Raw genomic sequence first — 71,874 nt, forward strand, 5'->3', positions numbered from 1 at the left:
AAGAGAGTACATACTCTATGATTCAATTTATGTAAAATTCTAGAAAATGTGAACTAATCTGTATTGTCAGAAAGCAGATGGGGAAAGTGTTGGAGGAGGGATTATAGACAGGCATAAGGAAACTTTTGGAGGCAATGTGTATGTTCAGCCTTATCGAATTGTATGTTTTAAGTATGTGCAGTTTGTTTTGTCAATTAGACCTTAATAGAGTTGTTTGGAAAAAAATAAAAAGTATGAGGGGGATCTGTGTTGACAGAGAAGTTTATAGAGAAATATATCCGTGGTGTAGTAAGCAAAAGAAGTTCCAGAACATTATATATAATTTGATCCCACAGTTTCTTTCAAACATATGAGAGTAACAAAATCCTTGCTTCTCACTGGATACTTCTGTGTATGTACGGAAGGTCTAGTAATTTACACAGAAACAGTGGTTATCCCCAGGGAGTGAGACGCGGCACAGGACAGGGAGTTGACATACACATATCTAACACTGAACTGCTAACACTTTCAGGATTTTAAGTTTCGTGTATCTCTGTGTTAATAAAGGGTTTACTTCCCAGGGAAGTTACGTTCTAGAAGCTGGAACTGTGAATTCACTCCCATTCGGACGGGCTGGTCGTTAAGATTTCACCGCGCAGGTGTCACATCAATTTAGCTAAAGGCCACCAGGCAGAAAAACCTTCCAGTCACCACTTAAGGAGATGGCCCCGAGCAGGTGGGAGCCGGCACGCACAGGTGCCCGGAGACATTTGGAGCTGCGCGCATGCGTTGCCGCCCGGGGGCGGGGCCGGGGGAGGGCCTGGGGGCCGCCCGCGGGCTCTGGGGTCTTCGCCCCGGGACCAGCGCATCCGGTTCCCGGGCAGCCGCGCAGAGCTCGGACCGGGCGGACCTGTGCCGCCGCGGCAGCCCGGCCGACGAAGGCCCGGGCGCGCGAAAAGACACGCGGTTGCGTGTCTCCAGGTATCCTTTGCTTCTGGGGAGCGCGGAGGTCTGCGGGGGGCTGCGCCTCCGCCAGCTTTGAGGAAGCCGCGGGCAGGAGCGCGGGTCCTGCCCTGGGCGGGCTGTTGTTTGGGGACCCGGCTAGCGCGCTTTCTCCCGGAACGAGGAGACGCGACCTGGCGTCCTCAGCCCGGGCTCCCTGAGACGGGGAGCGGGAGGGGGCTCCCCCGGCTAGAGACGCCCCCGACCCCAGGCCAGACTGCCGTGGCCAACCCCCACCCCCGCGTTTGCTTTTCCTTGAGGTGGGGTCTTCTGTCTGAGGTTTTACAGTCTCATGTTCGTTTCTTCCCAGGGTGGTTTTTGTGCCGGTCCCAGCCCGGGACCCAGATTTCCTGAATTTAGTCATTTTGTTCATCTTTGTAGAGTAAGCTCTGAACGGATTATATTCACTTTAACCTCTCTCTTAAACGCGTATTAGTTTTCATTACCTGTATGATTACTGGTTACGCGGTCTCTTTGGCACGACGACTTGAAGTGTTTTCCCTTACAGGAGGAGCCTGTTAAGAGTTTATGTTTACGAAGGCATGTCCTGGAGAAAAGTAGACACAAGCTTTCCCTGTGATTTGGAAGAATCTCTGCCCCTTTAGGTGTTATTGGTTTTGTCTTTAGTTACCTGTGCCCAGAAATTTACCCCAAAATATGAAGTGGAAAAACTGATTATTTGCTCAGAAAAATGTTGCAAAATGCCTTCTTGAACGCTTCGTATTAATTGTTAAGATCCGTTGGTGTAACCAACACTGAGAAAAGACTCTCCTCATTTCGAAAGCCTTCCCTGTAGAGAGCCTGGCTTGCAGTCCTCATTCCCTTTTCTCTTCGGAGTTGGGAGGAGAGGTGGGGAGAGTTAAGGGAGGGGAACAGCTGAGACTCTCCCCCATCCCAGTTTCAAGGATGTAAACACACTGCCCAGTTCAAGTTTTTAAGAGTCACAGCAGTAGAAAGTTGGCCATCAGTGCTTTAAGAAAGATTTGTTAGACATAAATACATACCAGTTCTTTATGTCCTGTTGGAACTTTGATGATACTGTAGTTTGACTTTCATATTTTTTAAAATTGTGGATTTTAGATTTAGAATGGAACTCCGAGGTCATGTGGGTTGCAAAGAACATAAATATTTTTGATAACATTTGTAAAAAATTATATTTTGTCCTCTGGGATATGTTCAGTGGGAAGATTTTGCCCTTTGGCACAATTTTCTCTTTTATTAGTATTCTGTCAAGCAGTCAAGTTTCAAAACTATATTTTGTTTTTTTGTTTTTAAATTTTTGTTTTTACTTTATTTTACTTTACAATACTGTATTGGTTTTGCCATACATTGACATGAATCCACCACGGGTGTACATGCGTTCCCAAACATGAACCCCCCTCCCACCTCCCTCCCCATAACATCTCACTGGGTCATCCCGGTGCACCAGCCCCAAGCATTGAAATAAATCTTCCGCTCCCCTGTCCAGTCCACACCTCTCTGGTCATTGCACTGATGACTGCTAGGATTTCAGACCTCCTAACAGAGGTCACCTGCATGTGGGGGGAGCAGTCTAATTCCTCTCAGTGTGCCACTGGAGAAAAGTTGTTCAAGGACATTTGCTCATTATTTTTGTTCATTTTCATCTTGTTGCTTCCAACAAATTTGTCTCATTTTTCAGATAGTTTTAAATCTTTATCCTTTATCTGTTATTTACATAATATTTCTACTGTTGTGACTCATAAAAACTTGAAGTTTTTAGAAGTGCCTTCTGTGTATTCATTTTATCAATCTGGAAGAACCTGGTGATGGTGCAAAAGATAGTTGCTTTCATTACTGCTTCCAGGCGGGCTTTGGATGTTTGTTTAGTAACCTGTCTTTGATTATCTTTCCCTCAAGAATACTGTGGGAGAGTTCTTAGATACTTTTAGAGGCTCTGATTCACAGGGTCACCTATCTGCCAAATTAATAAATATATTTGAAAAAGGGAAATTGGGTTAGGGTGGTTAGTGAAGCCACCAAGTGGACTTTGAATCATCATTACGTTTTTTCGCCAAGTGCTGATAAACCTGTTTTGTACTTGTGATCACTGTCAAGTTTGCTCATTTCTACATATTTCAAATTGTGGCTTACCACCTGATGGGGTCCCAAATTCTGGTTTTGTCTTCCACCAATCCTCACTATTTGGTGAGTCTTAAAACAGCAGTCAAGTTCCTATAGCCACCAGGAAAGTAATTCATCTGAGTTTAGAAACTCCAGTGAGCCGATCTGAGTTAGATACCTTCACAATGCCTACTTCTGGGTCTTAGGTAGAGACTCCCTATTTGTATATCCTTTCCAGATCTCTTCAGTGTTTTCTAGCATAAACCATGGCCTGCATACATGGAATTAGCCATATTGATAACTCAGTAGAAAAGTTTCTGCGGTAAATAAAACTCTGTGTCCTTTGGTTAGGAAAGTATAAGTCACTTGGCTCACCTCTCTCTTCTTTTGTGGTATTCCTCTGAAAGTGCCCCTGGTGGCTCCCATCTGCTTACTCCTGGAGTTGAATATAAAGGAGAGAGAGCTGACCTTGCCGTTATCTGGAAGATAGGGTTTGTATGATAGTAGAGCAACACTTGGCAGTCTGGAAATCAAATTGTGGATATTGAGCTCTAATTCATTCTCCCTGTCTGTCCTCCAGAGCTCTATTTTAGGAGTAGGATTCAGAGAGTAGAGAGCTGGCTGATGGTGGGCATTAGAGATTGAAGAGAAGTTTTTAGTGGATTATTAATAAGCTGTCTCTGCCACCTGGTATGTGTAACTGAGTTAGGCTTACAGAAAGGAGCAGAGTGCATTGATTTAATTTTACTTTATGATACTTATTCATGATGCCCAGACAATGAGTTTTATCCTAGTATTGTGGTAGTTGTTCAGTCACTCATTTGTGTCTGACTCTTTACAACCCCATGGACTGCAGCATCCCAGGCTTCTCTGTCCTTCACTGTCTGCCAGAGTTTGCTCAAGCTCATGTCCATTGAGTCAGTGATGCCATCCAACCGTCTCATCCTCTGCCATCTCTTTCTCCTCCTCTCTTTAATCTTTCCCAGCATCAGAGTCTTTTCCAGGGAGTTGGCTCTTCATATCAGGTGACCAAAGGGTTGGAGCTTCAGCTTCAGCATCAGTCCTTCCAGTGAATATTCAAGGTTGATCTCCTTGCAGTCCAAGGGACTCTCAAGAGTCTTCTCCAGCACCACAGTTGGAAGGCATCAGTTCTTTAGTGCTTAGCCTTTTTTATTGTCCAGCTCTCACATCCATACATGACTACTGGAAAAACCATAGCTTTGACAATATGGACCTTTGTAGGCCAAGTAATGTCTCTGCTTTTTAATATGCTATTAAGTTTGTCATTGCTTTTCTTTTAAGAAGCAAGCTTCTTTTAATTTCCTGGCTGCACTCACTGTCCACAGTGATCTTGGAGCCCAAGAAAATAAAGTTCTGTCATTGTTTCCGTTGCTTCCCAATCTATTTGCCATGCCTGGTGTAGACCTGTTATTATTTTCTTCTGTGTCCACAGACTGCTCCTAACTCTGATAAGTCACAGAAATTGATCAAACTTCAAAGAGAATATGAATCAGTCATGAACAAATCAATTATGTCTGTCAATACAGGTGAAAAAATTAAAAACCACAGAAGCTTATGTTAACAGCAGACTAGTCAAACTACATTCATATGGGAATGATAAATAATAAAAGTTCTGTCTGCTTATTTAATTATTATAACTGTAGAGGTGTTCAGTTCAGTTCATTCGCTCAGTCATGTCCAACTCTTTGTGACCCCATGGACTGCAGCACACCAGGCTTCCCTGTCCATCACCAACTCCCGGAGCTTGCTCAAACTCATGTCCTTCAAGTCAGTGATGCCATCCAACCGTCTTATCCTCTGTTGTCCCCTTCTCCTGCCTTCAATCTTTCCCAGTATCAGGGTCTTTTCCAAGGAGTCAGTTCTTCACATCAGGTGGCCAAAATACTGGAGCTTCAGCATCAGTCCTTCCAATGAATATTCAGGACTGATATCCTTTAGGATGGACTGGTTTGATCTCCTTGAAGTCTAGGAGCCTCTCAAGAGTCTTCTCCAATACCACAGTTCAAAAGCATCAATTCTTCAGAGCTCAGCTTTCTTTATAGTCCAACTGTCGCATGCATACAAGACTACTGGAAAAACCATAGCCTTGACTAGATAGACCTTTGTTGCCAAAGTAGTGTCTCTGCTTTTTAATATGCTGTCCAGGTTTGTCATAGCTTTTCTTCCAAGGAGCAAGCATCGTTTAATTTCATGGCTGCAGTCACCATCTTCAGTGATTTTGGAGCCCAAGAAAATAAAGTCTGTCACTGTTTCCTTTGTTTCCCCATCTATTTGCCATGAAGTGATGGAACCAGATGCCATGATCTTAGTTTTCTGATTGTTGAGTTTTAAGCCAAGATTTTCTCCAAGATGGTGGAGTAAAGGGATGTGCTCTCATCTTCTGCGAGAACTCCAAAATTACAACTTGCTGCTGAACAACTATCAACAGGAGAATGTTGGATCCCACCAAAACAAGACACCCCACATTCAAGGGCAAAGGAGAATCCCCAGCAAGATGGTAGGCGGGGCAAAATCACATTTAGAATCAAACCCCATTCCTGCCAGAGACTCTTGGAGGGCTCAAACAAACCTTGTGCGCACCAGGACCCAGAGACTCTGCAGAGACTGAGCCAGAACTGTGTTTGAGTGTCTCCTGCGGAGGTATGGGTCAGTAATGGCCTGCTGCAGGGGCTCTGGGTACAGTAGACCAGGGTATGGCATGTGACCTCTTGGAAGAGGTCACCATTAACCCCACCATAGAGCCCCCAGAGCTTACACAAGACTGGGGAAACAGACTCTTGGAGGGCACAAACAAAACTTTGTGTGTACCAGGACCCAGGAAAAAGGAGCAGGGACCCACGAGAGACTCACCCAGACTTGCCCGTGAGTGTCCAGGAGTCTCTGGTGGAGGCGTGGGTCGGCAGTGGCCTGCTGCAGGGTTGGGGGCACTGAGTGCAGCAGTGCCTGCATGGGCCCTTTTGAAGGAAGTCGCCATTATCTTCATTACCTCCACCATAGTTTGGCCTTAGGTCAAACAACAGGGAGCAAACACAGCCCTCCCCATCAACAGAAAATTGAATTAAAGATTTACTGAGCATGGCCCTGCCCGTCAGAACAAGACCCAGTTTCCCCCTCAGTCAGTCTCTCCCATCAGGACGCTTCCATAAGCCTCTTATCCTTCTCCTTCAGAGGGCAGACAGAATGAAAACCACAACCACAGAAAATTAACCAATCTGATCACATGGACCACAGCCTTGTCTAACTCAAACTATAAGCCATGCCGTGTAGGGCCACCCAAGACAGACGGGTCATGGTGGAGAGTTCTGAAAAAACGTCCACTGGAGAAGGGAATGGCAGACCACTTCAGTATTCTTACCTTGAGAACCTCATGAACTGTATGAAAAGTAGTGGTGTTATGTGCTTCTAGAAACTGGAACTGAAAGATTTACATAGGCTATTAACATGTAATCAGGGCTACCTTAATTGTTTTGTAGTAACTCCGTATATGTTTTTATTAAAATGTGAATTTTTAGAGCCTTCACTTGACTGTTTGATCCACAGTCTTCTATTTGAGTAGAGCTTCATGTGTAATTCCTGGCGAGTGTTGCACTATTTCTGTTGATCAGGCTAGTGGTATTTTGTTTTTGTTTTTGCTTTAATGGACAGCTTTTCTTCTGAGTGGAAAATAGTTTGGGAATCAGTAAATTTCTAATAATAACTTTCAACATATATAATGATATATAAATGCCCTAAGCATAAAAATTGCTGAATTTTTACTTATATATTCTGATGAATGTGTTTTTGTGGTGTTTTGCCAAGCTAGGAAGTGAAATCAAATGGATATTGGTGAGTACCCTATGGCAGCAGTTACTTCATTTCATTCATTCACCGTGAACTGTAACTTGGGAGCCTTCTTTAGGTAAGAAAGTTGGTAGTTTGAAAAAGAAATGATCAGTTTTGAAAAGTGATTGTATATGCTTAGGCTGGAATTTCTATATCAAGGTTTTCAAGCTAATAAAGATCCCTTTGTCTTGTACTCGATCATATTTTCCTGATGCTCATTGCTAAAAAATTATTTCATATAAAATGTATGGTTTGTGGATGGGTTTTCTATTCTGAAAGTTGATGTACATGAGGAAAAAGAAAACTAAGATGTTATTTTTTGATAGAATTATTGGTACATACTGTCGTTTAGTTATTTTGGGTGACTCTGTCAGTGAATTGGGAACTTAATGATTTTTAACAGATACACAGGTTTAGCATTTAATCCCTGTTACATGCGGTTTTAATATGTAGCGCAGTTCCTCTATTTAGAATCACAAGGTGGTTTTCTAACTGGGCATTTGGATGAAGTCTTTGTTTTATTTTTGGCTTCACTGCTTTTTTAATGAGGGATTATGTTAGGAATAACTTTTTGGTAACTCCTTAGTAAAATTTTAGCTTTCCATTCTGTAGGCTTCCTAATAGAACAGTTACAAGTAAAATGTTAATAAATGTGCTCCGCTTCAGAGGTGAGTATCTAACGCCCGTTCCTTTGCTTTCTTTGGACCATTGTATTTCATTTTAGGGAATTAACCCTTTAAAATAGTATGTGCTCTGAATTATTGGTGTCAGCAGTGGTTCATATGGTGCAGTGTATTGCTCAGTTATGTATGTCAACTGGTTTAGTCAGATTCAGATGTGCACTGGCTCTTTTGCCTGGTGCTTGAGACACAATTTTTTCCTGCCCCTCCTTCCCTTTCCCAAACCCTAAAGATGACCTTTCATTTTGCTCAGTGATTTTATAGGTCATTCCTATTTCTGGGATCCATCTCTATGTTGTGGTTAAGAAATATTTCCCATCAGACAGTGACTCATGAGATAGGGATATTTATATATTAAATAAATATTTCATTAGATTTGAAGGTATGTTTCAGTTATGATAACCACATCTTTCACATATGCATTCCTAGCGTTCAAGGATGAGAAGAGGGTTAAAGAGTCAACCAAAGTTAAATAAAATTCAGACCTACCTTTATTACTATTTTAAATTGTATACTTAAAATACTTTGAATCTTATGTAAAATGTATGTACAAGATAACCCTATATGCTTGGGTATATCTAGACCTGAATTTGTCTGCACTTAGTTTTGTCTCCAGCTAATAGGAGTGATCCTTTCTTCCTGTTGGGAAGGAATGCTCATTCCTTCACTATGTTTACGTCAGCTAGTGAGGAGCCAGTACGCTGCTGCGGCTTCCGTCCCTGCCATATCCCGCTTCTCTAGAGCTCCCATGTCCTGGGTGTCATCTGAAAACTGTCACAGGCCATTTGGCTTTCTGTTGAAGCTGTGCTCCAGCTTAAGCAACATAATGAAATTTGTTCAGGAAAATGCATTAGATGATTTAACAGCGAGTGCAACATTTATTGAGCCGTTACTATGGGCTGGCACTTGAGTTACTTTAATCCTCCTAACAACCTTATGAGAATGGTAATGCATTTCTCCCTGCTTTTCAGGTGAGGAAGCTGAGGCTTATGTTAATTTGCTCAGACAGAATCACATGGTTGGTAAATAACAGAGTTGGGACTTAACCCAGATCCATGCTTTTAATTAGGTTTTCTATCTCCCAACGATCCCCACAGCCCCACCCTGCCAGAGTTCTCAGCACACTTGCAGTGTGATAGTGAGAACACAGTAATTGCCTAGGAATAAGCCTGGCACGTGCACTGCTCCCTTGGACCTTTCTTCCTGGAAACTCACCCCGACTACCCCCTCCCACATGCAAACTCCAGAACATGCCACTCCCTTAAGCTTCCGTCAGCTGGTCCCAGGTTCAGCGATGGCATCATCACTGTGTTTTGCTGTCTCGCCATAGCTCTCTGAGAACAAACGCCTTCGTATCTGGGGCTTCGCCGGTGGCTCAGGTGGTAAATAATCTGCCGGCAGTGTGGGAAACCGGGGTCAGGAAGACTACCTGGAGAGGGGAATGACTATCCAATCCAGTATTCTTGCTTGAGGAATCCCATGGACAGAGGAGCCTGGTGGGCTACAGTCCACGGGGTCGTAGCAAGTCGAACATGACTGAGCGACTAACACTTTGACTTTTCCCTCCTGCTTATCTCTGTATGTCTAGTGCTAAGTAGTGCCTATCAATGCATGAAAGTGAAAGATTCCTGTCAAAAATGTCTTAAGCTGTTTCTCATTTTCTGATGTTGTTATTCCATACAGTTAAAGCAAAATATAGAATGGAAATGTGGGGGAAATTACCACTTACCATTGTTTACTTTTTACAGAATGAAGAGGAACCGTTTATCTTTCATGAATAAAGTTCTCCTGTCCTCACCTGCAGTGAAACAGCCAAGACTTGGGTGCTGTTCTCCTCTCAGCCAGGCTCACATGCGTGCTGCTCGTCTGGACTAGGGGAGTTTGCCCCACCGCGTAGTGTTATGTGTTTTCCAGTATCTTCCTTTAATAGATCGAGCCCGGGCATCTTCTGTCTGTAGGAGATGGAATGAAGTTTTCCACATACCTGACCTTTGGAGAAAGTTTGAGTTTGAGCTGAACCAGTCAGCTACTTCATATTTTAACTCCACTCATCCTGATCTCATTCAGCAGATCATTAAAAAGCATGCTGCCCATCTCCAGTATGTCAGCTTTAAGGTAAGAAAAATAAGCAGTACATAAAAGCAGTGACTTAAGTTTTTTTAGGATTTGTGTTAGATCATTATATTGAAACAGTCAATGAATTTTTCAGAATTCTTATCCCAAACAATTTCCTGTTTCTTTGTTGTTACTTGCATAGATTTAGATGTAGTACTTGAGCTACAATTGAATAAACTTCAGCTTCCTTCATGTAGGTGCTATTATTAAAATTCAGTTAATCTTACAAGATTCAAAAGTATAAAGTGCTTAGAAAGTTCATTTGTCATCATCTCTGCTTTTCCTTTTTTGTCAAATATAGTGTGTATTAGAGAAAAAATACTCATTTATTTTATACGTTGAAGGGATAAGAACAGTTTTGTAGTCGAATATTGAATTCTGTTAAATAATTATATTGCCAATAACCTTCTAATGTTACATTCTTGAAATTAAGATTTTTAAATTGTCTTTGTAGGTTGATAGTAGTACTGAGTCAGCAGAAGCTGCCTGTGGTATACTTTCTCAGCTGGTAAATTGTTCTACCCAGACTTTGGGCTTGATTTCAACAGCCAAGCCAAGTTTTATGACTATGTCAAAGGTAAAGATGATTTTTTTTGTGAGATCAACTACAAATGAAGTAGACAAACATAGGGCTTTCCAGGTGGTACTAGTGGTAAAGAATCTCCCTGCCAGTGTAGGAGACACAGAGACGTGAGTTTGATCCCTGGGTTGGGAAGATTCCCTGGAAAAAGAAATGGCAACCCACTCCAGTATTCTTGCCTGAAAAATTCCATGGACAGAGGAGCCTGGATATAGTCCCTGGAGCTGCAGAATCAGACACGACTAAGCGACTGAGCATGCATTCAGTGAAACATAATTCTCTTCCTAAAAACAGATCACAACCTTACTTGCATTCAAATAATTACTTAAAGCAGGTTTTTGTTGACTAGCACTTAGATACACATTAGATATTTTTGATGAGACATCTAATGCATGGTTTCATTCTTTAGATCTATTTTGTAATAATTGTTTCACAGCAGATGTCATTAATATAAAATCTAGGTGTTATATTTAGAATTTCCAAGTGCCAGTTTACATAGTTACATTGAATGTAGAGTGTGTAGGGCAAATAGTGGATATCTTTCCTGTAATTCTATAGTTGCTCCATTGGAGGTGGAACAGTGTAATATTTAACTAAATGTGCTATACTGATTAGGATAATGTTGGCATCCTTGCAGTAGAAATTCCAAAGTAACAGTGGCTTGAAAACATGACTGAGGGTTATTTCTCTTACACTAAGGAAATCCATAGGTGCCACAGTCCCTAGCTGTGGACTGGCTGTCCACTAGGACTGTGGAACCCACATTCTGCCTAGGCACTTCCTTTCTCTCCACAGTGTTTTCTCCATTTTCGTTTCCCAAAATGGCTTTCTGTGCTCCAGCCGTCACGTCCTTGTTCTAGACCGCTGGAGGGAATAAATGAGGAAAGAGTGTGCCCTTTCCCTTTCAAGGTGTACAAGACTAGCCATAAGTACCACACAGGGCTTCTGTCTGTCTTACTGGGCAGCTTAGCTCTGTGGCCACAGCACATCTCTGGGAAGCAAGGAAAGTCTTTTAGCTGGGTGGCAGTATGCCCAGCTAAAAATTAGAACCAGATTACTAAAGAAGAAAGGATGATGGTTCTTATGAAGCAACCAGCAGTCTCTGCCACAGAAATTAATGACTGCCTTCTCTTCATTTAGGCTTTGACTTGAATGCCATGTCCTCGGAGAGGTCCTCCTTGACCCATTTTGCTAAAACAACACCCCCTCCTCTAGTTACTCTCTGCAGTGTTTTATTTTCTTTACATCATTTATCAGAACTTGAAGTCACCTTATTTATTTAATGTGTACTCTTCTTCTCAAACAAAAGACATCAGCTTCTTGAGGGCAGGGATTTTCTTCTTCTTATTTACCATAATAAACCCAGAATTAGAATAGTGCCTCATGTATAATAAGCACTGAACTCTGGTCGTCAGTAAAACTGACTAATGGAAACCATCCTATGGAAGAGGATGGAGGAATAGCAGCATCTCCTTTCTCATTAACTGGGTCATGGCTCTCTTTTAGAATGCATTTCTGCTAGCCTGTTAATCTTTTTAAGAGGTATGCTGAAAAAAAATGGGTCACTTGGGGATTCAAGTAATCAGATGAAAACTTACTACTTCTAAATAGTTACTTCCTTGTTTATGAGATAGGGAAGCAGATTAGCCTGAAATTCTTAGATTCTGGGCTGTCTCTCTGCTGCACATCAGCTTCCAGGGCCAGCTTCTGGGTTAGCTGAGGCAGTCACCAGAGGCTTCATTCCAAGCCCCACCTCCACACAAAATGAGCTCTGTGGCTTCTGGCAAAGTTGTGGATGTCCCTGTGCCTCAGTTCTTTCATTTGCAGACTGAGGGAAAGTGATACATGGATACGGAATTTGGACCTGCCTGAGAAATACTAACCTAGAGACTTCCATTATGGTTCAGTGGTTAAGACTTTGCCTTCCAGTGCAGCGGATGTGGATTCAATCCCTGATTGGGGAGCTGAGAGCCCATATGCCTTGTGGCCAAAAACTCAAAAACATAAGAACAGAAGCAGTATTGTAATAAATTCAATAAAGACTTTGATAATGGTCAGCATTTTTAAAAAAATCTTTAAAAAAAAGCACTAATACATTGTTACTGTAATGAAATATGTACTCTAATGCTTAAATGTGTCCTTCAGGACTGAAAGAGTCCTATGGAAGTTGATTAAAAGTGAAATAAACCTTACATTTCTTAAGGAAAAAGAGTGAACTGTTTCTTTTCGTCTAATAATTTTTGACACCTTAAAGTTTATTAGAACTATTCAGAACCTTAAAGGACGATGCCATCAAGGTGTTGCATTCAATACGTCAGCAAATCTGGAAGACCCAGCAGTGGCCACAGGACTGGAAAAGATCAATCCTCATCCCAATTCCCGAGAAGGGTAGTACTAAAGAATTTGCCGAACATCGGATAATTGCATTCATCTCCCATGCTAGTAAGATCATGCTAAAATCTTGCAAGCTAGGCTTCAGCGTTTTGAGAACCAGGAACTTCCAGATGTCCAAGCTGGGTTTAGAAAAGGGAGAGGAACCAGAGATCAAATTGCCAACATTCAGTGGATCATAGAGAAGCCATGGAATTCCAGAAAAACACCTACCTCTGTTTCATCTACTACTCCAAAGCCTTTGACTATGTGGATCATAATAAATTGTGGAAAGCTCTTAAAAGAGATGGGAATACCAGACTATCTTACCTGTCTCCTGAGAAACCTGTGTGCAAGTCAAGAAGCAACAGTTAGAATCCTGTATGGAACAACTGATTGGTTCAGGATTGAGAAAGGAATACAAAAGTTGTCTGCTGTCACCCTGTTTGTTTAACCTATACGCTGAGCATATCATGAGAAATGCTGGTCTGGATGAGTTACAAGCTGGAATCAAGATAGAAGGGAGAAACATCAACAATGTTAGATATGAGGGTGAAGGAGGAGAGAGAAGGAGCCGGCTTAAAAATAAATATTAAAAAACTAAGATCATGGCATCTGGCCCCATTACTTCATGGCAAAGAGAAGGGGAAAAGGTGGGAGTAGTGTCAGATTTCCTCTTTTTGGGCTCTAAAATCACTGTGGATGGTGACTGCAGCTATGAAATCAGAAGATGTTTGCTTCTTGGCAGGAAAGCTGTGACAGACCTAGACAGTGTGTTGAAAAGCAGAGACATTACTCTGCCGACAGAGGTCTGTATAGTGGTCTTCCCAGTGGTCATGTATGGTTGTGAGAGCTGGACCGTGAAGAAGGGAGAGCACCGAAGATATGATGCCTTCAAACTGTGGTGCTAGAGAAGATTCCTAAAACTCCCTTGGACAATGAGATAAAACCAGTCAATCTTAAGGAAAATCAGTCCTGAATATTCATTGGAAGGACTGATGCTGAAGCTGAAGCTCCACTATTTTGGAGAAAAAGCAAGAGAATTCCAGAAAAACATCTGCTTTATGGATTATGCCAAAGCCTTTGGCTGTGTAGATCACAACAAACTGGAAAATTCTTCAAGAGATAGGAATACTAGACCACTTTACTTGCCTCCTGAGAAATCTGTTTTGCAGGTCAAGAAGCAGCAGTTAGAACTGGAACTGGTTCATGAAACAACAAACTGGTTCCAGATTGGGGAAGGAGTATGTCAAGGCTGTGTATTGTCACCTTGCTTATTTAACTTATGCAGAGTACATCATGAGAAATGCCAGCTTGGATGAAGTGCAAGCTGGAATCAAGATTGCCAGGAGAAATATCAATAACCTCAGATATGCAGATGATACCACCCTTTTGGCAGAAAATGAAGAGGAACCAAAGAGCCTTTTGATGAAAGAGGAGAGTGAAAAAGCTGGCCTAAAACTTAACATTCAAAATATTAAGATCATGGTATCCGGTCCCATCACTTCATGGCAAATAGATGGGAAAACAATGGAAACAGTGACAGACTTTATTTTCTTGGGCTCCAAAATCACTACAGATGGTGACTCCAGCTGTGAAATTAAAAGATGCTTGCTCCTTGGAAGGAAATCTGTGATCAACCTAGACAGCATATTAAAAAACAGAGACATTACTTTGCCAACAAATGTCTTCCTAGTCAAAGCTATGGTTTTTCCAGTAGTCATGTATAGGTGTGAGAGTTGGACTATAAAGAAAGCTGAGTTCCAAAGAATTGATGCTTTTGAACTGTGGTGTTGGAGAAGACTTGAGAGTCCCTTGGACTGCAAGGAGATGGAACCAGTCAATCCTAAGGGAAATCAGTCCTGAATAGTCATTGGAAGGGCCGATGCTGAAGCTGAAACTCCAATATTTTGGCCACCTGCTGCAAAGAACTGACTCCTTGGAAAAGACCCTGATGCTGGGAAAGATTGAAGGCAGGAGGAGAAGGGGATGACAGAGGGTGAGATGGTTGGATGGCATCACTGACTTGACAGACATGAGTTTGAGCAAGCTCTGGGAGTTGGTGATGGACAGGGAAGCCTGGTGTGCTAGAGTCCATAGGGTTGGAAAGAGTTGGACATGACTGAGTGACTGAACTGAGCTGATGTGAACAGCTGACTCATTGGAGTTCCTGATGCTGGGAAAGATTGAGGGTAGAAGGAGAAGAGCAGAGAGAATGAGATGGCTGAATGGCATCACTGATGCAGTGGGCACAAACTTGGGCAAACTCTGGGAGATGGTGAAGGACAGGGAGGCCTGGTGTGCTGCAGTCCATGGGGTCACAAAGAGTCAACGCACGGCTGGGCAACAACAGCAAAGTTTAGTAAAGAGGTTTAGCTGTCCACCATTGAAGAATGTGTGTAACTCAGTTTACAGCTGTATAAACCATTGTTTTCTTGTAAAGGAATTACGATGTGTAACCAATTTGGTCATTCTGATAGGGACAGTAGAGCCTTTGATAGAATCCAAGTTGATTTTGAAAAGGAAAAAATGTGCATAGATTTGTTTTCTAGACTTTCTATCTGTGTCAAAAAATACTGGATCTGAAAAGTTCTGAAACCCCACCCATTATGAAGTCAAACTGTAACTAAAGTTTGTCAGTCTTCAAAACAGAGAGTTTTCAAAATGTATCTTTGTTTAGATAATTTGCTGGAACAAAAAAGTCTCTGAAGAATATGACATCATTTATTCATCGACAGTAAATATTGACTTTTACTATGTGCCAGATACTATTTTAGGTGCTAGAAATACAGGAATGAATAAAACATATAAGAGTTTATTTATTCTAGACTAGGGTGTTGACTCAGTCCAGATAGTAAATTTTAGGCTTTGTGGGTCCTATCCTTATGCTCACTTCTCGCATTGTAGTGTGAAAGCAGAGCAGTACATAAATGAGTCCCACGTTGCTCTTCTGTGGTCAAACTTTAATTATGGACACTGAAAGAGCTTCACTTAATTTTTACCTATCACAAAGTACTCCTTTTGAAAAATTTTCTTTGAACTATTTGAAAATATAAAAACCATGCAGTGGCTTAGATGATCAAGAATCTGCCTGCAATGTGGGAGACCTGGGTTTGATCCCTGGGTCCGGAAGATCCCCTGGAGAAGGGAATGGTGACCCACTCTGGTATTCTTGCCTGGAGAATTCCATGATCAGAGGAACCTGGTGGGCTGTAGTCCATGGGGTCCCAAAGAGTCAGACATGAATGAGTGACTAACACCTTTCATACTTAACTCATGAGCCATACGATAAAGTGGACTGGACTTGGCCAGTGGACCATAACTTGCCAACCTCTATTCTAGGAAATACATAAGATTATATCCTTTTAATGTTGAAAAATAAATCCTTAAGATTGAAAATAATTGGAAGATGTGTTTATGAAATCTTTGAAACTTCTTCCTTTCTCACTATTCCATTTAACAATGATAAAAGTAATAAAACTATACTTTGCTATTTCTCCTGGCTAATGGCACTATGAAAAACAGTAATATGTTGATCACTTTTATTATGCTATTAGAAGCATATATTGATATATTAATAAACAGTTTTGATGAAATTCTTGCAGCTGTAGATTTTAAAATAATGTTTTTGTAATTTTTTCTTATTGCCATGCTAGTCTCATTTTGTGTCAGCACTTACAGTTCTTTTTGTTAACTCAAAATCATTGTTGTCAATCAAAATTGAAGACACGCCAGTGGATGATCCTTCTTTGAGCATTCTTGTGGCCAATAATAGTGATACTCTAAGACGCCTAAAAATGAGTAGCTGTCCTCATGTTTCATCTGATGGTAGGTTTTATTTTTAAGCTCATATGCTGTTTTTATTATAGTAATAGTAGTAATACAATTTCCTGTTGAACACTACATGCTTATGAGATGTAATTCATCGATCTTTCTTTCAAAAGAACTCAGTGTATTGATGTAAGCTAAATATAGTTTAAATTGCTTCTCCTAAGAGTATCTTACTTATATATATTTTTTTATTGTATGTATAATTATATGGGGCTTTTCGGGTGGTGCAGTGGTAAAGAATCTGCCTGCCAATGCAGGAGACGGAAGAGATGCAAGTTCAATCCCTGAATGGGGAAGATCCTCTGGAGAAGGAAATGGCAATCCACTCCAGAATTCTTGTATGGAAATTTCCATAGACAGAGGTGCCTGGAGGTCTACAGACCATGGGGTTGCAAAAGAGTCAAACACCACTAAGTACACATATGCACACAATTATTTATATATGTATACACACACACACACACACATACAAATACAGATTTGCATGCAAATTATATCTATCTATCTATCTATCTATATCAGCATGCATCTCCTCAGAAATCATTAGATGTCTATTCTAGGAAATAATGAATAACTGATACAAATTTAAATTCACAAAATGTTATGTTAGTATCCATACTCTCTGTGTTTAAAAATTTTTCCCCATTTCCTGCAGGAATCCTTTGTGTAGCTGACCATTGTCAAGGTCTGAGAGAACTGGCATTGAATTATTACATGCTAAGTGATGAACTTCTCCTGGCGCTTTCAAATGAGACTCATGTTAACCTTGAGCATCTTCGAATAGATGTTGTGAGTGAAAATCCTGGACAAATTGAATTTCATTCTATTAAAAGACAAAGTTGGGATGCATTTATTAAACACTCCCCTGGAGTGAATGTTGTTATGTACTTCTTTTTATATGAAGAGGAAATGGAGACGTTCTTCAAAGAAGAAACCCCTGTTACTCATCTTTATTTTGGTCGATCAGTAAGCAAAGAGATTCTAGGACGGCTAAGTCTTAACTGTCCCTGACCAGTAGAGTTGGTTGTATGTGCTAATGGTATTCAGGTCATTGATAATGAACTTATTTGTATTGCTGAACACTGTAAAAACTTAACAGCCTTGGGCCTCAGTGAATGTGAAGTTAGCTGCACTGCATTCATTGAGTTTGTAAGACTGTGTGGGAGAAAGCTAACCCACCTCTCCATCATGGAGGACGTTTTGATACCTGATGATGTTTGTAGCCTGGATGAAATTCACACTGAAGTCTCCAAATACCTGGGAAGAATATGGTTTCCTGATGTCATGCCTCTCTGGTAATTGACTACTGAACCAAAGATTCTTAACTTTTTTTTTTTAATCTATAAGATTAGCTTCTTTCTGTCTATGCACATGTAAATTTTAAGATGCATTGCTGAAATGTGTTAGGTGAAATCTTGTATTGTTTACAAACTGTTTTAATGGATTATAGCAGAAGCATTTGAGAAACTGTGAGAGATTTGAAAAGACAGAAATCGTAAATAGAGCACAGACACTGTATGGTGGGTTAAATAGTTGATAGCTGCTGCTGTTGCTACGTTGCTTTAGTCGCGGCTGACTCTGTGCGACCCCATTGACGGCAGCCCACCAGGCTCCCCCGTCCCTGGGATTCTCCAGGCAAGAACACTGGAGTGGGTTGCTGTTTCCTTTTCCAATGCGTGAAAGTGAAGTTGCTCAGTCGTGTCCGACTCTTCGCTACCCCATAGACTGCAGCCTACCAGGCTCCTCCGTCCTTGGGATTTTCCAGGCTAGAGTACTGGAGTGGGGTGCCTTCTCCAGATAATCAGTTTCTAGATAAGTTCCTCAGCCTTCCTTGAAGGCATATTTTGACTTGCTAAATAAATTTGTAATATTGAGCTTTGGATCCCTTAAATTATGTCACTTATAGTTTTATATTGCTAATTGTTTCTTTTTCATCTTGGTATTAATATACTTTACAAAATATTTATATTAGAAACTTAGAGTACAATCAAAGTAGAGATACAGAGGCTGGCTTAATTGTACTCTATTTTTTAGCAGTATATAAGATCATGTTATGATTCAGTAAATAACTTGTAATTTCTAGTGCATTTCAAATTCTACTTTATTGTATTAACTTGGGAGAAAATGGGCATTAGATTAACATTAAATAACACTAATTCATTTTATAAAGGTACTGTGATTGTAATTGGTTAAACACACTACTGAAATAAAAAGTAAATTTTTTAGAGGGTGTTGTGAGGGAATCAGCATTTACTGGATATGTTTACTGTGTATCTGAAACTATGCCAGATCCTTTGCAGAAGTGGTTGTTTAATTAGTAACACAGCCAAAACTCTTTAATGGCTATGATTAATTGCCTTTAAGATGAATATGGATCCTTAAAATGACCCGTAAGACCCTACAGGTTCTGGCTCCTGGTTTCTCCCTGCTTCTTTGACCTTGTTTCCTCCCACCAGGTGCCCTTTGCCCTTCTGTTCTCATCCTCTTTCAGTTCCTTAAAATTGCCATGCACCCTCTAGTCAGAGCGCATTTGTACATATTCTAGGCAGATTTTAAAGTCATATGTTATTATTAATATGCCCTGAGTGTGATAAATGTTGTCACAAAAATGTAATAATTCTTCCCTGTCCAGCTATGGCCTCTAAAATTGACCACTTATCTTGTTCTTCCATTAAATTACTTTCTTTCAGAAAACTCAAAACATTTTCTAAATAAAGATGGATTTTATAGTCATTTAAGCTAATATCTGACACCAAAATTTTAAGTAGATGTTATAATCACCTTCAATAAAGAAAATTAAGTTACTCAGGGCTGTTACCTCCCTATCATTTGAACCTGTGCAGTACTTTAGACTGAACATTTTAACACTCACACCTAAAGGAAAAGCTTCTGATACATTGCACCAGAGGGCGCTATATTCTAGTGATTCTGAGGAAAGAGGTCCTTTAGTCTAAAGTTTGCATTTACGTTCAACAGATATGAGTGCCTGTGGGAGGCTAGGCAGAAAGCAGCATTTTTGCTCTTCTTTGGAGAAGCCGTCTGTGCTGGGTAATGAGTGTGGTTTCTAAAACAGTCACTTCAGAAGGTTGATTATTTAGAAGGCTAAGTGTGTATGTCATTGTTCAAACATTTTAGAGCTCCTTTTAAAATTGCCTTTGAAATCCGTATGCTGTTTCCTTTTTTGTGATCTCAATGGGAGCACAGGCTTTGCCTTTTGAAGAAAAATGCGATCTTTGGGAACGCCCTACAGTTATTTGGCACTAGGGAGATGAATAAGGTGGATGATCAAACCGGACAGTGCCGGCGTTGCAGTTTTCTTCTTTTTAACCAAAGCTGAAACTCTTAATTTGCTGGCCTTGTTAAGATGTTATGACACAGTAGAGAAGAGTATCTAACTGGATATGAGAAAGTACTGATGGTGTTGTATAGACTCTAAACTATCTGAGAGCCGTCAGTGAGTCTTCTTCCTGGGTACCCACCAGAGTCTCGTTGTCTCTATAACATCTTATTCATAATGATAAATACTCGTGAAGTCACCTCCCAACCATAAAACTACAGCATTGATAGTAACTTAAATTTTTCTATGTGGTCCTTCCCTATCCAGTCCTGAGATAACTAGTGTTGATTATTTGCTCGATTTCCTTTTTATATGTTTTTATCACATATACATGTGTTCCTAAAAATTCTGTTTTGGCTTTAGTTGCTTGGACTTTATAAAACAGTATCATGCTATATGCCCTTTTGAGCTTTTTTAATGATTCATCTATTTTGTTATGTTTAGCTGAGGTTCATTTATTACGACTGCTGTATAATATTCCATTTTGTAACGAAACCACAGTTTATCCACCTTACTATTGACAGGCATTTGAGTTGTTCTGAGTTTTGCTATGACAAATAGTAATATTATGAACATTCTTGTACACAGGTGCTAGTATACCAATGCAGCCCTTTCTCTTTAGTAAAAAAGTTCAGTTGACTGCATTTCTAATAGCATAGCTACACTAGGGACGGAGTCATTCTACTGGAGTTTTCTACATTCCAAAGAGTTTGAGCAAAAATTCATGAAAGTTTCCAGAAGGAGGAATTCACCTCACTCATTTCTTACTGACTGACTAAGATCTACAGAGCTGTATTATTTCTGGTCCTTTGAATAGCCATATGGTCTTATTTCCCTTTTATACTTGTTGTCAGCATAACCAGGAAACAGTCATAAGGATATACAATGATGCGTAAAAATAAGTAGCTGTTACAGGCATATGGCTCGATGAGGCTGACGGGCTTGGTTGCATGAGATACTTCTGGTCAGGGTAGATCTCTTTCTCTTTTTTAGTATTCCTTCTAATGTAGACTTTCTGAAATCAGTGTTCCACATTACCTTGTATTACTATCATTCATTACCTGGAAGATCGACAACTTATATAGAGTGTGGGAATGTGTGGATGTAAAGACTGGCAAATTCTGTCTTATCCATGTAAACCTTTCACCCTCCAACCACTTTGGGTATTGCTGAAATACCCAAAGTGGTTGGGAATACCAGTACCAAAACCTGAGGGTATTCCTGAAATTCTTTACTGCCTTAACTCAAAAGAAGCCTCGAGTTTATTCACTTGGTAGTTATGAACTTTTATGTGTCTAGCATTATTCAACACTCTGATCTTGTGCCCTAAAAACACTTCAGGTTTTTTTTTTTTTAATATTTTCAAGCAGAAAGCTAGTTTTAGAAATGTCAACATTGCTGTTGGCACCAGTTTGAATTTGTATGTTTGTCTTTCCTATTTATTTAGGACTGAGAAATCTTTCAGAAAAAACACACCCCTGATCCCATAGGTTATGGATCAAACCTGAGAGATGAACTGACCCTCAAAACATCAAAGTGGCAATGAGTTGAAATCAAAATGCTTTTTTCTTTCTTTCATTCATCATGGTTCTCTTTGAGCACAAATTTATTGAAAAGCAGGATAGGTGCCTAGGTTTTAAGAAGATGGCTGTCTTTTTAGAAGATCGGCTTGTCCTCCATCTATAGGTACACAGTAGGATCACTCAAGTCACAGTTTTCAATATGTATGTGGGACTGTATTCCAGGATAAACTTTTTGCAAGGGCAGCAGAGTGCCCAGTTTTTCTCCCTTCTTGATAGAACCTTTATATTTAATTGGCTTGATGTAGAACATTTTAATGCAGAAACCTAAAAGAAAAGAAGAAGTAAAATTATTCATTTTCTAGGTTTTAGTAGCTTTGAATCAGAAGGTTTTTTTTAAAGAAGAGCAGAAATTAATAAAAAGACAAAAAGAAAAGAGGATTGATTGAACTCAATGAGCGAACAGAAGAAAATGACAAAATCATATCAGAAATGAAGACTAAAATTACAAGATGCTGAAGGAAGAATAAGCTCAAATCAGTAGTCTAAAAAGCCATTGAAGAATAGCTGAGAAACACCAGCTAGCTGAAAAAATTGACCCAGAACAATGTCAACTTCAAGACAGATTCTGATAAAACAGTTAGCCTTTTAAAAGCAAAGCAAAATAGAAATAACAGGCACAAGAATACAAAGCTTTCTAAATACCAGAAGAAAAAAAAGACCTGTCAGAGAAATAGAAATAATATCATTATAATACCATAATTATAAAATAATAACAGTGTTGTGACCAAATATATGAGTGTTATCTATAAATGTTAATTCATGTATTAAAAAGATTTTCATATTGGCTTGAAAAGCAAAATGAAAATCTGTGCTGTATACAATTAGACAGTCACTGAAAAGGTATAAAAATTCAGGGCTGGGAAAGATTTAGCTTGCAAATGGAAGAAAAGGGAAAGCAAGGATTATGATCTTGTTATCTTCAGGCCAAAAAGCATTGAAGCAAGACAAAGAATGACAATTATAATGCTAAATCCAACCAAGATATAATAGTTAAAACTATCCAGGCACTAAATAACATAGAAATCATTATATAACACAAAAATCCTATAAAGGAGACATTACAGGAGACACAAGGAGAAATAGAAAGCCAGTGGTAGTAGAAGACTCCGACACATTTGGTGTCAGTGCAAACCGGTCAGGTGGACAGAAAGCATAAGCAAGGCTATAGGAGTATCCTGTCCAGCACAGTCACTGCTAGCCACTGACTAGTCAGCACTTGAAATGGAGCTAATTTGAATTAGATATACTTTAAGTATAAGATACACATTGGATTTTGAAGACAGTACCCCCCCAAAGTTAAGCATTACTAATTTTATATTAATTGCATTTTGAAATGGTAATTTGGAGATCTTAAAATATTAAAATTAAGTTGTAGTTTCTCTTTATTTAATGTGGATGCCGGAATATTAAGATTACATATGTGGTTACAGATGGCTAACAAACACATGAAAAGATGCTCAACATCACTCATTATCAGAGAAATGCAAATCAAGACCACAATGAGGTACCATTTCACACCAGTCGGAATGGCTGCAATACAAAAGTCTACAAGCAATAAATGCTGGAGAGGGTGTGGAGACAAGGGAACCCTTTTACACTGTTGGTGGGAATGCAAACCAGTACAGCCACTATGGAGAACAGCGTGGAGATACCTTAAAAAACTGGAAATAGAACTGCCTTATGACCCAGCAATCCCACTGCTGGGCATACACACCAAAGAAACTAGAATTGAAAGAGACACGTGTACCCCGATGTTCATCGCAGCACTGTTTATAATAGCCAGGACATGGAAGCAACCTAGATATCCATCAGCAGATGAATGGATAAGAAAGCTGTGGTACATATACACAATGGAGTATTACTCAGCCATTAAAAAGAATACATTTGAATCAGTTCTAATGAGGTGGATGAAACTGGAGCTGATTATACACAGAGTGAAGTAAGACAGAAAAACACCAATACAGTATACTAATGCGTATATATGGAATTTAAAAAGATGGTAACGATAACCTTGTATGCGAGACAGCAAAAGAGACACAGATGTACAGAACAGACTTTTTGACTCTGTGGGAGAGGGAGAGGGCGGGATGACTTGGGAGAATGGCATTGAAACACGTATAGTATCATATAAGAAATGAATTGCCAGCCTAGGTTCGGTGAAGGATACAGCATGCTTGGGGCTGGTGCACTGGGATAACCCAGAGAGATGGTATGGGAAGGGAGGTGGGAGGGGGGTTCAGGAGTGGTAACTTATGTACACCCGTGACAGATTCATGTTGATGTATGGCAAAACCAATACAGTATTGTAAAGGAAAAAAAAAAGATTACATATGTGGCTTTTATTATTACTATTGGTGGACAGTACTGCTGTAGAAAATCTAAGTGAAATCCATAAACTGCATCTTATATACATAAGTTAAACAGAATATGTCCAAGAGTCCTACATTGGTACTAATACAACTACTAGTATAGCAGTTCAAGAAGACCTAAATAATTGGAAGATATAACATGCTCATTGACTGGAAGACCCATTACTTCTCAGACATCAGTTCTTCTCAGTTTGATCTGTATAATCAATGCAAACCCAATCCAAGACCCAGCAAGATTTTTGGTGGAGATTGACAAACTGCTTCTGTAATTTATTTGGAAATTCAGATAACCCAGGACTTGCCAAGGCAATCTGAAAAACAGAGCAAAGTTGGAAGATTTATACTGTTAGAGATGAAGATGTATTTTATAGCTAAGATAATTAGGACAGTGCAGTACTGCTGGAAGATTAACCAACTGGCCAATGAAACGCAGTAGAAAGATCGTAAACAGACCCACATATATGCAGACCTTGATTTATGACAAGATACTGCTGTGCAGTGAGGAGAAATCGGTATTGGCAAGTTAATGGTATGGAGTCGGTTATCTGTAAGGGAGAAGAATTTGATTCTTCTCATTTCTTACACAAAAGCCAATTCCAGATGGATTATAAATCTAAATATGAAAGGTCAAGGAATAACGCTTGTAGACAAAAGCCTAGGGTGAATATCTTTAGGGCTTCAGGGTGGGCAAATGTGTCTTAAACAGGTGATAAAAACGTGTTAACAGTAAAGGAGGATATTACTAAATTGGAGTGTATTTAAAATAATAATTTTGGTTTATTAAAAAACATTTGAAAAGTGAAAAAAGGAATCCAGAAGATGGGAGAAGATAGTTATAATACATATTTGGCAAAGAACTTGTGTCCAAAATACACAAAAAGCTCCCACATACCTCTAAGAAAACTCTAGGCATTTTGCAAAATATATGAAGAGGCACTTCACAAAAGACAGTATTGATGTTACAAATAAATATGAAAAGGGCTCAATACCATTAGCCATAGGGAAATGCAGATTAAAGTTAAGGGAGATACCATTACACACTCGTGAGAATGGCTGAAATGAGTAAAGCAGGTAACGCCAAGTGTTGTGTATGGAGCAGCTGGAAATTTCACACACACCTGCTAGCACCACTTTGGGAATCCAGGTGGCAGTATCTGCCAGTGCTGCAGATACATCTGCCAAATGACCCAGCATCTCCTCTAGCGTCTGCCAGTTGCTGAGTGTATTGATTCCAGCTATGCATTCTGGACTGGGAAAGTTACTACAAGGGGGTCATGTGGATGCACTCGGTCCACTTGTAAGATGGACCCTAGCAAAAATCTGTCTTGATCACCTGACTCCATAAGCCCTAGTCAGGGACCACAGTGGCCTTTTGTGTCTTTAGGAATTAGTGTCAGTTTTAAGTGTCTTCATCTCCAGTGTGCAGTCATCCTGCTAAAAGTCTAGAGATGGTCCCTTTGAGAGCGGCTACAAGTAAGGTTTATAGCATAAACTTTTGACTTTGTGACAGCCCTTCCTTAGAAAGGCTCAGCCTCCCTTTCATTCAAGAGAGCCCCAGGACTGTAAACTGACTCAAGTCTGGGAATCAATTGATAGCGTTGGGGGAAGATTTTCAGACCCAGAATTGATTGAGGTCAGAATTTTTTGTTCATCAGACCTAGAGTGTTTCCTTTTACACAAATCAAATAAAGCTTTAGAACGCTGCCCATCTATTTGGTTCTAGGTCACCGTGATTAACCAGACAATGCCATAGATCCTTGATTCTGATGCATCTGATGACTGTTTCATCTCTGCTCCCTACTGGGTAGCCATGCCGACCTTGACTGCTCAGTGGAGTCCTTTCAATGGCAGTAGTTTCTCTTATTTCAAGCCTAGAGAAGATGGCCTCCAGATAGCTCCTTAAGGACGTGGCCTCCCTAGCAAAGTGTTTCTCATAGGCTTGGTGAGAGGAGTGTCACTGAACCCACCCCCAGCAGGAATGCAAATTTATGTTCATGAAAAGACATGTACTAGAAAGTTCATAGTAGCATTTTCCTAATTGCCTAAAACTGGATACTGCCCAAATGTCCATTTAGAGCATGATTAAATAAATAAACATACATGCATGCAGTGGATGCTATAGGTAAATAACGAGTGAATCTCACAAATATGAATGAATCTTGCAAATATGGTAATAAAAGAAGGCCCCCACTCAAGAGTATATGCTGTTTAATTCTATTTAAGTCATTTTCAAAAACTAGGCAAAAACACAAAAAACCTAAAAGGTAGTACAAGGGGCCTCTGGGCTGCTGCTGTTGTACTTTTTCTTGAAATAGTGTAGCCAGCAGGTTACACGGGTGTGCTTGCTTTGTGGAAATTCATAGAGCTGGCCATTTTTGCTTTGTGCACTCTGCTGTGTGTATGTTCTACTGCAGTAGATGTAAAACAACCAAGTAAGAAGCCTAGGGCCTGAAGTACCAGGAGACCTGACCTTACCTGGAACAGAGCTTCTGAAAATGTTTTTGTTCAGTTGCTAAGTTGTGTCCCACTCTCTGCGACCCTTTGGACCGTAGCACACCAGGCCCGTCTGTCCTCCACTATCTCCCGGAGTTTGCTTAAATTCATGTCCATTAAATTGGTGATGCTATCTAACCATCTCATCCTCTGTCACCCTCTTCTCCTTTTGCCTTCAATCCTTCCCAGCATCAGGATCTTTTCCGTTGATTCGGCTCTTCGCTTCTGGTGGCAAAAGTATTAGAGCTTCAGCTTCAGCATCAGTCCTTCCAATAAATGTTCCGGGTTGATTACCTTCAGGATTTGATCTTCTTTCAATCCAGGGGACTCTAAAGAGTTCTCCAGCCCCACAGTTCAAAAGCATCAATTCTTCGGCACTCAGCCTTCTTTATGGTCCAGCTATCACATCTCTACATGACTACTGGAAAAGCCATAGCTTTGACTGTATGGACCTTTGTTGGCAAAGTGATATCTCTGCTTTTTAATACACTGTCTAGGTTTGTCATAGTTTTCCTTCAAGGAGCAAGTGTTTTTTTTTAAACTTTATGGCTGCAGTCACCATCCACAGTGATTTTGGAGCCCAAGAAAATAAAATCTGTCACTGCTTACAGCTTTTCCCCATCTCTTTGCCATGAAGTGATGGCACTGGATGCCATGATCTTAGTTTTTTGAATGTTGAGTTTTAAGCCGGTTTTTTCACCCTCCTCTTTCACTTTCATCAAGAGGCTCTTTAGTTCCTCTTCACTTTCTACTATAAGAGTGGTATCATCTGCATACCTGAGGTTGTTGATATTTCTCCCAGCCATCTTGATTTCAGCTTGTGATTCATCCAGCCTGGCATTTCACATAATGTACTCTGCATATAAGTTAAATTAGCAGGGTGACAATACATAACCTTCTCATACTGCTTTCTCAATTTTGAACCAGTCAGTTGTTCCCATATCCAGTTCTAACTGTTTATTCCTGACCCACATACAGCTTTCTCAGGAGGCAGGTAAGGTGGTCTGTTATTCCCATCTCTTTAAGAATTTTCCACCGTTCATTGTGAGTGACACAGTTAAAGACTTTAGCCTAGTCAATGAAGCAGATGTTTTTCTGAAACTCTCTTTCTTTCTCCATGATAAAACAAATGTTTCAATTTGATTTCTGGTTCCTCTGCCTCTTCGAAACCCAGCTTATACACCTGAAAGTTCCTGGTTCGTGTACTGCTGAAGCCTAGCTTGAAGGATTTTAAGCATAACCTTGCTAGCATGTGAAATGAGTGCAACTGTACGGCAGTTTGCATGATCTTTGGCATTGCCCTTTGGGACTGGAACGAAAGCTGACCTTTTCCAGTCCTGTGGCCACTGTTGAGTTTTCCAAATTTGCTGACACGTTGAGTACAGCACTTTAACAGCATCATCTTTTAGGATTTTAAGTAGCTCAGCTGGAATTCTGTCACCTCCACTAGCTTTGTTTTTAGTAATGCTTCGCAAGGCCCACTTGACTTCATACCCCAAGATGTCTGCCTCTAGGTGAGTGACCATATCATCGTGATTCTCTGGGTCATCAGGACTTTTCTTGTGTAGTTCTTCTGTGTGTTCTTGCCACCTCTTCTTAATCTCTTCTGCTTTAGCTTACCGTTTCTGTCCTTTATTATGCCCCATTCTTGCATGAAACGTTCCCTTGATACTTCCTTTTTTTTTTTTAAAGAGATCTTTAGTCTTACCCATTCTATTTTTTCCTCTATTTCTCTATTTTCCTCTATTCCCTGGCATTATTCATTTAAGAAGGCCTTCTTATCTCTCCTTTCTATTCTCTGAACTGTGCACTCAGCTGAGTTTATCTTTGCCTTTCTCCTTTGCTTTTCACTTTTCTTCTTTTCTCTTCTCAGCTATTTTAAGGCCTCCTCAGACAACCACTTTGCCTTCTTGCATTTCTGTTTCTTTGGGATTGTTTCTGTCACTACCTCCTATATAGTGTTATAAACCTCTGTCCATAGTTCTTCAGGCACTCTGTCTCCAGATCTAATCCCTTGAATCTATTTGTCACTTCTACTGTATAATCATCAGGGATTTGCTTTAGGTTATATCTGAATGGCCTAGTGGTTTTCCCTGCTTTCTTCAATGTAAGCCTGAATTTTACAATAAGGAGTTCATGATCTGAGCCACAGTCAGCTCCATGTCTCATTTTTGCTGATGGTATAGCACTTCTTCATCTTTGGCTGCAAAGAACATAATAGATTTTCATATTGACTACCTAGTAATGTCCATGTGTACAGCTGCCTCTTGCGTTGTTGGAAAAGGGAATTTGCTATGACCAGTGTATTCTCTTGACAATATTCTGTTAGCCTTTGCTCTGCTTCATTTTGTACTCCAAGGCCAAACTTGCCTGTTGTTCCAGGTATCTCTTGACTTCCTACTTTTGCATTCCAGTGCTCTGTGATGAAAAGGACATCTTTTTTTTGGTGTTAGTTCTAGAAGGTCTTGTCAGTCTTCATAGAACTGATGAACTTCACCTTCAGCATCAGTGGTTGGGGCATAGACTTGGATTAGTGTGATATTGAATGGTTTGTCTTGGAAATCAACTGAGATCATTCTTTTGTTTTTGAGATTGCACTCAAGTACTGCATTTCAGACTCTTTCTGACTATGAGGGCTATTCCATTTCTTCTAAGTGGTTCTTGCCCACAGTAATAGGTATAATGGTCATCTGAATTAAATTTGACCATTCCCGTCCATTTTAGTTCACTGATTCCTAAAATATTTATGTTCAGTCTTGCCATCTCCTGCTTGACCACATCCAATTTACCTTGATTCACGGACCTAACATTCCAGGTTCCTAGGCAATATTGTTCTTTACAGCTTCGGACTTGACTTTCACCACTAGACACATGTACAGCTGAACATTTGAAAATAGTTCACATCAGCTCTTGCAGAAATGCCAACATTTTCCAGTTGTGGAACTGGTAAGTGAAAGCATCTATTCATTATAGCTAATATTGCTGAAAGTGATTTTGCTTGGAGAATGTTAAGCAAAGCCATGTGGACCTCAGGAGGAAAGTGCCCCAGTCAGATATAGAGCTAGGTGGGGAGTGTATGTATGAAAAAGATGACTGTAGTGAAAGTGGTGAAATGTCTTGGAAAATGTGTGGGCTGTTTTAGGATAGTACCCTTGTCCTTTAGTTCCTAGGTTTTGTTCCTTTGAAAGAAGAATGAAACTTCTCTGTATAGAATACACATTAAATAAGCATTAGAGATCTCCACTATATGCCCCAGGTACATACACCACTTCTTACCTCTTCCAGAGATCCGAACACCATTATTGATGGCATTTTTGTTTTTATAAGGTTTTTCCTGGCCCATGATCTTTCCGGTGAAAGGTGCATAAACAGTAGAGCCATCTGAGCACAGGACATCTACACCCTGGTGAAGCTTCTGATTTCTGCGATGTAAATAAGAATGAACAGACTAAAGAACTGCCCTGGGAATTTTATTGCCCAGGAACAAGGGTTAACCCACGGTACCCAGTCCAGGGTATCAAAAATGTTGGGATGTCCCAGGTTTCCTCACTCTGTTCAGTCAGTTTTCATCTCCCTCTTTCCAGGTATTCATAATCATGTAAAGGTTAAAGCATGTAAGATAGTATTTGGTACACAAGAAGTGTTTTAAAAAAATGTTAGCCATTATTAATATATGGCATCTGGGAGAGATGAGGCAATCAATATAAGTAAATGTTACCTGAATCTTTACATCTGCAAGACCACTTAGAAAAGAGTTGACTTTTTATGGGAACCTATTATATAAAAAGAATCATAGTCTTTTTTTTCTCTCTCAGTGATCCATACAGATCATTTATTGTATATGACATTTTAATATAGTGACGGATACCTCCTGCATTTATTAAACTCTGTGGAGCACAAATGCAAAATGATCCCAGGTTGCAAGGTTTCCTGAGGTTGCCTCTAACAGTCCTCACTCTTCCTGCTCTTACCAGGCTCTTCTCCCTTCTAATAGGCCTCCTGAGAGTCAGATTCACCAGGATTGTTAGCATTATGTGTATGGCAACATAGAGCAGGCTCCACGTGAGGAGCCAGTAAGTTATTGAATGAGTCAAGTGCATAAACTTTAGGGTTTATGAACTAACTGAGCCTTAATTTTGGCAATTCAGGGGCCATTCCCCCCCGTGTCCCATTTCTCAGCTCTATTCCATGTATGTGAGGTTGCTTTGTGAATAGTATCTGTGTGAGTGAGAGTTCTGTGATTAGCGTGGTGATTGGTAATGCAGTTGGTGTGTGTGCTATACACACTTAGTCGTGTTCGACTCATTGCGACCCCATGGACTGTAGCCCACCCGACTCCTCTGTCCATGGGATTTTCCAGGCAAGAGTACTGGAGTGGGTTGCCATTTCCCTCTCCAAATGCAGCTGGACATGTTGCTGTTTCATCAGAAAGTGGCACTCCCTAAGTAGTACTTGGAATTGTTGAAAATTCATAGTATGTCCCTCGCTGTCTGGAAGAGATTACCTGCTTAGGGCCAGCCTTTGGAATTTACCTCACAAAGCCTGGGTCAGCAATACCATGGTCTGCTGGCAACAAGAGCTAAAGGCCTGAATCCTAGTTCCCCAGCCTTTAGCCACCTTAAACTGTGTTTGGCCGGTGCCTCAACCCTTTGGTGGTGCCCCAGTTCAAGTTCCTCTTCTATAAAATGGGATGGTAAAGTTTGGTTTTCACTTTGGAAAATCCAGGTGAGATGAGTCAACGTATGAAAACATTGAGAGAGAAAACACGGCTCTCCTCTCTGTGGTCCTTATTCAGTGCTCTGTTCTCAGTTCAGAGCCCACAGCTGAAGCCCTGTTCTTGGAAGTTGCTCCAGACATGGTAATGTAACTGGTTTTGCCTCTGAATTTTCCTGCTGTCAGAAGGGAAAGGATGGTGAGCACTGGTGGAAACTTACAGCAAGGACACTGAGCAAAGAGGTTGAGCTGAAAGAGTGCACGTGTGAAATCCCATTACCTCTGAGCCGTGTACTGGCCACAGCCATGAGCATCACATGTCCGGATCTCATTGGAAGACTTGCCAGCACAGATAATAGCCCATGGTCCAGCCAGTGCTGAAAAGGAGAAACACGAGAAGCAGCTTTCCTGACCACATAGTCCCAATGTCCATCACCCTCATGTCTCCCAGTAGATTCAAAAATTCTCTTTTCATTATACTTATTCTCTGATTTTTTCTGTAGTTTATGGGGTGGCCTGCCTTTAATTCCTGGTTCAGCTATAAAATGGCCCTTTTTTCCCTGGCCATGGAAGTTTGTTTTCTGACGTGTAGAGTATTTGTAAATTTATTTACAAGTATTCACCTTTATTGTTATTATTTGTTTTATATTATCCACCAAACAATGTTGTAGATTGTGTTTTTTTCTTTGCTTATGACTTGGAGTGGGGACCTCTATGTTTAGGTTAAACAAAATAATTGAACATCATGGCTCAAAGAAGTGATTCTAGAGTAACTTTGAAATGTTCTTTATTTTTAGTCTTGATCCAAGAAGATGTTTGAATTTAAGGAAAAACAAACTATGAGTTAGCAAAGTTTATTTAACACGAAATGGATCTCTTTCATATTCGCTAACATAGAAGAGGAGATTCTTAGAAATAAGAACATGTCAAAGTAATTTAGCCTAGAGTGGAGTGTGAAGAGAAGGTGGGAAAGTGAGTAATAACAATTATTTGAAAAATTGAGAAGCCATAACACATGGAGGGAGGGGGCTGGCTGTCTTCATGTGTTTTGTGCAAACGTTCTGTGCAACTGCTCGTTATTAGAGTAAGGATTTGATAAATGTTCCTTTAAATTGTTTCCTGGATTTCTAGTTATTTATATTCACAGAGAGTTGCATTAAGAAACTCATTGTTTTACTTCAAAGCAAACTAACAAAAATGGAAGCAAAAGCAGGAATCTGCTAATTTGGTTGTTGATTATATTTAAAGGTGTTTTGCTATTCATTAATATATGTGTTATGAAAAGAAGCTACAGGATATGACCATTAAGCATATTCTTGAATATACCTCTAAAAGGTGGTTTCACAAGTCTTATGCCTTTGGACCAAGCTTCAAGTCACTTTGGCCCTAATAGTTATCCTTCAGAATTGAGGCATATAGTAGTTTATTAATGTATTCATTTGCTCTTTTGCTATGACAGGAGAGTGTTCCCCTTGTCCTAATCCATACCAATTTTTGTGTCAGGGGTTTTCTAAATCAGATTCTCATACAAACTTTATTTTCTAATTTTGTTCCAATTAATTCCAAACTAAGATGATTGTTTTTTCTTTTCTGCTTCTCTCATTAAATAAATAGAACATTCAGGTGGAAATCATTGATAACCACTTCTGACCTTGTGTATTCTTCCTATTCTGCTTTTTTTTTTAAATTGTGGTAAAAGTCACATAAAACATACTGTGTTAACCGTATCTAACTGTGCATTTCTGTGGCACGAAGTACATTCATATTGTTGTGCAACTCTTCATCATCCATCTCCCAGCTGTTCACCCTCCCAAATGGAAACTTGGTCCCCAGTAAACACCAACTCCCCACTCCCCTCACCGCCCCCCACCAACAGCATCTACCAGCATACCTTCTATGAACTTGACTATTCTAGTTACCTCATATAAGCGGAATCAAATAATATATGTCTGTACCTAATGTTTATTGGAATGCATTTTTAAAGTTAACAGTGCATGTTCTGCACAGAGACAAAGCTGCTTTTTCCCCTATGCAATACGGTAGGTTCTCATTAGATTTCTGGTTTATACGTGGTAGTGTATACATGTCATTCTCAGTCTCCCAGTTCATCCCACCCTGCTGTTACCCTCTTGGTGCCCATATGCTCGTTCTCTGCGTTGGTGCCTCTATTTCAGCTTTGCTTCCTATTCCACTGTTAATAACCAAATATACGTTTCTGTTGTGGTTGTAATGTTAATGCCTTTCAAATCTATCCTTGGAATCGATTTTTAAAAGTCAGCCAGAATTCTAAGACAGTAATTTTGACTTACCAGGTGAAATCAGAGCAGCCAGAAGGAGGGTTCCTGTGGAAAACATTTGTCTTTGTCTCTCTAGAATGCTTCTTCCTCTGACCCTTAGGCTTCCCCCACGCACTCTGTGAAGAATATTCCAGTCTGAATTAGTATTATCTAGCTATTTAACCTTAGCATTCTGCATCTCTCATATCTTCAGTTTGGTACGAGACCCAAAAATTTATGAGAATGGAAGGAGTCAGATTTTAATACTCTGTGGACGGCTATGTAGGACCTACGTAAAAGCTTTTCATCTGAAGAAGCTAACTTTATTGGAAATGCTGACTAAATATTAACAGACGTGATAAGGCTGGGTAAGAGTGGCTTTTCTCTGGGCTGTGACTGGTGGGGGAGGATATCCACATGAGAAAGTGAATAATTAATATTGTCTGCTAGTAGATCTCTTTCGTTCCCTGGATAGGGTGTATTTCAGAAAAGAAGGTGAATAATGTATGACCTTCTATAGTGTAGTCTTTAGTATGTCCCTTGGGTTTTTTTGGAGAATCAGTTAATTTTATCTGTGTAATGTTTGCAAATGCTTTTATAATTTTGAGAAAATTATCCTTCTTTAAATATGTGACTTTAGATGTTTGCTAGTTTGTAATAATGAAAAATTAACATCCACAGTACCCATAAGTAGAGAAAAGGATGAATGATACAGTCATATGATGGAGTATAATAGCAGTTGGAATATATATTGTCATTCCCATTTTCCAGAAGAGAAAACAAAGGCGCAGTTTGAGTAGGTGAATTCACTCAAGACCACATGGGGAGGACGTACCAGATTTGGGATTCAAACCTATGGGGAAGAGGGGAAGTTTTGCTGTGTTAGAATCATCTAAAGAGATTCTCTCTTAGGCATTGGTCATTTATCCACAGCAGTGGTTCTCACCCAGAATAATTTTGTCCCTCAGGAAACACTTGGCAGTGTCCAGAAATGTTTTTGGTTGTCACTGCTACACAGACGCTGTTGGAACATAGTGGGCAGAGGCCAGGGATACTGCTAAACATCATACCAGACATAGAACATACCCCAGGGCAAAGAATTATCTGGCCCAAAATGTTCATCATGCCAAAGTTGTGAATCCTTGGTAGGAAGTATGCTGTGCTGTGCTAAGTCACTTCAGTCATGTCCGACTCTGTGCCCTATGGACTGTAGCCCACAAAGCTCCTCTGTCTACGGGATTCTCCAGGCAGAAATATTGGAGTGGGTTGCCATTCCCTTCTCCAGGGGATCTTCCTGACCCAGGGATGGAACCTGCGTCTCTTATGTCTCCTACATTGGCAGGTTCTTTACCTCTAGTGCCACCTGGGAAGCCCAATCTAAAGTATACCTAACAGTTTCTTTGTAACTAGAATGAAGAACATGTTGAATTAAATTTGTCTAGGTGTTAACTGACAATTTTTTAAACATCATGATGGGAATCAGCATGTTAAATTACTTAAACTATATTCCTAAATTTACATAAAAAATTACCAGCTTCCAATAATTATAATGTTAATTATTGAATACAATAATTAAACTCCATTATGTTTAAGGAAATAATATGGGAGTTAAAGCAAATATTGTTTATAAGCTAGCTAACTAAAGATTTGTTCTGAGCAAAGCTGGCAAGTGTCCATTTAGAAATGGGCTCTCAGGACCAGAAGGCACTGTCATTGTTCTTTTTGTATAACCAGTGGTTATAAGGTACAATCAGATGGTTGCTACATGATAGAAGCCTTTTGATTAGAAACACTGATCTGTTAATAGACAGCTTTATCTTCTCTAAGCTATACTTCATAAAGAAATACATGTGGAATAACAAATTCTTGTTGGGCTACAATTATGGGTATTTAACTTTTTCAAGCAGAGAAGGCAATGGCACCCCACTCCAGTACTCTTGCCTGGAAAATCCCATGGATGGAGGAGCCTGTTCGGCTGCAGTCCATGGGGTCGCTAAGAGTCAGACACAACTGAGCGACTTCACTTTCACTTTTCACTTTCATGCATTGGAGAAGGAAATGGCAACCCACTCCAGTGTTCTTGCCTGGAGAATCCCAGGGACGGGGGAGCCTGGTGGGCTGCCGTCTCTGGGGTCGCGCAGAGTCGGACACGACTGAAGCGACTTGGCAGCAGCAGCAGCAACTTTTGCAAGATGTAGTCAGCTATCAGCACTGTAAGTTGGTTTCACATTTCTCTCCTACTCACCCCCAGCCCCCTGACACCACCCCCACCTCCACCAACTGTGCCCCGACTTGTACCTTATGCCTTGATCTTTTTATTTTTTTTCTTAGCATTTCACTCACAGAGAGTCGGACACAACTGAAGCGACTTAGTAGTAGTAGTAGTAGTAGTAGTAGTAGTAGTAGTAGCAGTAGTAGTAGTAGTAGTAGCAGGGAGACCCGAGATGAGAAGAAATGCAAAACTGGCTATAATTCAAATTTGAGGGCAGTGGTGATAAAACTGTTCTTTTCCTATATTGATATGAACTAAGTATGAAATCAGAGAATATGTGATTTTTCATGTCTGGCTTCTTTCACTTAGCATAATGTTTTCGGGGTTCATTCACATTTTACCATGTGTGAGTACTTTATTTCTTTTTTATGACTCGATATTCCATTGAATGAACAGACTCTGTTTTGTTGCTCCATTCATCAGTTGATGAACAGTTGGATTATCTCCACTTTGGACTATTACGAATAACACTACTATGAACATTCATGTACAAGTTTTTATCTGGACATATGTTTTCAGTTCTCTTGGGCATATACCTAAGAGTGGGATTGCTGGGTCGTATGGTATCTCTGTATTTAGCTTTTGAGGAACTATTAAATGGTTTTCCAAAGTGGCTGCATCAGTTTGCATTCCTACCAGCACTGAGTTGCAATTTCTCTGCATCCTCACCAACACTTGTTATTGTCTGTCTTTTTAATTATAGCTATCCTAGTGGATATAAAGTAGTATATAGTTGTGGTTTTGACTCGAATTTCTCTCATAACTGATGAACATCTTTTCATGTGCTTTTTGCCCTTTTGTCTATTTTCTTTGTTTTTTAAATGTCTATTTAAATCCTTTGCCCAGTTTTAAAATGGATTATTTATCTTTCTATTGTTGAGTTGTAAGGGTTCTTTATCTATTCTGGACACAGAATCTTTGTTAGACAGATGATTTACAAATACTCTTTTCCCATATGTGGGTTGTCTTTTCATTTTCTTGATAGTGTCCTTTGAATCATAGAAGCTTTTAGTTTTAATGAAGTTAAATATATCTTCCTCCTGCTTTGGCTACTCATGCTTTAGATGTCATATTAAGAAATAGTTATCTAATCCAAAGTCATGAAGATTTATGCCTATGTTTTATTCTAATAATGTTATAATTTTATCTCTTGCATTTAGGTTTTTGATCCATTTCGAGTTAACTGTTTTGTATGGGATGAAGTAGAGGGTTCAAATTTATATTTTTTTGTATGTAGGTGGCCAGTTCTTTCAACATTTTTTATTAAAAAGACTATTATTCCCCCCATTTAATTTTCTTGGAACCCTTGTCCAAATTAATTTGGCTGTTCTAGACTCTCAGTTCTATTTCACTGATCTCTATGTATATCCTATGGAAGTACCACACAGATTTGATTTGTAGCTTTATCATAAATATTGAAATCTGGAAATATGAGTCTTCCAGCTTTTTCTACTTTTTCAAAATTGTTTTGGTTATTCTGGATCCTTTGCATTTCAATGTTACTTTTAGAATTATCTTGTCAGTTACTGAACCAAATTAAAAGGTAGATGAAATTTTAATAGAGATTGAGTTGAATCTGATTGCCATTTTAACATTATAAAGTCTTACAACCTTTGAACATGGCAGGGAGGTCTTTCCATTTATTTAGGTTCTCTTTAATTTCTTTCAATAAGTTTTGCAGTTCCACAGTATATATCTTGCACTTCTTTAGTTAAGTGTATTACTAAGTGTTTTATTCCTTTTAATCCATTATAAATGAAATTGTTTTTTTTAATTTAGTTTTTAATTGGAGAACAATGCAAATAAGCCGTAATTATACATATATCACCTCCTTCTTGAGCCTTCCTCCCCTTACCCCATCCCACCCCTTTAAATCATCACAGAGTATCTGGCTGTGCTCCATGCATTATATCACAACTTTTCACCACCTATGTATATCGGAGAAGGCAATGGCACCCCACTCCAGTACTCTTGCCTGGAAAATCCCATGGACAGAGGAGCCTGGTAGGCTGCAGTCCATGGGGTCACTAAGAGCAGACACGACTGAGTGACTTGACTTTCACCTTCATGCATTGGAGGAGGAAATGGCAACCCACTCCAGTGTTCTTGCCTGGAGAATCCCAGGGATGGGGGAGCCTGGTGGGCTGCCGTCTCTGGGGTCGCACAGAGTTGGACGTGACTGAAGCGACTTAGCAGCAGCAGCAGCGTGTGTATGTCTGTGCTGCTTTCTCCATTCGTCCCACACTCTCCTCCCACTGTGTCCACAGTCTGTTCTCTTTATCTGCATCTCTGTTCCTTCCCTGAAAATAAGTTCATCAATACCATTTTCATTCCTAATATATAGAAACACAACTGCTTTTTGTATATATGTCTTGTATCCTGTGAGCTTGCCAAATTAGTTTCTTAGCTGTTACAGATTTTTTTCATGAATTCCTTAGAATTGTCTATATACAAGTTCATTTAATCTGAAGACAGTCTTTTTTATTTATCTGTTTAATGCCTTCTTTTGTGTTCAATAAATATTTTCTATTGTACTTTATAATTTCCTTGCCATTTCTTGTTGCAGCATGGGAACTCTTAGTTGTGGCATGTGGGTTCTAGTTCCCTGACCAGGGGGTTCTAGTTCCCTGCTTGGGGAACATGGAGTCCTAGGTGCTGGAGCACCAGGAAGTCCCATCCTTGTCATTTCTTTTGCTGTATACTTTTGAGTTATTTCCTTAGTTCTTGCCCTGGTGATTATAAATTAACTTACAATGATCTAGTTCAGATTAACACCAAATTAACTACAGTATTATACAGAGAAACTTTGTCCCTATATGGCTCCACTCTTTCCCTCTTCCTTTGTGCTTTGTCATATAAATTATACCTCTGTACATTGTATGCTCATCAGTATACAGATTTATATTTGTTGCTTTATTTACTTTTGTAGTTTTATCAGTACACTCTGTTTTTTCCAGAGATTCAAGTTACTGACTGGTGTCCTTTGATTTCAGCTTGAAGGAGTTCCATAACAGTTTTTACCTAGGAAAGTCTTAACTTATCCCTCACTTTTTTATCCTTCATTTTTTAAAAGGATCAGTCAGTTCAGTCGCTCAGTCGGGTCTAACTCTTTGTGATCGCGTGGACTGCAGCACACCAGTCTTCCCTGTCCATCACCAACTCATGGAGCCTACTCAAACTCAAGTCCATCATGTCGATGATGCCATCCAACCATCTCATCCTCTGTTGTCCCCTTCTCCTCCTGCCTTCAATCTTTCCCAGCATCAGGACCTTTTCCAGTGAGTCAGTTCTTTGCATCAGGTGGACAAAGTACTGGAGTTTCAGCTTCAGCATCAGTCCTTCCAATGAACATTTAGGACTTATTTCCTTTAGGATGGGTTGATTGGATCTCCTTGCAGTTCAAGTGACTCTCAAGAGTCTTCTCTAATACCACAGTTTGAAAGCATCAATTCTTTGGCACTCAGCTTTCTTTAGAAAGCTGGATGTGAGAGTCCAACTCTCACATCCATACATGACTATTGGAAAAAACTATAGCTTTGACTAGACAGACCTTTAAAGTAATGTCTCTACTTTTTAATATGCTTTCTAGGTTGGTCATAGCTTTTCTTCCAAGGAACAAGCATATTTTAATTTCATGGCTGCAGTCACCATCTGCAGTGATTTTGGAGCCCCCCAAAATAAAGTCTCTCACTGTTTCCATTGTTTTCCCATCTATTTGCCATGAAGTGATGGGACCAAATGCCATGATCTTAGTTTTCTGAATGTTGAGTTTTAAGCCAACTTTTTCACTTGCTCTTTCACTTTCATCAAGAGGCTCTTTAAAGGATAATTTTGCCAAATACAGAATTCTTGGTTGACAAGTTTCTTTTAGTACTTTCGATATGTTTCTTCTGTATCATACCACTGCCTCTGGCCACCATGATTTCTGATGATAAATCAACGGTTAGCCTCTTTAAGAATTCCTTGTTTGTGAAGAATTCCTTCTCTCCTCTTGCTTTCAAGAATCTATTTTTGGCTTTTATTTTTGAAAGTTTGATTATGATGTGTTCAATCTTTGCATTTTTCAGTTTATCTTATCTGGGTTTTGTTTATCTTCTTGGATGTGTAATTTAATGTTTTTCATCAAATTTGATAAATTTTCAGTTATTATTTCTTTAAATATTCTTCCTACCCCTTTCTGTCTCTTCCCTGTCCTCCTGGGACTTCCATTATGCATATACTGGTATTTTGGGGGGTTCCCCACAGTTCTTTAAACTTCTAAGTTCATTTTTCTTCACTCCTTTTTCTTCCTGTTTCTTGGACTGGATCATCTCAATTGACCTATCTTCAAGTCTCTTAATTCCTTCTTCTCCCTGCTCAAATCTTCTTTGAGCCCCTCTAGAGAATTTTTTAATTCAGTAATTGTGTTTTCCAACCCTAGAATTCTTACTTGGTTCTCTTACATAGAGTTTCTGTTCTTTATTGAAATTCTCTATTTGTTGAGACATTGTTATCATACTTTACGTCTTTATACATGATTTCCTTTAGTTCTTTGATTATTTAAAGTAGCTGATTTATAGTCTTTGGTATGTGGGATGTCAGGTTTTCCTAAGGGCCTTATCTATTGGTTATTCTCTGTGCACAGTCCCTACATGAAGTTGTATGGCCATGACCCCAGGAAAATGCTTATACCTGTGTAGGATGTAAAGGTCCTCCTTTTTTCTGTCTACTGTGTGCTAAGGGCAGAGGGTCAAAAATGAGAAGGCTGCTCCTCACAACTCTTAATTTACCATGTCTGCCTTCTCTGCTCACAGCCATTAATATTTTACCTAAGATTGCTCTCAAGAACACTTGCGAACCAACTGATTCTCTGTCTCTTGCATACCTTTGTAGCTAAAAGACGGTGGTGGTCATCTATGCAAAACAAGATCATTCTAGCCTTTGAGATTTAAATTGGACTTGAACTTTTACCAGTGAAGCTGTTCTTTATCTCACTGGATACAAATATGCGAAAAACCTATTCTTTATTTAAATCTGCTTTTTCAAATGAGAGTCTCTTGATTTTAAAATCCTGCCAGAGAGTTTTGTGTCAGAACTGACCATTTGATTTTAAGTTTTCAGAATGTACTAAGCCCAGTCAATAGATGATCCTTACTCTATCAGATACTTACAGACCCACAGTGGGCATATTTCCTCACTTAGTTTCACCATCTGCTAGTACTTTGACCAACAGAAAGCAAACATCCCAGGGCCACCTAGGGAAACAAAGACTGATATTACCCCCAAGCAATGGTAAACAGATGCGACTGGCCCACTGAGCTTTGAACCCTGAAATTGCACCACACACAGACATAGAGTGTTGCCAGAGGTTACAACACACACATTCTTGGCGCCATTGTTCAGATTGACTCAGAACAGCTGAACATCTTAAAGTGAGTAATAAGTGAATTATGACAATGGAAGAAATGATGCTGTCCTGTTTGGGGACTACACTGTCTCTCTAGCTACTGATACCTTCTAAAAAAGGAACGGTCAACATAAATAGCTCTCAGAGTTACAGCACTGCTTCACTGTTCAACAACTCTGGCTCATGCTTAGTGAGTGGTTTGTACAAGGCACTCAGCTAAGTGCTGTGAGAATGCAAAGATGATTAGGGAGGCAGGCAAGCAGGAAAGACTGAGAACAGGGAGGGGTCAGCCCTGGATGTGAGAATGAGGGGGGTGCAGATGTGGCTGGAGGGAAACAGCTAGGGGGAGTGTTGATGGTCCTGTCATCAGCCGAGCCCATGAGGCATTTCAGACGGCCTTGTGAATCAAGACTAATCCCACTGTTTGCTTATTTCTAATAAAAAAGGTGGAATTTTAAAATTTCTTTTCGTCCTAGGGAGATCTGGAATTACTGCAGGAATACTTGTGTTGGATGCTGTGAGAGAGGACAGGGAAGTCATTGTTGGGTGTTTAGATATTTGTGCAAAGACTAGATACACTTGTATTTTCAAATTTTACTTTTAAATTGTTTTATCAGAATATATACCAGAGACATAAAACAACTTTGTCCTGTTATTGCTAAATAGGAACTATCAAAGAAAGGAACTTGGTTGGACCTGATAGAGAGTGTGACCTTCAGACTAGATGACTCTACCTAAACCTTTGCCAGACAGCAAGGTAAATAGAACTTTTCAGGGAAAGTATAACAGTCCCAGCCTGGAAAGTATCCTTTGTAATTCCAAATCCAGAGAACTTATTTCTGCTGGAGATGTTGTTTTCTCTCTGCAATTAACAAAATGATTTGCACTTTTATTAGGGTTCTGCAGAGAAACAGCGCCAGTAAGGGGGGAGGTGTGTACACAAAATAACAATATATTTTTTCTATATATATATATAGTAACTCTCTGTATACTATGGGCTTCCCTGCTGGCTCAGACAGTCAGGAATCTGCCTGCAGTGCAGGAGACCCGAGTTTGATCCCTGAGTCGGGAAGGATCCCCAAGAATGCGAAATGACAACCCACTGCTATATTCTTGCCTAGGCAATCCCATGGACAGAGGAACCCTGGTCAGCTATAGCCCATGGGGGTCACAAGAGTTGGACATGACTCAGCAGCTAAACCACCACTACCATACTATATTCTAAAAGAGAGAGTGTATGTTATTTTAAGGAATTGACTTATGTAGTAATGGAGGCTGGCAACTCCAGAATCTCCAGGACAGGTGGGCAGGATGGAGACTCAGGGATGAATTGATGCTACAGGTTGGAGTCCAAGGCAGTCTGAGGGCAGGTACCTAAGGTACCTTCTTTAGGTACCTCTATCTTTTTTCCCTCAAAGTCTTCAACTTGATTGATTCAGACCTTCCCACATTATAGAGTAAGTTACTTTACTCAAAGTCTGCTGTTTTAAGTGTCAATCTAAAATATACCTTCACAGAGACATTTATATAGTCTTTTGACGAAATATCTGAGTACCATGACCTGTCCAAGTTGATACACAAAATTAACTAGCACAACATTGTAGCACCTTTGCTTCAGGAATTAAAAAATTAACTCTGTGGTTTGACCAAGAGTTGAACCAGGACAGAAGGAAAGCTTGGCATGCCATGGGAGCTTTCAAGGGACTTCAGAAAATTTCATTCTGTTGGTTTAATTTATGGACACTTTATATACTCAATTACAATCTCACTGAAAACTTATCTTATAGCCTGTTCAATTTAAGACCTTTGATGAGGAGTTAGAAGAGAAATAAGACATAATGAAAATAATGGAGCCAGAGGGGGAAAAAATCCCTAATCCCCACGTTTCATTAGCATGTTTTTTTGCATTTTGTGAGCACGCCACACATCTTTCTGTTTGACCTGTGCCAAATCATACAGAAACAGAAGGGCTGTTAGTGCAAAGAGTGGGTGGTATGTGGAGCAAACAGAGACTCTCACAAGGGACGGAGCGTGCATTGAGGTTAGCCTGCAGCCCCTGCATTTTCATAACAAATAGCAAATAATACACTGTTCCAGTTTATCATTTAAGAGCAAAAAAAAAAGAAGAAAAAAGATTAGTTAAAAAAAGATTTTCTACCCCATAGTTTTTGAAACAGAAATCTGCTACATGAAACCAAAGTGAAGAAGTGAAGTGAAGTGAAGTAGCTCAGTCGTGTCCGACTCTCTGCGACCCCATGAACTGTAGCCTACCAGGCTCCTCCCTCCATGGGATTCTCCAGGCAAGAGTACTGGAGTGGGGTGCCATTTTCTTCTCCAAGGGATCTTCCCGACCCAGGAATTGAACCCAGGTCTCCCACATTTCAGGCAGACGCTTTAACCTCTGAGCCACCAGGAGCAAAGAACCTAATTATAGTCTGAACCTGAGGATGTGATGTGTGAAGGTGAGGGGGTGATCTGGAACATGGAAGGAGAATAAGTGGCAATAAACATTTTCAAGAGGGACAAGTTACGTTGGAGCCCATGTAGAAGGGCCTCAATCTTCTGAGATGAGAGGCATAGAAAATGTGAGGGTGGCAAGGAAATGTCCACAAGAATGAGATTGAACGTGGTTTGGACTGGTCACTGATAAATGGGAAATGAAGAAAAGGATTGCCAAGCAGCTGGGACTCAGGAGCTCTGTCTCTGTGATGCCCCAGGAGTGTCTGACTGGCCAGGACTGGGAGCAAAGGGAGGCCCCAAGATAGCTAAAGCGTAGAGTTGACAACCTTGATTGGAAAGGCTGACTGTGAGATCTAGCCTGGATAGAGAGGCAAGAGAGGAGCCAGCTAGGGATTGGGAGAGGTTTGGGAAGCTAAAGTCACGAGGCGATGAGCCATGAGAGGACTGCTCTGAACACCCCCTTTCTCTCTGTGGAACTTCCTCCTGCCTCGGCCCCCACTCTGCATCCTTGTGTGTTTGCCTTTTCTGAACGCTTGTCTTCCTTTCTACTTCAGTGCCCGTCCCATCCTTTAAGGTTGGGAGACCTGTCTCAAGTTCTGTCTGCTCCATGAAGTTCTAGCTGTTTCCAGATTTGTCAGTAGCCCTTCTTGAGACTCCCTCTAAACTTTTTTCTGGGGCATTTAATTTATTTCAGAATTACAGTCACATACTGTATACACTGTGTATATCTCATTTCCTTGTGAAGATATGCAGCTTCTCAGGGTATAAGAGTTGAGTCACATGCTGCTTTTATTTTCCTAACATGGTTGAACACTGTTTGAACACATATACTCTTAATGTTTCAACTATTGTTAATTATCCAGAAAATAAGTGGCATTACTACCATCATACTTGGGGGCTTCCCTGGTGGCTCAGATGGTGAAGAATCTGCCTGCAACACAAGACACACAGATTCAATCCCTGGTTGGGATATCCTCTAGAGGAGGAAATGCGACCCACTCTTTCCCATGGACAGAGGGGCCTGGCGGGCTACAGTCCATAGGGTCTCAAAGAGTTGGACATGGCTGAGTGACTGACTAACGCACACACACATACACCATAATACTTGAGATGACTTGCTGGATTTTGTCAGATTTTTTATACTTGAGAGTTAGTACTATGCTCTCTGGTCACTCATGAGAAGTTCAAAGTATCTGTCAAATAATTCTTACTTCCAATATAATTTTTCTCTCTGAATGATTCTGATTCCAATAAAGTATTCATGGGGGTTCTGATTCCAATAAAATATTCATTAATAAAATATTCATGGGATCCCAAGCATTTATTTGCACAGCTATTAAATGACAAAAATCAGAAGACCTAAGACTTTGTCCAGACATTTTATATTTTCTTGGGTTAAGGATAGAGCAAGTTTCTACTTTCTTTTCATATGGCGATCAGGATCTTACAACAAACAAATATGAAATGGTAGGTTATGATAGAGAACCATTGGTTGTAGTACAAAAGATAACTTCTCCGTGTTGACCAGAATGGCTGCCAAAAGGTCAGCTCTGTCTCTAGCTAGCTGATGGCCTTGGACAAGACACTGCCTTTTTCTCCTGTTTTCCTAGTCAGGAGATGCACACGTGGACTTTGGGCTTAAACAGCGTGGAGCTGTTGGAACCCCAGCAGCCAGCAAGTCTGCCTCGCCACCGCGTGGCCTTCCGCTAGTGGGCGCCATGGAGCAGACTTCAGAGCTTCAGCCTCTTCCCCGACAGAAAGCCTGCATGCGATTCCCATCTGGACTGGCTTACTTGGGTCTCACACAGAGCAGGATTGTGAAAGTCGTTGGCATAATTCGATTCCATCAGCTCTTCTAAAGGTCTTCCCTGGCCCTCTGGTTTTGAGTCATGCCCACTCTGGAGGCTTGCAGTTTTGCTACCACAGCCTGTTGCCATCGAAACAAGAGTTGATCCTTTGTGGAAAATGCTGATCCTTTCAGTGCTTGGCTCTCTTTCTTAATAGGGCAGTTAATCTTTTTCTACATAGTGAAGGAAGCTTTCAGCTTCCCTGGGCTCCTGGACTGGTTTTCACAGGCAAAATCTTAAAGGTGACTTAAATTGTAGAAATTCAGAGCAGAGGGAAAGTTTAGGAATCATTCCAGCCAGAAAAATGTCAGTCCAGAGAGGGTAAGTGATTAGTCCAAAGCCACACATCCTCTCAGGGAGTGATCCAGGGATGCTCCCCGGGGATAACTGTGAAGCAGAGATAGAACCAAAAAGGGACCCTTGACCAGGTTATCTTTCATTACCTTAACTGTCTTCTCAGGCACCTTCAGTGATGTGGAAGGTATGTGAGTTGCAACTTGCTGTAGTCTGTTTTTGTGTAAATATCCTTCATTTTACCTTTAATGGCGACTCATTAGATGCCAGGTGCGTGACAGTTACCGTAACATAGTGTGTGTGTCTGATTCTTTGCAACCCCATGGACTGTAGCCTCCTTTGTCCATGGAGATTCTCCAGGCAAGAATACTGGGTTGGGTTGCCATGCCCTCCTCCAGGGGATCTTCCCAACCCAGGGATCGAACCCAATCTCCCATTTTGCAGGTGGATTCTTTAGCATCTGAGCCTCCAGGTAAGCCCATGAATACTCGAGCAGGTAGCCTCTCCCTTCTCCAGGGGATCTTCCCCACCTAGGAATCGAACAGAGGTCTCCGCACTGCAGGAGGATTCTTTACCAGCTGAGCTACCAGGAATGGCTCAGCTCTAACTACTGTGATACCCATAACACAATATGTTTCATTTAATCCCAGGCTTACAAGGATGGGCTCTGGAGCAGGCAACCTAGGCTTAAGACCCAGCTGCACTTCTCAAGGGCCATGTGGGTTGGGGCAAGTGACATATCCTTCCTGCACCATACTTTTGTCTGCTGAGCCTGGGGATAACCATAGGGCCTCTTTCTGTTTGGTGAGATAAAGCATACTAACCGCTTAGCACAGGACCTGGCCCATAGAAAGTATCCCGCCCAGAAATGGAAGCTGTCACGTTTATCAGCCTGAGGCATTCGTTGTCTTCATCCTGCTGCTCAACATAAGGACCATCTAAATGTTCCATTTCTTTTATAATGTGAATGAACTACTGTGTGTGTATACCTATCAATGTGTTAACAACCGTATTGTTTTTGCTTCATCATACCAGTGATGTTTTTGTGAGATGAATATGTAAAACCAAAATGATATAATCATCCTTAAAAAATCTATTATTCAAAAACAGCTTATTTTCTCACAATGCCTTTCTTTACCCTCAAATTTTAAAAAGAGAAAAACAAAAAGAAGAAAATATTTCAGATAAAGGTCATCATCACACTTTTTTCTGGTAGCTTGTTTATTCTTTTAAGGATTGGCACTCTGTTTATGGCTCTAACCAAATACCTTTTTGGCTTTGAGATTATATACTTTCTAATCTATAGCAGATAACTAATCACAGTTAACTTTTTTTCCTCATAGAAGAGAACAGCAAAGACTGATTTCCCACATCAGTTAATGTGGCGGTGTTGTCCAGAACCATGAGTAATGATAGACCCACTTGTTTACAAGTTACATAAGACTTTGCCTCCTGACAACCATCAAAGTTAACACCTCACTGCCTGAGGATTCTGCTTGAATTTTCAGTAACAGGCTCAGCATTCAAAGCCATAGCTGTTTGCAGCTTGATGCATTTTAAACCTGAAAGCTGGGTTTCTAGATATAAATAGTATGAACAGTTGGACAACAGCGTTACCATCAGGGTGAGATCACTTCCAGGAAACCACTGCAGTGTAGCAATGGGAATAACATCTGGCTTTCCAACAGTTGTGTTTGATTTAGACTTGGACATCCTACATGAAATAGAGGCTGTACTTATTAATGACTTCAGTTTCCGTGTAGTCACTCACTTTAACTTATAAAGCAAGACCTCCACAGCCTATTTATTCAACCTACTATGTTTAGGATATCGATGCAAAGCTCCTTTAACTTAGTAATTGCTTGCTTGCCTGTTCCTCCTTGCTGTCCCCCTTCATACCATGCCAAAGGAACACAGACAGAGGGGATCCCAGAGGGCAAATTCTGTCTTTTTTGTTCGATGGTGATAGGCTGGGGCTGGAGAAAATGTCCATTAAATAAGATAAAATGTGAATCTTTTTTACCCCTCTCTATTTCAGTATCTGGATATCATTATAATTTTCCCTGTGTAACAATCAAATAAATTTTCAATTTTTTTTTTTCACTAGGTACATGGCCAACCAAAATAAAGACTATTCCCAGCCTTTTGTGGAGCTAGGTGTCAAAGTAACTAAGTTCTGGCCAATGAGATATAAGTAGAAATAGTACTTGCAAATTGTAGAAAGTGTATTTAAAAGGAGGTTATGAAATCCTTCTTCTCCTTCCTGTGTTTGCAATGTGATCCTAATAGCCGGAGTTTTCAGCAGCCACTTTGGACTGAGGCAGCCTTCAAAATGGAAATATATATATAGTGGAACAGCAAAGTAGAACAAGGCTGGGTTTCTGACACCATGAAGGGTCTTGATCCTAGGTGGAGAACCTCTAAAGTATTGTGGAAAGTAGTACAAAAGCAGTAATATAAATTAAACTTTCAATACAGCTCAATGATTGATAAAAAAGAAAGCTCTATGTAATACCACTTGAGAGAATAAAAACGTATCTTGCAGTGTGAAGTGTAGGAAATGTGTGCACTGTGTCAGTTTGCTCATGTTGTTACCCCTCCTGTATTTCTACCAGCTTTTTATCTCCTTGCTCTTGCAGTTACTGAAATTGGTGTGCAATAGTTTCCACTATGACTGCACATTTCTGTTTCTCTTCATGTTTGAAGCTTGATTCGTGCACTAATATTTTGAGGCTCTTTTATTAGAGGCTACAGTTTTAGAATACTTACATTGTCCTCGGAACTCAAAGTGTTTTTGAAAGTATTCTCTTGATGTCTGGTAATGCATTTTATTTTGCAGTCTATCTTTGGAAAAACCAAATATATTTAGTGACTTCCATATTATCTTTTTCAATCCTTTCAGCCTTTCTGTATGCCTCTGTTTTAGACACAGCTCTTGTAAATGGTATGTATTTGGGTTTGTAGTTTTAATCAAGTCTTGTAATCTTGGTCTTTTAATTAGAACTTGTTCAACTGTTTTAACCATCCTGAAGAAGCAGGATAGACCTCTACCCAGATTTTGGTTTGAAAGTGGAGACCAATGACAGCATACATACACATCAAGAGGATGTGGAAGATTTATTGCTTAAATAATTGAGACTGCCTGGGAAAGCAGATGAGACCTCCCACGCAGGCCTGAAATGACTTGAGAACAAGGAAAGGAGACTCTAGGTAGGAGATTGTGTTGGTACTGGGATGTCCCCAAACAAGAGGGCTTGTGTGTCTTGAAGCTCCCACTGGCACCTTAGGAGGGAGCACCCATATTTTTCTTTGATGTAGAACAGAGGGCAAGAGGGAAGGCAGAGACTGAAGAACTGTCAGCAAACATCCCCAAATGGAGGCAGACTTTTTCTACCTAAACCAATTCACTTAAGGTAAAAATTGATACATTTTGAATTAAATCTACCATCTTACTCAGTGTTTTCTATTTTCTTTGCCTATTCTGTTTATTTCTCCCCATTTTGGCCTTTCTTTTGACTAATTATTTATGTATGGCATTTACCCCTCTATTAACTTAAAAGTTTTATATCATGTATAGTCATTCTTTTAATAGTTATTCATTGTAGAGATTATAATATATATCATCAAAGTCCAGTCTTCACTGATATCTCTTTCTGGACACTGTTGGTTTTATTTAATACTTTCACTCTGCTGTCTGTATTTTAATGCTTATATCTTTTAAACATACAAGGTATTATTATTATTTTGTGCACTAGAAAGTAATTTCGATTTATTCACATATTTTCCATTTTCATTGTCTGTTTCCACATCTCCAGACTCCCATCTGGGAGCATTTTCCTTCTACCTGAAAGATACTTTTTAATATTTCTTTTAGTGCCAAGTAGCTGGAGAAGAACTTACCTCATTTTTTATTTGTCTGCATTTTAGCATGTCACAGTTTCTAAAGAACATTTCTTGTGGGTATAGAATTCTAGGTTAGTAGTTATGTTTTTCAGCCCTCTGGAAGTATCATTCCAGAATCTTCTGGCTCCCAGTCTTTCTCTTTAGAAATCAGTGTTAAGGTCAGTAGGGACTCCATTGAAGGTAATCTGTTTTTGTTGTTTTTGTCTTTGGTTTTCAACAGGCTCATTATGATATATCTGTGTATGGGTTTTCTTTCATTCCAGTTTTGGGTGCCTAGAGCTTCTGGAATCTGTGGCTTGATATCTTTTATCAGTTTTAGCAAACTCCTAGCCATGGCTTCTTTACATAGTGTTTCTCCTCCGCTCTCTCTGTAACCCCCTTTGGAGACCACAGCTGTGCTCATGCAAGACTCGCATCTCGTCGTCTGTATTCATTGTCTCTGCTCTTCCTCCTGTACGCTCTTCTACATGTTTATTCATTTATTTTTGTTTATGCTTCCTTCTGAAAGGTTTTCTTTTTCTAATCAACACTTCTCAAATTTTGATGTCTTTGAAATTACCCAGGGATTGTTTTAAAATAGAGATTCTGATTAACTAGATCTGTAGTGGGGGCTAAGATTCCACATATTTAAAAAGTTCCCAAATGTTAAAAGGACAACACTTAAAAACTAGGGAAGGATGAATAAAAGTATGGGCTTCAGTCATTAGGTATGTATCATCCTGCTGGTAATGAGTAGAACCCAGAGTCAAATTCAAGTCTGTCTGATTCAAGAACCTGTATTCTTTCCATCCAGCTACATAATTTCATTAAATCCACATTAAGAAACTAATTACTAAATGGAAAAATAGGAATATACCAATGTTAACTCATTAATGTAATAAATGTATTATCTAATAATAATTGGGTGTGGGATATATGAGAACTATGTACTACCATTGCAGCTTTTCTGAAATCTGAAGCTATTCCAAGATAAAAAGTCTGCAGGCACACCTTGTTTTATTGTACTTCACTTTATTATGCTTCAGAGATATTACATTTTTTTTTTTTTTTTTTACGAATTGAAGGCTTGTGGCATTGTCAGATGACGGTTAGAATTTTTAACAATAAAGTATTTTTAAACTAAAGTATGTACATTGTTTTTTTAGACCTAATTCTATTGCATTATTAATAGGCAACAGAATAGTATAAATAGAACTTTTATATTCAATGAGGAACCAAAAAATTCAAGTTGCTCTCTTGCTTTGTTATGGTGGTCTGAAACTGAGCCTGCAGTATCTCCAAGGTATGCCTGTATGTGAAAAAAAAAACACACTCTACATCAGTGCTGCTGCTCTACAGATCGTAGTTTAAGTAAAGCATTTTGTCAATTTTTGTCAATTTTCTCTTCAGTTATGTCTAATCTACTGTTAAACCCACTCATTAAGTTATTGATTTCAGTTACTGTATGTTTCATTTCCAAAATGTACATTTGTTTCTTTTTTAAAAGAATTTTTAATTATCTGACAAAAATTCTCAAGCTGTATACAGCAGAGCTACCTTAAAGTTTGCGTGGTGACTCTAATGTCCAAACCCTTTTCAGGTCTGTTTGTTCTGTCTATTGTTTCTCTCTCATGCTGTCTTGTCTTTCAGTGGCTCTGGTTAATTTTAATCTTGTGTTGGACATGGTATTTGCAAAATCTTTTGTAGAAATAGAGTACTGAGATGAGGTTATAATTCCAGAGAGGAATTTTCTTTGCCTTTGCTAGATCCCTAAGCATCCCATCAAGTCAGGATAAGCTCTGAAAAGCTCAATCCAAGACTGTGATGCACTCCAGTCCCTGCACAAACTTACCTCCTTTTCTTTCCCTCTACTCTCGGGGTACAACTCTTCAGTGTCTCAATCCAAAGTAAGGGGAATTACTTCCATCTTATTCTAGACGGCAGGGCCTAGATTTCCACTGCTTGATGCCCTTGTCTGTGAAAAGTCTTTTCAGACTCTAAGGGTAAACAGTGGGTTGGATTAGTTCCACCAGAGGCCACTGAGAGGAATGTCCTTCCCTGGTTTAAAATGATCACTCTAATCCGGGGACTTCCCTGGTGGTCCATGGCTGAGACCCCACGCTCCCAACGCAGAGTGCTTGAGTTTGATCCCTGGCCAGGGAACTAAGATCCCTCACACCACATAATGTGGCCCATCAATAAATGAATAAAACAATCCCTCTAATTTTAGCAAGACACTCCTCTCCCAATTCCTCATAATGTATAAGTCTCTTTTTTTAGCCCAAATACCAATGACTTTAAACAGGAGATTCAAGAAGACCATGGGTTTCATTCTACATCCATCTTGCTCCTTATCCCCAAAAGGTACAAATTCACACGGAAAAATAAACTTGGAAGTGATATGAGCCTTAAAGGCAGAAATTTAAGTCCAGCTGTGTGGTTCTCAAATGTTAGTGGACATCAGAATTCTTTAAAAATATATGTATTTATTCATTTGGGTCAGGTCTTAGTTGCAGCACACAGGGTCTTTCATTGTAGCGTGTGAGCTTAGTTCTCTGACCAGGGACCAAATCTGTGCTGCCTGCATTGCGAGGCGGAGTCTTAACCGCTGGACTATCAAGGAAGTTCCTAGAATTCTCAATAAGGTTATTGCTGTACATATGTCTGTGTCCTGCCCCAAAGGGTTCTGAGCCCCAGTGCCGTGCTTCCCACACGCTCTGTGGAGTTTTTAATGCAGGTGGTCCCTGCAGGGGGAGAGAAGTGGGCAGAATTCGGAAAGACTGAGGTGGGAATGCAGGCCGCAGAATGACAGTGACGCTTGTCTTTCCTGGGCTGTGCTTGCTTACAGTCTCCGTCACAGGCAGCAGGAGGTATCTGGGTGGATGTGGAGAGGCCTGTCGACCTCTCTGATGAGCCCAACACAGAATCCAGAATGGTCCCTTCCCAGCCAGGGTTTCCAAAGAGACCGAAGGGCAGACATTTCCATCTGACCCAGCTCAGGTGTGCGGAAAAGCTGGTAGCTGAGCACAGGCCCTCTGCATGTGGCACCGTAAGACAGCAAGTGGTGGCTGGCACATGGCTCCCTCCTTCGTGAGTAGAGACAAGGCCATCTCCCACCTTCTCGCTGAGCCACAGCTCTCCTCCTGTCACCCCTGTTGTCAGCTTGCTCTGTCAAGCGTGCTTATCCTCTGTTCTGTACCCTCTCCCGGGAAGTGGTTTTGGTTAGACTAAACGTGGCGGCGCCCTAAACTCTGAATGGGTACAGTCACCCCAGTATATTTTCTCCGTCGAGTGGTGGCTCTCCACCCTTCTCATTGTCCTTATTTTATGCTTCCTCTCTCTGCATCACATTTTTTATGTTGCTTTTTCTCTGGATTTCCCATCCATGCTGAGAACAAACGACATGCTAACGTGTTCAATTGGTGTACGCGGTTGCTGCGAAAGAAAGAGCCAGGATGTGTGAGGGGGGATGTAGGGTAGTGGAAAGTATCCATGGCAGTGTTGCCATGTTTAGCAAACATGTTAAGGAAACTTATGCTGGGATAATCAAAGCATGATTTAGAGGTACACTTTGGCAGGTCCACATTCAAAACTGGTATTTTCCACTGGTTGACTGCATAGCAAAAATAATATTCATGCACTTTTGTGTCTTGCACTTTATAGCAACAGTGAGGCAGGCTTTCTCAGACTATGGATAATTACCAAAGTGCCTTGTGACTTAGGGGTGTATCCGTGACTCATAACAACATCAAATTTCATTTAGGAGAAGAACACACCTTTTTCCCTATGGTAAGATGACCTTTGGCCATCCCTAAATCACCAAATATTTCATTTTTTTTTTCTTTGCGAACTCTGCAAATATGGTAAGATAGAGACCTTTCTATGAAATCCAAAAACACTGAGTTAGTGCAGTCATAATTTCTAAGGAGAAGTGCCTGGCCACTAGTCACCAGAGCACATCCCCAGTGCTGCTCATCGGAGTCCTCAGGGTTCCAGCAGGAGGTATCTCTGCACGCCTCAGTGCCTTTGGAATTACCTGGAGTGGATGTCTCTTGTCTAAACTTGGCTCAAGTAAAAAGATTAAAAGCAATAGCATGATGCAGTTTTCTGGTTGAAGGTCTGGATTTTGTGGCTTTGAAACTGACGTCAATTCAGTTTTCTTACACATACAATATGTCAAAACAAGTTAGGCTCTGACATATGACTTCTCTGGGATTTGAACCCTACTTGTCTGCCTAGGAAGTGTGTACTGCAAAGGAATTATGAAATGAGTCTAAGAGGATCTGAGCATGGGGACTTCCTAAGAGGTAGAAATCTCGATCAGCCAGCTTCCAGTAGCAGATACAGCAAGCGACCACTCAGTAAAAAGATTTGTGTCACTACGGCAACAGATAACATGCTGCTCTTGCTAGTTGTAGACGACTCATTGTCGGGAGGACTTTTTCCTGGTAGCCTGAGTTAGACATATCCTCAGTGCTGGTACCTATTTTTTTAAATGCTGTATAGACATAAAAACTGCCCATTATCCAAAGAGCTATAGCTAACATTTTGTAATTTTGTATTTTCTTACAGTCGGTGTGTTTTTTTGTGATTCAAACTAGTTTGTTGCATCTAGGAATATATTATAAACACTACACTGTGCTGATGAAAATAACATGAAAACCTGCTTAGTTGGGATGTCACACAATTGCTGGGCATAAATGCTGAGTACATAGTAAGCATTCAGTAAATATTTGAGGCAATAAAATGGCAAGGGCAGCCAGGTCTAGTTTTGGCCTCGATCGTAATAGACACGCATAAGGTTCTCTGTATAAAAGAGGTTGATAATATATACGCTGTTTTCAGTGATTCTTGTAGTTAATTACGTCAACCAGAAAGGATTTTCCGATTCATGGCATTTTTGTCATTCTTCATTGTCTATCATTCAGTCTGCCAGACTGAGCCCAGGCAACTCAGGTGGCACAAGCCAGGTGCTGGGTCTGTGACTGCCCTTCCAACCCCAGGGTGTTCCTGTGAAAACATAAATCGTGGGGCCTCAGCCCCACAAGGAGAGAGGCCTGTTCAGCAGCCACCATTCCTGAAACCCCACTGTGCACCCTGGGGGCACATTGTACAGTCCTGCTTCTTCTGCCCACCCACCTCATCTCTCCCCTGAAATCACAGATAGTCACTCAACTGAGGATGGTGTCTGCGATTATTCAGACACCTAACCTGACTTGGGATCAGCAGAATCAAACCACCTTATCCTGTGTTAGAAAATCTGAGTCACTATTTAAATCATTTTCCAATCCATTTATACACCAGACCTCCCATGCTGAATGCTGTATCTTTACCTCTTCATTTTCCAAGTAGAAAATCTGGAGCTCTGTGATGCTCAGTCGCATGAAAAGGAGGAAGAAAAACAGAGAAGCCAGAGGCCACATGGAGCAGACACCACCTACTTTATCTTTGAAGCACAAGTGTTTGCCTTCAGAATGACGTATTGCAACCCTAGAAAATCATGTCTTGAAAATTATTCCAAACAAGGTTCAAAACATAAACATCAGATGAAACAGACTCAAAAGAGTAAAAACCAACAAAACAGAGAAGTTAAAAAATATTTGAAATGCACACAAAGAGTTGTTTTCTGTACTTGGTGGAGTTTCGGTTTAGCTTACATGTATCACTTCCCTCTCAAACAAAAGTTTCTGAGGCTGCAGGGCCATGGAAGGCTACTGTGAAAAGGCCCTGGAACATCTCCATTGGCCAGCAAGAGGAAGAAGAGCCCAGGACACACGGACAGAGAAGGTACTGTGAAACCTCCCAGTGGCTCACTCCCCTCCGGCCTGGAAATGCCTGCACACCCCAATGTCTGATTTCCCTAAGACCAGACAGTAAGCAACCACATTTGTTGGTTAAATGTCAACCTGTCTAGAATGTAAACATTCCTTTCAAGTAGCTGTATTACTCCATCCGTGAGACATGTAGGAAGTCTGCTGTGTGTCATTTTTCCATTAAAATGCAGTCTTCACAGAATTCCAACCACCCAATACCATCTGCTCCAAATTTTCCCATGATTTATAGGACCATGTGGCCAACTCCATGTATAAATATAGATTTTGAGAGGGATCTTGTTCTAATACAAGTAAAAGTAGAAAGATAGGTATTTAATGACATCATCAGATTTGTTTTAGATCTTAGGACATCATATTGTCAACCAGATGTCCATATATCCACGTTTATTATTTCATGTCAGCGGAACATAAGAGTGCTTTGGATGTCTACATTCCTTGTGATTAATTCTGAATATTTTACAGAAGTTATTGCTGTAACAGCTGCTGGCAAGAGAAGAAGATGACCCTGTGAACTCTGCTCTGTGGCCAGTGAAACTCAATGGCCATGCTACAACTCAAGAACTGGTCACATCCCATTCTTTGATTCTCGGATTACCTTTGGGTTGATAGTTTCTTCTCAATGTTATATTAAAAAAATAGAAGTAAGAAGGAAATATGTGGTCATATTTGATGGAGGGCAGAGGGGAGTGGCAAGCCGCTGAAATATCAGGAAGTTCCTGTATCAGGGTGGCCTTCTACTCTGGCTGGGAATTTTGTGTTCACTTACTCTGTGGGCTTCCCTGGTGGCTCAGAGGTTAAAGCGTCTGCCTCCAATGCAGGAGACCTGGGTTCGATTCCTGGGTTGGGAAGATCCCCTGGAGAAGGAAACGGCAACCCACTCCAGTGTTCTTGCCTGGAGAATCCCAGGGACGGAGGAGCCTGGTGGGCTACAGTCCACGGGGTTGCAGAGTCGGACACGACTGAGCTACTTCGCTTCACTCTGGCTGCAGTGTGGAGAACACACTGGACATTTGGGGAGCAACAGTAGAAGTGAGGAAGTTGTGCCACCATTCCAGGAAGAGACTGCTGTTGCTTGGACTTGAGCGCTTGGGTGTTCTCATGCAGATGGGGAGCAGGAGGCCGGCTCAAGAGAGGAGGAGAAGGCTTGCTGATTCTCCTGAAGCTGAAGGAGCACGTGGGAAGGAGCTGGCTCTCAGGTCCCTGAGTGGTGGTTCCACTAGTCATTACAGGAAGAGACCCAGGCTCAGAACAGGAGTTCAGTTTTAAATGCACACGCTGATGAGACTTGGCTTCCCAGGTGTCTCAATGGTAAAGAATCAGTCTGCCAGTGCAGGAGATGCTGGCTCGAGCCCCTGGATTGGGATGATCCTCTGGAGTAAGGAAGGGAAGCCCACTCCAATATTCTTGCCTAGGAAATTCCATGGACAGAGGAGCCTGATGGGCTGCAGGCCATGGGGTTGCCAAGAGTGGGACACAGCTGAGTGACTGACCACACATGTACCTGTATCCTGGTGGGACTTGAAGAGGAGGTGTCGGCAAGGAGAGCAGGCGGGGTGCTGGCCTCACCCCCGTGCACATCTGGTAAGCTCTGCCATTTTCTGGGTGATGGGTGAGTGTCTGTGTAGAAATTTTTTGAGATAATAGACTATGGCGACAGCAACAATAAAAATTACTGAAAAACACTGCAGTAAGTAATGGAGGGTTGAAAAGGGATTTTAGTCAGGGAAATGAGTTAATGGCTCTACAGTTAAGCAGAGCCACGGGAGCTATGAGGAGACCCTGGAAAGAGTGTCTTCACTGGCCCCTCACCAGCTGTTTGGACTTGGGTTAATTGAGCTAACCCTCTGAGCCCCTGGTGCTCTGACAGCCAAGTGGAGGCCAGGCTGCCTCCTCAGGAGGGCTGCTGGGAGAGCTGCAATGGACACACCTAGGACAGTACACACTTAACACGCCTGGGTTCCCTTCTCTGTGACTGAGCACCTCCACACGGTTCAGCGAGTGGGCAGCAGGAGGTTCCTTCTGGCAGCATCCCGTGGAGAGGCAGGTAAGTACTGGCCTGCGAGAAGGGAGCCGAGTCCAGGCACTGGGCTGTGGCTGGTGGGTCAGGGAGGGGCTGGCAGTGTGGGTGATGTTGACGGCTGGGGCGGCGAGGGGGAAGAGGAGCATCGGTGAGGCGGAAGGTGGCCCAGCAGCCCTGTGAGTGAACAGGCCCTGGGTCCCTCGCCCTGGATTGCAGAGCTGTCTCCCCTTCTTTCCTCTATCAGCCTCTCTTCCCCTTTTCGTCTCTGCTGCAGCTCCTGGCCTCAGCTGACCCTCTCTTCCTTCCTCTTCCTGTCTCCTTGCTCCCTGGCTCCCAGGCCTCTCTGTTCTTCAGTTCGCTTTTCTCAGAGACAGGACCTCTCTCTTTCTCTCTGGTCTCTCCAGGACTGAAACCCTGCTTTCTGCTCCTGTCCAGCTGCCCCCTCACCAAGACTCAACTTGCAGAGGGTGTCCTGAGTGACAGCAGGAAGGCGGGGTCGTGGCTGGCTAGCCAAAGGCCACATGAGACAGTGTGACCTGGGCTGTGGCCCTCCAGCACTTGGAGCAGACAGGGGTGCGTTTCTTGGGTGGGGAGCCCCATGCCCCTTTCCAGGACTCGGCTCCTTTGGCAGTCAGACCATAAACGGGCTGGTGTCCAGGGCATGTGGATTCAGAGCAGGGGTGTGGGGCTGGACCCACTCTTCCTCTGGGTCATGGTGAGGCCTCTGCCAGGGCCCTCCAGGGTGGACAAGATACCCTTTGGACATCCACATCCAGGCCTCTCTTCCTGAACACGTGCCCTCTTTTGCCCTCCTCTCCCCCTCTTTCTGGGCTTCCATTGATAAACAAGTCCTCTTTAAGTTGGTTAGCTCACCATTGAAGCTCCTCTGCTGCCGGCCTGGGAGCCCATCTGTCTGGGAGAGAGGCCTTTACCTGTGTTCTAGAGACCTCCATAGGCATCCTCCTGGGCTTTATCTTTACAGGTCACATGAGACCTCCATGTCACAAAGGTTTGTTCTGTGATGTTTCCAACAGAGTCTGCTTTGACTTAGAATATACAAAGAATTTTTGAAGTCAGCTTTGAGGCCTAGTTTACATAGGATAAAATGCCTTTGTTTTAAGTATAGAGTTTGATGTGTTTTGACAAATAGATACATCATGTAGTCACCACCACGATCAAGGCACAGGACATTTGTTGCTGTTCAGTCACTCAGTTGTGTCTGACTCTTGGCAACCCCAGGGACTGCAGAACGCCAGGCCTCCCTGCCCCTCACTATCTCCCAGAGTTGGCCCAAGTTCATGTCCATTGTATTGGTGATGCCAGCTAGCCATCTCACCCTGTGACGCTCTCTTCTTCTGCCCTCAATCTTTCCCAGCATCAGGGACTTTTCCAATGAGCTGGCTGTTCACATCAGATGGCCAGACTCCTGGAGCTTCAGCTTCAGCATCAGTCCTTCCAAATAGTCCCCTTGAGTCCCTTTGTTACCATTCCCCCGATCCTGGCGCCAGGCACCCACTTATCTGCTTTCTGTCCCTATAGATTCATCTCACTTTTTCTAGATCTTTAGAAAAATAAGTAATATAATATTATTATAAATAATAAAGCATCATGTTTTTCAGATTCATCCACATGATAGCATGTTGTTAACAATTTATTCCCCTTTAAAAAAAACTGAGCAGTATTCAATTGAATGGAAATAAAAAATTGTTGATCTGTTCACCTGATGATAGATCTTTGGGTTGTTTGCAGTTAGTTATGACTACAAATACCTTTTCAGATTCTGAATGTAGCACCTGGAGTCACGATGGTTATTACCCTTAGAGACTTTGAAATCTTGGCAGGAAGAAATTTAAATGATGTGATACTTGTAATGACTGATTATTGGATGGACTCAAGTGCAGAAATGCCTAGTATTTGTGCCAGGTGTGATGGAACAGTCGGAGAATGAGTACAGTGGGTGGGACTCACTGTGTTGGGGGCTGGTTATATCATTGAGGGGGAGGGTGTTAAAGAGCCATCAGATGAACAGGGACCAGGGGTCGTGCCTTTGAGAGCAGGCTGTTGCGGGTGAGCATGGAGTGGAACAATCTGGGCAGATCCCCTCAGACCTAGATGAGAGTGTGTGTTCTGTGAGGGGAGATAAAGAGCTGGAAGGCCTTGAACACTGGGATTAGAAGCCCAGTATTGATGTTCCTGGACAGGAGGTTGGAGTTGCTGCAAGTTTTTGAGCAGGGAAGAGAATGAGTGAAAGCAGTGTTTTTGAAAGATTCCCTCATCTTTGGCATGAGATGGTTTAAATGAAACACAGGCTGCAAGAAAAGAGACTTGTTTTCCTGATGGCTTCATGGGTAAAGTCTGGTTGCCTCCCCAGGTGCAAAGGTGTGCCTGGTGGTGGAGTTCAGCAGAGAAGCTGCTAAACTTCTAGAAGTTCAGTTCAGCAGCTGGAAGTTGCAGAGCCAGCTGCTGCCATGGCATATTAGCGTGCTGTTGCTGCATAACAAATTAGTTCCAACTTAGTGGCGAAAATAATGTTGTTTTTTAATCTTGTGGTTTTCATAGGTCATGCCTAGGTTAGCCGGATTCTCAGCTCAGGATCTGAAATCAAGGTGTTGTCTGGACTAATGTTCTCACTTGAAGCTCAGGGCCCACTTCCAGGCTCATTCAGGGTGTTGGCGCAATTCACGTCCTGCAGCTGCAGGGCTGAAATCCCCATTTCCTTGCTGCCCTAGAGGCTGGCCCTGGTCCTGGCCAGGTGGCCCGCTCCATAGGCCATTCACAATATGCCTTTTTGCTTTCTTCCAGGGCAGCAGCGCAGTGCCTGCTGCCACTGTGTCTCTTTTACAGGCGTTGAGGTTAAGTCAAGCCCACCAGGATAACCTATCTTTTGGTTAACTCATGGGACCTTAATTACATCCACAAAATCCTTTTTGCCATGTAAAGTAACATTGATTAGAGTGGTTAACATTGATTTATAGGTCTGCTCATGTTCCCGGGTCGTGGTTCCTGGGGGAGGTAGTGGTTCCTGCAATGTGCCCATGGTGGGGTGGCAGTCTTGGGGACCATCTTAGAATTCTGTCTGCTGCACATGGTGGCCCTTCGGACTCCCTGTTTCTCCTCCTGTGAAGAGAAGGAGGGATTCTGGGTTAGGTCCTTCCAGAGGTTCTGCCCTGTGTTTCCCTTATTTTATGATTATAGAGTCAAGTTGGGAGCACAGTTACCTATCACGTCATCCAAAATGTGGTTGAAGATTGTGGGGACCAGCTGGGTAGAGATGACTGAGAATCACTGAGAAGGGTTTGAGCCGCTGGGAGGGACAGCCATGTGACGGGCAGGAGGGTAATTGTGGACTGGATGGCTGGTGTAGTGGGGGTGCTCACAGGCACTCTTTCTTCCCTTTCTCTTCTTGTCTTCTATCAGCACACGGTACGAGTGCACCTCCCCAGTTCCGGGTCGTTTGGCGTGGCCACGCAACTTGCTTTGGCCGGTGAGATGTGAGCAGGTGTGATGGAAGTCATTCTGAGCAGACGTTTTGCAAGGGCGTGTGTGTAAGTGGTCTCAGTCTCTTTTCCTCTGCTGCAGTGGCTGGCAAGGTTTGGAGTGGCTCCATCTGCCTGGCTCCCTAACTAAGGGGGATGCAGAGCAAAGCTCCAGCCAACCTGCCCCGAGCATGAGAAAGAAGCCTTTGTTGTTAAATTAAGCCCCTGAGATTTGGGGTTCTTTGTTACTGCCACATAGCATAGCCTACCTCTGACTGATACAAAGGAGGGTGTCACTGTTAATCTTGCTGCCATGTCTCTTTTTTGATTGAGGTATAATTAGCATATAACATTATATTAGTGTACTACATAATGATTGACTATTTGTGAATATTGTGAGATGAGCACCACAGTAAATCTAGCTGACCACAGTTACAATTTTTTTTCTTGTGAACAGAGCTTTTAAGACATGCTCTCTTAGCAACTTTCAGATATGCAAAATGGTATTATTAACTGTAATCACCATGTTGTTTATTAGATTCCCCAAGACTTTTTTTTTTAATAGCTGGAAGCTTGTACCTTTTGGCCCCCTTGATCCATTTCACCCACCCCCAACTCCTTGCCTCTGGCAACCACTGATCTGTTTGGTATATCTATGAACTTTATTTTCTTTTTTATGTTTTTAAGATTCCACATATAAATGAGATCATATTTGTCTGTCTCACCTATTTCACTTAGCACAATGCTATTAAGGTCCATCCGTGTTGCAACAGTAGCAGGATTTCTTTCTTTTTATGGCTGAATAAGACCCGATTGTGTGTATAGATTACATTTTCCTTATCATTCGTCTGTTGGTAGACATGCAGGCTGTCTTACCTAAGGACTCTTATCTTAGCCAGGCCCCTGATGTGGTTACTGCTGTGAGCTATAGCTGAGGATCCAATCCAGAAGAAACCTGGAAAAGTGATCATGTTGCTCTGTGCTCAGGTATTTTCTGGTACTCAAATAGAACCACCCACCTTCTCACTGAGGGAAGATGCTCACTCACACCCTCCTGACAAAGATGCTATTTTCGTTTGAGAACAAAAAAGTGTAATTAGCACATTGAGAGGAAGCTGCCAGTCAACATCGCCACACCTGATCTGGTGCGTTAGATGCTGTTTACTCGTCATCTCTTTCCAGAAATCTCGATTACCAGGCAGTCTGCCCTGAATCCTCGCTCTCTTCTTTCTTTCCACCTACCATTTGTCTGCCCATCATGTAAGCATCTTTTTAAAAAAAATTATTTACCATTTTTATTTTTATTGTTGTGCAGTTACTCAGTCATGTCTGACTCTTTGCAGCCTCGTGGACTGCAGTGTGCCAGGCTTCCCTAACCTTCACTATCTCTTGGAGTTTGCTCAAATTCATGTCCATTGATTCGGTGGTGCCATCCAACCATTTCATTCTCTGTCACCCCCTTCTCCTCCTGCCCTCAGTCTTTCTTAGCATCGGGGTCTTTTTCAATGAGTCAGCTCTTTGAATCAGGTGGCCTTATTTATTAAATTGGCTGCATGACTTGTGGGAACATAGTTCCCCAACCAGGGATTGAATCCAGCCCACTGAAGTGAGGGCACCAAGTCCTAACCACTGGACTGCCAAGGGAATTCCCTAACCATTATATTTTTTATTATTTTTTAAATCTTTTGGCCACACTCACAGCATGTGGGATCCTAGTTCCCCAACCAGGAATGGAGTCCCATGCCCCCTGCATTGGCAGCACAGAGTCTCGGCCACTGGATTGCCAGGGAAGGCCACAAGCATCTTTATGACCCTCGTTTTTCTGTGCTTGCGTGTTGAGGATGCTTTCTTTTATGGTCTTTTCTGCCACCACCTCCAGAAGGTCACTCAACTGTTCCCTTTTCCTGTGCATTGTGAAGCTTGGTCCCTTCTCTGATGTCTTCTCAAATCGCAGCCACTTTCCCAGAGTCCAAATGCTCTCTGTGTGCTCCCCTCCTCCGGGGACCACTCCTCTTTGTAGACTTGCCTTTGCAGCCCTCTGCTCCAGGGCTTCTTCTCATCCTCCTCTCTGTTACCTGAGGGCTTCAGGGTGGCTCCTGTTTACCGGGACTATGTACAGTCATTCTCTGACTCTCAAGGCTTTTGTCCCTGTTATGCAACAGCTGGAGGAGGGAAAATCCTGGATCTTGCTGGGCTTTCACACAAGGACCACATGCAGTAATCCGAACTCATCCCAAAGACAGCATAAATCACTGGTGTCTGCAGGTGGGGACCCCCACAAGGAACACAAGCAGAGATCTCCCTGGAGAGCAGGTGCTGCTATGAGAAGAAATGAAGCATCAGAGCATGTCCCCCTGTAGATTCCACCTCTGTGTAAAGTGAATGGAGAGAAGACAGAGAACCTGCCAGTTAGAACAGTGGTAACAGCCAACATTTAATGAGCACTTGGCATGTGCCAAGCACTCTGTAGATGCTTCCTATGGGTCATCTCCTACACTCATCATGTTTCCTGTGACATTGCGCCAGTCTCGCCACCTGTCTGGTGGGAAACAGGCTCAGAGAGTTTAGGTAGCTTGCCTAAGGTAACACAGCAAGTGAGCAGAGAGCTAGGATGAGACCCTGGATAGGACAGTTCCAGAGCCTGTGCTCCTGCCCAGGGAAGGAGGGGCCCCACATGCAGGAGGGTGGCCCCCTGGTTGCCAGTGTTTACAATGATTCCCTTGGGTGGGGGTTGAAGCCTGCAGCTCCCCGGGCCCTCCACTGTCCTCTCAAGCTTCTTTACACAGTGCACACTGAAGAAGCTTTGGACTCCTTCCCTGCTGGTCCTAAGAACCTGGAGCCTCAGGATCCAGGCCACAGGTTCCGGAGTTGGCTTGCCTCCCACCCACCAGAGGTGGTGAGAGGTGAGCTTGGGTTTACAGCCCCGAAGCCACAGGCATCCTGCTGGGTTGGACTGCCTTGTCTTTCAGAGTCAGGGAGAATTGAATTATTCTTGCATCAACTCCCCTGACACCCTGAAAACTCTAGCCTCCCTCCCTCCTTCCTCTGCAGCTTTCCTCTGCTTATAAAATGAAAAGCAGATTGCCCTGGGGGCTCAGGCAGGCCCAGCATCTGAGGTGTGTGAGGAAGGGAAGAGCCATCTGCTTCTCATTGACCACAGAGGAGCCTGGTTAGACAAAGGGCCAGTGTGCAGCCCGCACCCACCGGAGCAGCCGCAGCCGTGACCCTGGGCCTGCTGCCGGGCAGGCTGGGGAGGGGCCCTCCTCTGCCCCACAGGCCGGACTGGGAGCGAGTTTCCTAGAGTGTGGGGGTGGTTCCACCTCATTGGGCTGTTTCTTCTTTCTCTCCTTCCTAGAAAGATGGGTTTCAGCTGTTTCCCCAAGACTTCTGGTAACCTGATAAAGTGATACTTAGTATGTGTGTTTTAATGTAATGGAATGTAAGCCACATTCAACGCAGAAATCCTAGAAGAATAAAAAGCAGCAAAAACTAGTGACTGTCCCACTGCCAAGGGTCTTGGTGTGTGTTCTGCCTGTCTGTTTTCCATGAGTATTTTCAGCATTGTTTTTAAAAATAAGAACCACCTAAAGCAATGGTCCCCAACCTATTTTGGCACCAAGGACCAGTTTCACGGAAGATGATTTTTCCACAAACTGGGGACGAGTGAAGGGGATGGTTTGGGATGGTTCAAGCACATTACATTTATTGTGCACTGTATTTCCATTTTTATTACATCAGCTCTACCTCAGATCATCAAGCATTAGATCCTGGAAGTTGGGGACCTCTGACTTTAAAGCATATTGCAGAGTTAGGCACTGTGCTAAGTACTTTGCCTGGAAGATCTAAAGGCTCTAGGCTGTAAATCTAACCCTGTAGGGTCAGTCCTTTTCTGAACACCATTTTTATAAAGGAAGATACTGCAGTGTAGAAGGGGCAGAAAATCCTCCCAGGGAGGTGGGTTGGGGTCAGGGCTCAGTTGCAGGCTGGATGCTCCAGACTGCACGGCCCCAAACTAGCCCACAACATACCTGAACATGGAATGTGAACTGGTTTGTGCTGTTTTCCAGTAAACAGTAGGTCAGGACCACTTTCCCATTCAGTCTGTAGTCCTCTATACAGGTTTCTAGCTGTGTATGTCCCATTCTATAGATTTGCCTTGGCATGTTTAGCCAATCCCACGATTTTGGATTGTTCCACATGTTATCATTATAATCCCAAGATGATCACTCAGTGCGGAGGTCTTTAAGCCCATCTCTCACGATTTGGCAGTAATGGGATTTCTGTGAATGGGCATGCATACAAGGAAGAGTTTTGAAAGGTTTGGCCAATTGCACTTAAGAAAAGCTGTAATTGCAGCCGTGTGTTTTATAATTTTTCATCTATCATATAGGCAAGGGTTTTTAAATATCTTTATTTAGTTAGTTTTGGCTGTGTTGGGTCTTAGTTGCAGCCCACAGTCTTCTCTCGCGTTGTGGCACATGGGCTCCAGAGCAGCCTCTGGGCTCAGTTATTGTAGCGTGGCCCCCATGCTTAACTGCCCTGCAGCATGTGGAATCTGTTTCCTGACCAGGGATCAAACCCTAGTCCCCTGCATTGGAAGGCGGATTCTTAGCTACTGGACGACCAGGGAAGTCCCCAGCAAGGATTTTTTTTTTAGTTTTTCATTTTTTCTAGTGATCAAACTGCTCTTTCTCATTCATTCATTGCCAATTTTAATTTATTCTTTTAGAAAGTTGCTGCTCATGCTCTTTACACAGTTTTTGCTTTAAATTGATTTGCAAAAGCTTGTGGCATTAAGGATGTGGGGTTAAGGACCCTCTGATGCCTTTGCAGATACACGTCTCAGTTTGTCGTCTGCCTTTTCTTCTTGTGTTGTATTTGTCTTTTTGTCAGGGAGTTTTAAAAATGCTATGAAGCTGGTCTGTCAAACTTCTTTGTACTTTCTTCCTTTGCAATTTGATTTTTATCAAACTTCCTTGTGTCTCCCCAACAGTATTATATAAACATTACTATTGAATATAACATTTAGCCTGTTGTTGAAAATCAGACTTGTCACAACATGAGTTAAATTACTGAGATGTCAACATGGGCAACTCTGATGGAAAAGAGTGAAATGAAGAAAGCTTATCAGCTCATGGCCCAGGAAAACAAAACTGAGAAACCCAAGGACAGTGACACCAAGATTTCGACTCGCATAGTTGTTATTTTATTTTATAATATAAGATAAATTTATTTGTGTTTGTTTTTTAGTCTGATTTTTCAAATTTGTCAGGAAGAGCTCATCATTTCTTATCTAATTAGTAGAATCCATAAATGGTTTCTTCAAATATTAGAAAGTACTGCTTCATTTAACTCATAATTATTTATAAAGCTAGCATTTAATGACTTTAAACATTTCTTTGCATAGAACCACACTCAGTGTCTGTATGTTCAGATTTAAGATATAATCTCTGTCCTGTCACAGAATTCAGATTCAGGCAGTGCCATCCCAACCTCAGCATCCAGTCCTCAGTCCAGACCGCTGGGTATCTTCTCAGGTTCTTCCCCATGAGAAGGAAAAGAAACATTACGGGCGAACAAGTTTTACATAATTTCTAACTGTGAAACCTTTAAAAATGATGTAACTTATGCATATACATGAGGAAAGACATCCAAAAACACAGGATGTCTTTGCTGTTTTGAGTCGCTCAGTCGTGTTCAGCTCTCTGCGACCCCATGGACTGTAGCCCACCAGGCTCCTCTGCCCATGGGATTCTCCAGGCAAGAATACTGGAGTGGGTTGCCATGCCCTCTTCCAGGGGATCTTCCCAACCCAGGGATTGAACCCGGGTCTCCCACATGGCAGGCGGATTCTTTACCATCTGAGGCACCAGGGAGGCCCTTAGAGATGATGTAACTTACTCATATACATGAGGAAAGGCAGCCAAAAACCAGAAAGGAGCGGCAAAACGTGTACATGAGTGATCCATGGTGCTGCTGGGAAATGCCGTGGCACAGCGTCTGTGTTATTCCAATGTTACATTTCCTGTTACATTCCTGTTACATTTCCTTCCTCCCTCTGATCTCTTCTAATCACATCCATTGGCTAAACCCACCCAGCAGCCAGAAAGCAAGAGAGCCCAAGCAATGTGCCCTATAGGCAGTACAGATGCGGGGTCACTAAGCAAGGTAGAGAAAAGTGAAGAATGGTCCTGGTGGTAAGCAGGGGCACAGATAGGATAAATCATTTAAAAAATTAAAAATCACTCAAAAGTCCACCTTCCAGAGGTAACTTTGATTAATCCTCTGGTAGATTTCATCAATGACTTTGTAATATGCATTACATTTTTATAGCCAAGATACTAGTACATAGTTGCTTTTTAAAGCATAGTTAATGAAGGAACAGAGGTCCAAATGGAAAACTATTGAAAGAGGGGCTTGATTACAGACAATAATTAGATTTGAGTGGTTTATTAACTTTCCCAGTACATTAAAACATACACATATGTTCAATCGCTCAGTTGTGTCCAACTCTTGGCGATTCCATGGACTGTAGCCCAACAGGATCTTCTGTCCATGGGATTTTACAGGCAAGAATACTGGCTTAAGTTGCTGTTTCCTTCTCCAGGGCTTCTCCCTGACCCAGGGACTGAACCCATGTCTCTTGTGTCTGCTGCACTGGCAGGCAGATTCTTTACCATTGAGCCACCTGGGAAACTCAACACACACACACACATGTACACAGTGACCTAAGTCACCCAACTGGAGTAATTTTTTTTTCTCATTGTTTTTTGGAGTACTGTTTTTTTTTCTCATTGTGAATTTTTTTAAATATAGGAAGCTAGTTTCAAGCTTCGTGACATGTAGATAGTCTTCTTTGTTGAACTATGCAGCTGTTCTTTTGTGGACAGAATTAACATTTTTTTTATTTATTGGTTTTTAAACCACAATATCCTGAGTGTGTGCTGGGAAAGTGAATGAGTGACCCCTGTATACTGCCTGCTCTGTTTTTTCCCCAGCCCAGTGATCACTCATTGATCCCCTCATTGTTTCCCACGGAGTTCAGATGTGGTTCAGAATCCTATCAGCAACCCTCAACACACTGACTTTTTCAAGGTGAGACATATTGCTGTCCTATATGTTTAGCAGTCATTAAGATTAGAACTGTAGTGCCTAGTAGTTTAAGTGGCTATCAACTGTGACAGAAGATTCCTCCTAAATTATGGGGTGAAAAATATGGCATGAAAAATTCACTTCTTGGTCTCAGTAACATGTCAGAAGCAGAAAAAACAGCCGAGGGAAATGGTGAAGGCCTAAGCCTGAGGTTGCAGAATTCTCCAAAAAAACAATCTGACTGGATCTTGAATTGGGAATATCCATAAAAGAAGTGCATATCCAGAATTCCTTATTCTCACATCCTGCAAGTTGATGATCTCGCTCACTGGTAAGTCATTCTGAGTGCTTATATATCCCAGAATGTCAGTGTGTTACCTTTATTCTGAAGGCTACAAAATTACTGGGTCCAACATTCTTCCTTCAAAACCCTCTGAAGCCTGCAGCATATAAAGTGCTCAAGGAAAAGTCTTTATATTCTATGTAAGAAGTTGTTTTTTTCCTTTGGTTCTTATAATGTCCAAGTAAGTTATTCTTTTAAAATTTATTTAATTGAAGGATAATTGCTTTACAATATCGTGTTGGTTTCTGCCATACATCAGCACGAATCAGCCACAGGTATACATATGTCCCCTCCCTCTTGAACCCCTCTCCCATCTCCTGTCTCACCTTTCTAGGTTGTCACAGTCCCCTGAGTCATGTAGCAAATTCCCACTGGCTGTCTGTTTTCCATATGGTAGTGTATATGTTTCCATGCTGTCTTCATTCATCCCACCCTCTCCTCCTGCTGTGTCGACAAGTCTGTTCTCCACGTCTGTGTCTCCTTCACTGCCCTGCGAAAGAGGTTCATCAGTACCATCTTTCTAGATTCCACATACATGCATTAATATATGATATTTGTTTTTTTCTTTCTGACTTACTTCACTCTGTATAATAGGCTCTAGTTTCATCCATTATCAAGGCTTCCCTGATAGCTCAATTGGAAAAGAATCCCCCTACAATGCAGGAGACCCTGGTTCAATTCCAGGGTCAGGAAGAACCCCTGGAGAAGCAATAAGCTACCCACTCCAGTATTCTTGGGCTTCCCTTGTGGCTCAGCTGGTAAAGAATCCACCTGCAATGTGGGAGACCTGGGTTTGATCCCTGGGTTGGGAAGATCCCCTGGAGAAGGGAGCTGCTACCCACTCCAGTATTCTGGCCTGGAGAACTTTATAGTCCATGGAGTTGCAAACAGTTTCCCCAGTGAGTAAAATGGAACGTGTGATGTGTCTGCCCAGGGAGTCCTATTAGAGACTTGGTTCTCAAGTTTTTTAGTTGGTGTCTGATCGTAGAGGCACTCTACCTAGCATGTGTCGGAAGTCCAGATTCCCAGCAGGAAAGCAGGTGTTCAGCTTAAACCAGTGTTTGTGAAAACACTTCAGGCAGAGTGAGTCACTCTTACTTACATTTAGGCTTCCCAGGTAGTGCAGTGGTAAAGAATCCACCTACCAATGCAGGACATGCAAGAGGCTTGGGTTCAGTCCCTGGGTCAAGAAGACCCCCTGGAGGAAATGGCAGCACGCTCCTGTACTCTTTCCTGGAAAATTCCATCGACAGAGGAGCCTAGTGGCCTATGGTCCCTGGGGTTGCAAAGAGTCAGACACAACTTAGTAAATGAGCATGAACCATTTAGGTCAAATTTTATATCAGTGTAGGGAGCTATTTACCAGCCAAGTTCTCAGATCCCAGTAAGCAGCTGGAGGTCTAAGGATAGCAGCTTTAGGCCTGCTTTGTGAAGTCTTTCCTATGCATCCCCATTTAAATTTAATTTTACTTACATTACAGTGAGCCATTTCAGTGTGCATGCTAAAGTTGTCTTTCATTATTGCTTTTGTTCCAAGTGTGTGTTTCTTCCTTAGGAAGTTCTGTACCTCTTGGGTATTTGATAGAAAAAGAGGAGAGTAAGAAAAGAATCTGTCCTTTCCTTCCTATTTTTGTCACCACTTTGCCCTTCTCCTCTGTGTTCTCCTGGTCTCATGCCCATCCTTTGTGCTTGTGTGTGTGTGTTATTTGCTCAGTCGAGTCTAACTCTTTGTGACCCCATGAACTGTAGCCCGCCAGGCTCCTCTGTCCATGGAATTCTCTGGGCAAGAATATTGGAGTGGGTTGCTATTCCTTTCTCCAGGAGATCTTCCCAATCCAGGGATCAAACCTGGGTCTCCTGCATTGCAGGGAGATTCTTTACCATCTGAGCCACCAGGGAAGCACCCTCTTCAGTTGCTACTGATGCATTTTTCTATGTTATCAGCTCAGCTTCTTATGGACCTAATACAGGGCTATTTTTTTTGTTGGTGTTTTTTTTTTTTTTCTCAGTATTGCATGTAAAACTTTTTCATTGCAAACCTGAGTGCTTTTATTTCAGATGTTCCATGATTACTTTCTCGTTGTTGTTTTTCCCCTTCCATTCACCCTCCAGCAGTTGGAGCGTCTTTCTAGTTCTATTAATTTCTAGTAGAGACGTTGTGGGGGCTCCTGCTTGTTTCTGCCTCTGTCTTCAGGGGTTTCTGTTAAAAGCCCTGCTCAGTAGTTGAGTCATAGATTGTGGCGCAATTTTCTGGCCTTGTTCCTGGTGGCCAGCAGGTTTTTATTTACTGAACATCTGTTAGCTGAAATCCTCCTTCTCCTATGTCACTGTATAGCTAGCTCTCTGACACATTAAAGAAATGAAGCCTGTAGAGAGGACTGCGTCCTGGCACTCCTGCCCCTAGGCTCTGCCATCCGTAGGCTGGCACTATAGTGCCATGTGGGTGAAGGCTCCCTCTGGGGCTATTGTGGAGCCCAGCTCCTCTGCATCTGCTGTTCACAGGGCGTGAGGAGAGGGTGCCCTTGGAGGCAGAGAGCACTCTGGACAGCATCTTGGTGTTTTGGACTGTGCTAGCCCTCATGTTCCTGGTTTTAGGGCCTGGCTCCCCAGTTTCTTGCCTTACATTTGGTTGAGTATTGATCCCAATTCGCCAAATGAGACTTTTACTTTTTTCTGTGTTGTATCATTTTCATGAGAAGTTGGGAGTGGCTCGGTAGGGGGCTATTAACCAAGCATTGTATCAAAACACAAAATTCTAAAGAAACTTCCAATTAAGGGACTTAACGGGGATCCAAAGACTGAAGCACTGCAAGCAGCATGTGGAGCCCAGAGTCCCATTAGGGCGCTGGGACAGATGCGCACAGACAGTGACTCACATCACTCGTGTATTGTGACGGGCACACCGGGAGCCCAGCGGGCTGGGGGTCAGGGACTCTGGCTTCTCGCGCCAGACTCCAACGTGGACTTGCTGTGTGACCTTGGATGAGGCAGGGCTCCCTTCTGGAACTCTCTTGCCTTGTTTACAAATGAGGGGATTGGTCTTGAGAGTTTCTAGCATGCCTCCAGCTCCAACATTCATCATCACTTTAGACTGTTGGGATTCAGTGGGAACACTGTAGAAAGGAGGAAGCTGCTGACCTTGGCCTGATTCACCTCCTCTAGGGACCAAAGAAACAGAAACTAAAGGTGCCTCCCAGGATCCAGTCTGGCCCCTCAGGGCCAGGAAGTGTCCTGTGACCCACCAGGGTTGCCCGTCTCCAGCCTCTCCAGCTCATCTCTTTGTTGCTAGATTTTTTTTTAAAGAAAGATGGTGCATAAATTGTATGACTTTGCAGTTTGCAAAGGTCTTGTCTATTTGACTCATCCAACTTGTTGTATGTGTGTGTTTAATATAGCAGGAAATGGATCTCAGGCTTTTTCCCCCAAGTGAAAAGCCCTTTCATGACTGATTCCTAATTTAAGCATAAGGAGTTGGATGATGCCTCATGTTGACAATGAGCCATGATCGTTTTGTTAGACCAAGTTTAGACAAAGGGTCTAAGGCAAGAGTGAGTAACGTCTGGGACATTAGGGTGTGCAAAGACCTCAGGACTAGGCCCAGAGCCTCCTGTGCTCCGGGTGGATTTTTGACTTGTATTGGGAATTCCATATTCTCTGTGAGTGTCTGCCGGGCAGAGGTGAGTCAGCACCCATGGTGAGGAGTAAGGTGGCACCC

General features: G+C 41.7%; 2 protein-coding genes, 1 long non-coding RNA gene and 1 other non-coding gene across 4 annotated transcripts; 3 read left to right on the forward strand and 1 right to left on the reverse strand.

Annotated features, from left to right (window-relative positions):
* The first annotated feature begins 9,280 nt into the window (after positions 1-9,280).
* On the forward strand, positions 9,281-19,215 carry LOC138441316 (F-box/LRR-repeat protein 21-like). The gene is given in 4 exon segments (XM_069592111.1): positions 9,281-9,701; positions 10,156-10,278; positions 16,308-16,479; positions 17,138-19,215. Coding segments are annotated over 4 exon segments (1,305 nt in total). The 5' UTR covers positions 9,281-9,335; the 3' UTR covers positions 17,782-19,215.
* Positions 19,216-21,407: 2,192 nt separating this feature from the next.
* LECT2 (leukocyte cell derived chemotaxin 2) lies at positions 21,408-33,610 on the reverse strand. Its single transcript, XM_069592112.2, has 4 exons — positions 33,287-33,610; positions 31,258-31,354; positions 29,541-29,686; positions 21,408-21,666 (listed from the first exon to the last, which is right to left on the reverse strand). The coding sequence occupies exons 1-4, from the start codon at positions 33,330-33,332 to the stop codon at positions 21,500-21,502; spliced, it is 456 nt and encodes a 151-aa protein (XP_069448213.1). The 5' UTR covers positions 33,333-33,610; the 3' UTR covers positions 21,408-21,499.
* Positions 33,611-54,746: 21,136 nt separating this feature from the next.
* LOC138441320 (uncharacterized) lies at positions 54,747-55,873 on the forward strand. The gene is made up of 2 exons (XR_011257315.1): positions 54,747-55,181; positions 55,691-55,873. It is a non-coding gene; the product is annotated as an uncharacterized lncRNA (long non-coding RNA).
* A 131-nt stretch (positions 55,874-56,004) lies between these two features.
* TRNAW-CCA (transfer RNA tryptophan (anticodon CCA)) lies at positions 56,005-56,076 on the forward strand. Its single transcript has one exon. It is a non-coding gene; the product is annotated as a tRNA-Trp (tRNA).
* Positions 56,077-71,874: the final 15,798 nt, after the last annotated feature.

This window comes from Ovis canadensis, chromosome 5 (assembly GCF_042477335.2).
Source record: "Ovis canadensis isolate MfBH-ARS-UI-01 breed Bighorn chromosome 5, ARS-UI_OviCan_v2, whole genome shotgun sequence".
Lineage (NCBI taxonomy): Eukaryota > Metazoa > Chordata > Mammalia > Artiodactyla > Bovidae > Ovis > Ovis canadensis.

What these genes read in the sequence shown, in the direction of transcription:
- LECT2 (XM_069592112.2), bottom strand. Translation starts at nt 33,332, where the DNA reads ATGTTTTCCACAGGAACCCTCCTTCTGGCTGCTCTGATTTCACCTG. An exon ending in GGCTGCTCTGATTTCACCTG is followed by an intron (nt 31,355 to 33,286) that starts GTAAGTCAAAAT and finishes TCTCCTTTTCAG; the next exon opens with CACTGGCTGGACCATGGGCT. An exon ending in TGTTCGGATCTCTGGAAGAG is followed by an intron (nt 21,667 to 29,540) that starts GTAAGAAGTGGT and finishes CTTTTCTTTTAG; the next exon opens with GTTTCTGCATTAAAATGTTC.